At 40.4% G+C, this 72,089-nt stretch overlaps 3 long non-coding RNA genes across 4 annotated transcripts; 2 read left to right on the forward strand and 1 right to left on the reverse strand.

Moving 5' to 3' along the window:
• The first annotated feature begins 13,111 nt into the window (after positions 1–13,111).
• LOC140706681 (uncharacterized) lies at positions 13,112–38,361 on the forward strand. Its single transcript, XR_012086485.2, has 2 exons — positions 13,112–24,033; positions 24,916–38,361. It is a non-coding gene; the product is annotated as an uncharacterized LOC140706681 (long non-coding RNA).
• Positions 38,362–45,157: 6,796 nt separating this feature from the next.
• On the reverse strand, positions 45,158–58,349 carry LOC110079461 (uncharacterized). 2 transcript variants are annotated; one of them, XR_012086486.2, is made up of 4 exons: positions 58,234–58,349; positions 53,773–54,015; positions 53,219–53,397; positions 45,158–45,563 (listed from the first exon to the last, which is right to left on the reverse strand). It is a non-coding gene; the product is annotated as an uncharacterized LOC110079461 (long non-coding RNA). The 2 variants fall into 2 exon arrangements; XR_012086487.2 differs by lacking the exon at positions 58,234–58,349 and adding an exon at positions 55,587–58,200.
• Positions 45,380–50,307, forward strand: LOC140706682 (uncharacterized). Its single transcript, XR_012086488.2, has 2 exons — positions 45,380–47,847; positions 49,935–50,307. It is a non-coding gene; the product is annotated as an uncharacterized LOC140706682 (long non-coding RNA).
• Positions 58,350–72,089: the final 13,740 nt, after the last annotated feature.

Below are 72,089 nucleotides of genomic sequence, written 5' to 3' on the forward strand. Positions count from 1 at the left end.
TGTCCTTCTAGAATTTTCCTGCCCTCACCACCCTTGGAATTATCAGTTCACTTCTGCTGATGTTCATTCTTGAAGAGGATGGGTGCATCTAAGTCTGGATGTCTTAGCTTTGAACACTCTGCCTTGGGTGACACCCCTGCCTTAATACAAAGTATTAATACAAAGTATTGAAGGTGCTCTGGTCTTGAAGGGACAATTAAGAGTAATTTTTACAAAAGACCCACTCCACATTTGTTGATGTGGATCAATCCATCCATTTTTCTTGGACTTGCTTTGGGGCTCCCATTGTGAGGACTGTCATGATGAGCACCTTTGGTTCCAAATTTGTCACCACATTGGGTGTGACTATTCTTCTCACAGTATTATCTGGAAAGAAAGGGAGTGTTCCCTTTCTTTCCAGACTACTAACTAATCAGATATACAATTAACTTTTCAACTAGCCCAACAAAATTCTTCTTACCATTTGACTAGCTGTGCAAAACTAAGTTAGTGTTCAATAAACTGTTGTTTGCATTTGACCTTCGACTAGACCATAGCCACAAAGATTTTATGTGAATAGAGCACCATCACGCAAGTCAATTGTTCTGAATTAGTGGACATGGAAAGGATGGACAACTAGCCAGGTTTTCCCCTCTTGTCTAAATCTACATGCAAATTGTTCTTTCCCTCTTTCTCTAAAGTCCTGCATTTCTTCCTCCAACTTAGAAAAATCAATACGAATGTATCTGCCATATGGCAGCCAGCTCTTGGAGCTACTGTAATCAATTTTAAGAAATTTTTCTTTTGCCTTATCCTAAATAGACTTCATCACGAAATTAAAAAAGGAAGATTTTTTTTGGCCATATTGTAGATATCCAAAGGAATTACCCCTTTTCCCTAGTGACAAGATGTGCTCTAGGCTGTTGCAGTCTGGCTGCAAAAGGCCAAATCAGCCCTAAGAATTCTAAGGCAAGCGACTTGACTTTCATTTCCCCTCACAGAACTGTTTTGAGGAAGGCAAATGGCCTTCGATCCAGCTTGAAAACCAAGCATTAATTAGAAATTCATTTTCTTTCCCTTAGGCCAGTGACCCTGGCACATCCAGACAAATCACCTACTTGCCGACAAGTTCTTTTTTTTTTTCCACAGAGATGGACAGCATCTCTGTGTTATTTCTCAATCTTAAATATGAGGCTCTCAGGATGTGTTTTAAATATGCAAGATTGTGAGTCTAGGGTTGGAATCTGGGTTGAATGCAAAGTTACCCGGTAGTGGCAAACTGCCAAAAAGACTGCCCAGCTTCTAGGGCCATTTGTTTGCACACAGATAGATTCTGTGCACCTTAGTACAGAAATGACTTCCTCCTTCTGTTCTTCCACAAGCATGCATTAAGTATTGCAGAGATCCTAAACTCCTGATCCCCCCAAATCAACGGCTTCTGTTGCACCACAAGGTGTGTTTTAAAATTTTACTTTAATTCTAAGTGTATGTTGCTTTCAGGGATCAGAATCTTCCTCTCCCTGTTACGGTTCTATTATATCATTTCTACTCTATTTTTTCCTTGGAAATTTTCAAAGCAATTTAATAAAAGCCTCATATGAGTTTGCAGAGGTTTTTCTTCAACAAAAGTAACTTGATTTAATCTCAAACAGCACTGCAGGAGATTTTATAGTATACAGTATATCTGCAATTATCTTAGCACAGTGAATTTACATTTCACATATAGTATATTATCTGGAATTTATTCTAGAGTAATGTGTGACATAATAAGTAACATTAATAAGGTAGGGCTTTAAAAAGATATTTTTTAATTTGGTGTTTATATGTTTAAATGCATATTTCATAATACCGGGTCCTAAACTTCAATGACATGTATGCATATTCAAAAACTAAGCACCAATAAAAGGCAGGTGTGTTCAAATGATTCTAAAATCTCTTGGAAATATTTTTCATTTTTATGTTTTCTTTTCATGTCCAGAATGCAGTCCTGTAAACAGGAGACAAACTGTCTTGGGGGGAAAAAACATTAGAATTACCTCTGAAAATAGTCAGTTCTGAAATGTAATCTAAGGTAAAGAAGCTTTTCTCCTTAACACATTTTCCCCCAAAGATCATTAAATGCTTGCACTTGAGGAGGGAGAGGAGAAAAAAAAAAAAGAAAATCAAAACCAGTTCTGAGAAACATACACTGAACTAGCAAAAATGTGGGTGTAAAATTTTAATCTGGTGCCACCTTAAATAATATGTAGAGGCTCTAATCTTAAAATGCTTTATTCATCATTAATATTTTAAACTCCATAAGCTAAAATTCAACATTGATCCATCTGAAAGCACAGCAAAATACAGCAATCTGTTCCCCAGGTTTTGTCTGGGTGCATTTACAGGGCTGTTAACCACATGTAATGTCCAGGAGATGTTGCTCTATCTAACGACACACTTGGAAAATAAGAGTAAATTGTAGACCGTGATTATCAACAGATAACAATATCTGCTGTATATAAATAAATGCTCAGCATCAAAACCCATTATTGGATTAGCTATATAATCATGTTTCAGGCGGAAAGTCTGTGCTGACAAATGAACACTTTTCATGTGGCTCAAGGTCCTCATCAGCAACGGAACTAATTTTACATTCTCACCCATTAAGTGAATAAGATGTGGAAAAAAGCTGTCTGCTTTTTGAAGTGTAAATTTGCTGCTACAGGCTGTGCAGACCAAAGCTCTTTTGAAGCAGTGAAATGCGATCATCTCGAGGGACATGTGAACCTGACCAAGTTTAGGTCATTTGTGTAAAAAGGTAGAGGGGGCAGGAATGAAGGGGGAGTGTGCATATGTTGTGTCATTTGGCTAAGGTTTGAGACAGATAACAGGGCCATTTGGATGAGTCTAAACTTTACAAGCCTTCCACATCCGCCCAAGCTTAGAGAGAAAGCTTGGGATAGAAGCACAGATGTAATCTTTCATAGCTCCAAAGGAAGCTCTCCACACATCTAGGACTTGGAAACATGACTCTCTTGTGTGTATGTGGGGGAAGCTACCCAAATCCCTGAGACATCATGGCCACTGGGAGCTCTGGAAATTCCCACTGGGAATTTTGGGAGTTGCAGTCCAGAAATATAACTTCTCCCTACTCTGTACCTAAAAAAACTGTTTGGTGCCATCATGTCCCTTATTCATTTAGGTTCCCCCAGTTAATGAAAGTTTGAAATCACTCTTCCAGGAGTGCAAAAAAAGCTTTTAGAAGATACCACACTGGCTCACATCTAGGCAGACACCTGACAGAAACCACTGCCTTGTTTTGAGGAAGGGGTCTTGGACAAGAGGATCAGCTGGTGCAGAGTTTAATGAGCCAGCAGAAGTTCTGATCTAACTTCCCATCTGAGAAAGGCAGCCATGTTACATGCCAAGCACTCCTGGCGTATGCTTGCCCAGTGCTTTCTGCCAGATTGCCAAAGAGGGAAATTTCTTGAACCTCTCCTTGTTCTGTTGGCAAACCACCTCTAAATTAGGAAAGATAGGCCACTCCTTGCCAGGAAAGAATGGGCTCTTCCTAAATTCCTTTGGGTTGAAGAGATTGCAATCCTTCCACACTCGCTTGGGAGCAAACTATATGGAACTGAACTCCTGTCTCAGCCTGAGTTGCCTTGTGTTGTTAAGTAGTGTTGTTGTTGAGTCTACATATGTACTAAAATTGCAGCGTACTGTTGGCATGCCCATAATTCACACAGGATCAATTCTTTTTTCCTACTCCACCTCAGTGGTTCTGCTATGGCTTGGATTGCTCGTCCTTTAGTTACGGCGGGTTTTCTTTCTTTCATCTTCTGCTCTGTTGGGAAAACAGTGCTTTTTAAGGTGTTATTTTGTCATTTTAAAGAAGAGACAAAATAATGAGAGGAAATCTCTAATTAAAGCCTCTGTGGCAGCCTATAGGAAGAAAAACGGTTGTTAGGTCAATTTGAAAAAGCTGTTCAAAGGACAAATCAGAAGCTGTTCTTAAAATCTATCCAAGGAGATCAACAGGAAGTAATAAAATGAACTGTTACAAAGAGGAAGTGTTTGTTTAAAGGCACAGGGGCTTTGAAAAGGCTTAAGAACAATTTGGCTGACCACAAGGGAGAAGCTGCTGCCACCATTGAGGTTTTGCACCTCTCTCGCCATGTGCTTGACCTGAAAAAAATATGGAAGGATTAGTCAGAGAACACTGGAATTTAGTGGACTAACAGTGGTACTATATGAATGCCCTGGAAAAAGTGTATGCATAAGGAAGTGTAGCACCAAAGAAAATGACTAATGTGGGAGATGCACTCTATAATGCCCCCAGGAAGCACCCCCAGACAGGACAAAATCATCCTGGAACATTTTTTTTAGCTGACTGTTCCCTCATAGCAGTTTTCAGAGCAGTATCTGTGTTAGTTTCACCAAAAGCAAAATAGAAGTGACATGTTTAAGACACACAAACTTATTTTCTCTTGGACGTTCATCCATCCTGCTCTTTCTCCCTCCCTCCCTCCCACATCTACTGGGATGGATTGGTGGAGCCCCAGTAGAATAGAAGAGGAACGGAGTGGTTCACAACGTAGAATATTTTAATAGAAAAACCCAAGTACAGTAATAAATACAATAAAAATACAATAAAGTACAATAAACCCTGCCACTTGCTAAAACAATGAACCTACCTTTAATTAGAAATACACAAATTAAAACCCATTTGAGCATCTCAGGTTAATATTCACCGCTTATAGAAGCCAGTGTTATATAATTCTTTCTTGATTAGCTTCCTAAAAACTGAGAAGGGGGGGCACCTGATGAACCTCTGTTGGAAGTTTAGTGCAAAGGGAAGCGACCACAAACTAGAAAGCTTGGTTCCTCGTGGTGTTTTTTTGCTTTTGCCTTCTGGAGTGCTACAGTTCTTAACATCAAAGACTGCGTGGAGCGGGTGGAACATTCTGCCAAATAACAAAGTCCTAAACTGTCCAGGACGTTATAAATTATGACTAGCACCTTAAAATGTGCATGGAAACTAAATGGGAGGCAATTAAGACATGCCAAGACTGGAGAGAGGTATTCACATCTGTTGGTACCCGTAATCGGTATAGCTGCCACATTTTTGGCCTGTTGAAGTTTCTGTATTGACTTCAAGGGCAGCCCTACATAGAGAGCACTACAGTACTCTGTTCTAGAGATTACAGTAGTCTGTTTTAAAGATTACAAATGCATGAACCACTCTTTTTAGGGGTAGGTCAAAGGAAAAGCATGGGAACAAATAAAAGCCCAGGAATAGAGGAGGAAAAGGATCCTTGGGACTTTGGGGCCATAAAAGAGGGATTGGAGGCAGAGAGAGAGAGGTAGAAGGGTAACATGAGGGCAAGAGGAAGGTCAAACAGTCCACGCAAACTGGTGACTTGCTCTCCTTTGTGGTGGTGAAGGAAGAGGAGCAGGAGGGAGAGGGCTTTTAGGGTGACATTCTGAGAGCCCTGAGGAAGACTCCTACCACTTAGACATAGAGCTCCCAGAGGACCTCAAACCACCCAGGGACTGGGAATATATATTTATTAAAAAGACCTGTAGGCCAGGGTGCCCAAAGAAGAAGCAGAAAGGCACATTAACTCCTGCCTACCACCACATCCTTCTTATTGGAGTAAGTGGGAAAGAAAGGAGGAATTGAACTCTCAGCCTCAGGTTTATGGAGAGCGTTATTTCCATGTCTGTATACCTATTGTCCAAATACTGTGTGCTTAGCTGATGCCAGTCTGAAGCAGTATTACAGCAGAATAAGTAACATACTGTATTCTGAATAGGGACTTGTTGTCTGAGGCTGCCAAGTAGAACAGAGAGAGCATAATTCTATGGTTAAACAAGGACCTGATGTGTGAGGGACAGACAGATTTGTTTCCCTACGTGACATGTTCCCTCTTATGAAATACCCAACCTATCATGAGGGGCAATTGATGGGAAGGAAAGAAACACTTTAGTAAATAGTGACATTAATTCCAGTGACAATGATATTGCTCCAAGAAACAACAACAAAAGTTACAAAACACCCAGCAAAATTTGTGGGAACCATCTTCAGGTTCAACAGTCTTTTTTTTTTTTTTTTAAGAACAGTAAAAATTATTAAGCCATTGTGGAAAAGGCCCAACTTGAGTTATGGTGTCCTCTGATAAATGAGGAAAATGTAAGGAATTCCTGGTGTGCAGCATTGTATCTGCAATGAGATTGTGGTTGTGCGTGAGAGAGGAGATTAATCTGTGTTACAAATTTGGAGTAGATACCCAAATGATGTGTGTGTCCTTTTTACAACCTGGAAAAATGCCTCTCAAAGCAGTGCTTCTGTATGAACCTTACTTTTATTCACACACTCAGTAATCATATGTTGTCATTTGATGTAAGCTCTGAAAATTCTATTACACATGCAAATGCTTCATCCTCGCTCTCAACTCTATTGGCCTCTGATGTTCATGCAGCAAGAATGGAAACCTGTGGTACCTAGCAAGTTGAATTTTGGAACTAGATCATTGCCTCACCTCCTCAAAGCACTAGCAGGCTGCAAAGCAGCAACAGAACTCAGCTTGTCCCTAAGGTATTAGGACACCTAGCTGAAGATCTAAAGTCAGCAGCAAAAGTGTTCAGCCTTCTAATTGATGTGGAGAAAAAGACAAAAGAATTTGTGCTGTCTTTAACAGGTTCTTTTGTTTCCTGTTTCTTTAAAAGAGAATTCTAAAAAGGTTAGGAGGAAAAATAAGAATAGAATCCTCTAATAGTCCAACTACAGAAATAGAAAAATTCAGAAATCTTTGAATTATTTTGCCTTACCAAGAGAGAGAGAGAGAGAAAGAGAGAAATTTTGTGGCTCTGGGCACATTATCCTTCTTGTTCTACTCTCCGTTTGCAAAACACAACTTTAACTGATTATATTTACAGTCTTTTGGGGTGTGTGTGGAAGAGCAGCATAAATAACTAATGTCAGTGGAAGAGCTTTGAAAGTATTGTGATGTTATAAATGCTGATGGTCCCACAAAGTTCATACTAGCCAAAGGGGTTAAAAGAAATAAAAGACTTAAAATTATATCACAGAAAAAAATGATAGAGGATGTATGAAGCTCAAGTAACCTAAAATTCCTTAGCTCAAAAAAGGAGGAAGGAAGGAAGTTAGTTTTGTGAAGTCTTTTAAAAACATAGAAAGAAAAAACAATATTTTAGATCCCTTGTCAGTATCTTTCTGAAGGCAATTTCTCAGTTCACTCTAAAAATAAAAAGCACAATATTAGAAATTATTGGGAAGGACAAACAATAATTAAAGCAAATGTATAATGTCTCCCTGTGAATTTTGCACTTCATTTTCACTTTTAATAGTGAAGAGAACTCTGATTCTCTATCCAAAGGCTGTTTGATGATCTGCTTTAACAATGACTACCATCTCAGAACTCCAAAGTCAGCCTCATCTGATAGGTTTTTTGTTTTTTAGCTGAAGCAGCAGTTGTTGGAGAGGGGAGGGAGTTAGTTGACAGTGCTCCTAGTGCTGTACATTTCAGAAATTCACGATGGGGGATGTCGGGTGAGAGATGGAAGGAGTGGCAGTCAAAAGAGTGATTTTTTCCAAGTTCTTGGTTTCCCAACTAAGTTCCCTCATTTTCCGAGAGAATCTGGGTTATCTTCTGGAAATGAGATAAATAAGACTATTCCCCCCCCCTCATATTTGGATCAGGAATCAGCAGAGGTGATTTATAAAGGTTGTGTTTTACAATTCAAGTGTGTAGTCCAAAGTATTTCCAGACAAGGATTGCCTCATTCAGTGAAGTTTATGAGAGCTGTCTCATAAACTTGTTGCTGTCTGTTTTCCCCATTGTTTTTTCCCCTTCCTTCTTGCCTGAGAAAATCTATTAAGAAAAAAAGATGGAATATCTGTACAATGCCATTTAATTGTGGGCAGCAAAAGACCCAGAGTCGTATATGTCAAACCATTCTTAATAGAAAGAAAACCTAATGCACACATTGGGACTTCTCTCTGTATAAATATACACAGAATTGCTCTGTGCAAGGCTTCTGGATGGAAACGTCTGTATTAAATGGTTTTCCATATTGTTGACCTCCACCCATGATATTTAATATAAATGTATAAATAGTATGACCAGTACAGTATATCCAAATATTCTGTATACTTTACTGTACTACCAAATATATGTGTGCATATCAGATGTTTCTAAACCAAGATTTAAAGGTGAATTCTAAGAACCTTAATCTCATTCCTGTATTTCTAGCATGGAAAATCTGCAGTCCCCCACCCAGGTTCAAATGTTGCTTATAATTAACTGGTTCAGACATTTGGCAAAAGCAAGTTGTTCATTTTTCAGCAACCTGCTGGAAGAGACACCCTCTTGGGGTGGTCAGGCTTGACCCTTGACTGGCTTTGTCCTCACCCACAATGTGCATGTGTCACCAACAGGTTGCCTCCATGGGAATTCATCCTGCACTGGAAAGTAGATTCCCTATCTTAGTGATATCCCTTTTACTTTTTGGGCATCCTGCTGGTGGTCCAGTGCAAAAAGGGAACTATGTGCAAGTCTAAAATCTTTGGCCAGTTTTTAATCCATCAGAGCATGATCCAGGAAGCTCTGGTATAAAATCCCACTGAAATACATGTAGGCTGTCCACTCCCTGATTTTGTTTGATTTAACTCCTGGATAATAAATCTAGTTAATTAGATTAGCCCTGCAAAGGTGGGCCACTAATGATCCAGGGCAACATCCTGCTTGTTGCCGAACTACTTTTGCACAAAAATCCTCCTGTCCCTCCTGTTGGACCTCTGTTGCTCTTGACCTCTCCAGGATTGTGTCGCTTTACTGCTTCTTTCAAAGGGCCTCATTTCCTCCAGCAATAAGGAACTAACCATGCCACAGAGCCACCTAGTCAGCCTTTCCTTCTTTGATTTTACCAGTCACGACAGGCAAAGATTAAGCAGACCTATGGAAAGCGTTCACAGTAACTGAAACTGCATCTAAGCCCTGCACCAATAATCTGTGCAAGTCCTGTACTAAAGCTGGTGTCAACTTCTACCTGGATGTGGGAGACATTGCCCTCAAAGCACTTTGCAAATCTGTTACCTTAGGTCAGTGGGTAATAGTCACTTTGTGTAACCCAGGTGTTCTTGGACTGCAGTTCCCAGAAACCCTGGCCAGCACAGCTAGTAGTGAAGGCTTCGGGGAGTCCAAGAACATCTACCCAAGATCGGGAGCCACTGCCCTCGGTTATTGAATGGTCAGCTGAGCCTTCCCTTGACCTTGCTTTAAGTAGCCAATCCATCACCTGAGTATGCTCTATACGTTCATTGCAGATACGTATAGTAGTGAAAGAAAAGTAAGAAAAAGAATATTTTTTAAAACCCTGTTGTATGAAACAAAAGATGTACCTAGTCCAAAATTCTGCTCACGCTGAGGCTAGCCAGCTGCCTGCAGGACACAAATACGATGGCACCTTCAGTTCTGTCGCCCTTCATAGCTGATCTACAGCTTCTGACAGTGGATACAGCCATTGTGACTAGTAGCCATGAATGGTTCTAACTTCCACGGATGTGTCTAGTTCCTTGTTAAAGGAACATCCCCCTTGGCAGCCATCACTCCATCTGGTGGCAGTGAGTTTCACACTGTACCCGTGCACTCTGTGACAAAGTGCTTCCGTTTATCTGGCCTACATCTCTCGTCATTCGACCTCTGTGTATGATGCCAGGCTTTTGTATTTTAGTGGGGAGCAGGGGAGCTCCTCTTTACCTACTTGCTCCATACCATGCATATTTTTTAGGGATGGTGCTTTTGTATTAAATGGAAGATGGGGATGCAAACGCCAGTGCAAGCTCCTCCATGAAGGCAGCATCTGTCAGAACCTGCTCCTCCAGGCAACCTTGTGAATGTTGCAATTCCCAGTGCTCAGCCGCTTACCAGAGAAACAGCTAGGAATTGAACAAAGGTAGACAGAACATTTTACCTCCTTCTCTTTTGAGGCTTGCATTCCAATAATTTCGCTTTCAGGGTTCCAGCCGACTTATGATTGGTGGTGGAAGTTCATTAAATACAAAAGAATCACCCTGCATATTGTTTTACATGTTCTTAGACATGAAGCCTTCTTGTGTTGCCACAACATGATAGGTGCAGTTATGCCATCTAATATGAGTTTGGTTGTCTTCACTATTAGATTTATCTCATTTGTCCCTTAGCTCCAGTCTTAGCCTATTCTATTGCCTCCTTTGTTGCTGTGTTGGGTTGTCCAGGGATAGAACCAGCTTTCCAGCACACTTTGTCTACATTGTCTGAACATCCGTAGCACCCATAACTTTAATCTCTGCATTGCTGCCAAATGGTCTCAGTGCTAGTGCTTAAACATTTAAGAAGCAGCGAGAATTCTTAGCTGGAATGTGAGCCTCCACTCTTCCTTGTAGTGCAAGCCCTCTCTATTTCAGTTTCCCAGAGGAGTGCTTTGAAATTTTGCTACCTGTTAGAATGTATGAAATTTGAAAAACATTGTGCCAGCTTTTATCGCACCGAGCGAGAGGACTTCAATGCTTCCTTCAGCTTCAGACTGAAAATAAGTTAAAATACAATAGATTTAAAATAATCAAGAGGAAATGACTGCTGTGTGAGAGAAGAAACAGTCCCAGACGGAATTCATCACTCTTGATGGCTCAAACGTGTCTTTTTTTGCAGAGGGATAAAATGGGAAGGAGAAGTCATGCAAGAGATCCCATATAGAAATGCAAGATTTAGTGATACGGGATCTTTCGGCGCTGACAGAACTACCTGTAGAAACTAATGAGTCCCCTTGTGCATAGAAATAAAAACTGGGGTAGCAATAGCTTTGGGGTCTTTTATAGGCCTTGATGTAATCATTCTTTTTCCTGAGTCAAACTTCCTTTGATACCCTGCCCAAATAAACTAAACAGATCTCATCTAGCAGCCAATCTTTGTTTCTACTGAGCCTGGAGAGGAAGAGAGGAAATATAATCTGAAGGAGGGGAAAGCCTTCGCCAAAAATCATCCAGAGAATATTTAAAAGGTAGGTCTTGAGTGGGCAAGATGAGCTGGGGGTGGGGAAGCATGTAAGGAAGAAGGATAATACTGTGAAACTACAACTCAAAGCCAAAACTATTGATACATTATGAAGGTGAACTTTCCCCATAGAGTAGAAATAAGGTTCCCTATGTTGTAATTTGGATATTTTTGTAGCCTTCTGCACCCATACTCGATATAGAACAAGAGGGCCCTTCTATTCATATAGCCCACAAAATAAGAATTAGGTTCTACACGAAACAGGCTGAACCAGCCTTCTCAGGCAGCTGGTTCTGGGTGTCATGAAAGGATAGTAAATTGTTAGTTATTTGCTTTTCTATTTTTGTTGCCAAGGAAAATACAGCACCAAACTAACTTCTCTGACTTGAAGTACTATTACGCACCTTGTCTTGTGGAGAGACTGTCTTTTGCTTCTCTATCTTAGATAGCAGAGTATCTTCGGTTGACCCTCCAGTAGTCTGGAGTGCGAAACTGCGGTTCAAATCATTTTATTCCCACTTATTAGAAAAAAGCAGCACAGTCTCAATAGGCAACTACACATGACTTGTAACGTCCAAGTTTTGTTAATGCTTGAATGACTTCGCCCCGTCTTTGAACCGTACTGTGTGTGCCTTTTCTTGTGCTAAGAATGAAGCATATCCATAAGTAGTTTAAGTGTATCATCCCAGTGAAATGAATAAATGTAACATTTCCAGAAACAACATGATCTGGTTTATGTACAAAGAAAACAAGCTCTTGTGGTGTAGCAAAAACAACCTGTGGTTTTTTCCCCTCCTGTGCTTAAAGCGAGAGACACAGTACTAGCTAAGTAAGTGGAAAACTTGTCTTTGTGTGTGCTTCAGTGATTTACTTGGAATGAAGTGGTGTGGGCTCAGGGTTACCAGGCGATCGGTTGTTTATCACCAAGATTTTAGATTTCTAAAGAATACAAGGTGTCTGGGTACAAATGTATTTCAGTCTTAAAAATCTTTGGAACTTGATGCAAATATTCACCTGTACAAAAATCTAGAACAAGAGAATGTCCGCCCAGAAATGCCCGAAACACAGTTTCAAAGCTTAAATAATAAGGCATGATCGGAAGCCATGACAACCCAAACTTGGCAAATGGCACATATTTTGAATCTGACATTTCGAAACTCACTGCCCAACTTTTATTTTGGTCCAACATATTGTTGTTCTTTAGACTAGGAAACCTATAATTAGTGTTAGGCTGAAGGCTGAGGAACACAGAGATGAGGAGGGCTTCAAAGGGATTGTGGCAGGACTTTCAGGCCGGGCTTGTTCACAGGGTCACTTTCTTCTATATTTCAGCCCTTTTATTTCTACCATGGCGATTCATATTATATATACAGTAAATGTATTCATGAATAAGTCACAGTTCTGAGGCTGGCACCAATGATGAGCTGAATGTTTCATTTCCCACAAAGTTCCACAGGGAAGTTGTGTTGAGTGTTCCATGGCATAGTGGGAAATTTAAAATGGCAGGTCATTGTTATCTACTGCTAATGTGGTATTCTTGTATTGTTCTTTTCTACAAAAATGAAAGAAAACAAAAAACCAACCATTCCATTCTGTTCTTCTCACCCAGCTATCTGAGGAAGTGTACCCCCCCTCCACATATTTGGAAGTAGAAATTATGGGGTTTACATATGAATTGTGCTGTCTTAGGTGTACATGGAGCAGTGCTCAGATATACAGTAGAAAAGATGATGTGCTCAATATATTCTAGGTACCCGGCCATAAGAATCTTTGGAATGTTTCTGTGAGGTAAGTACTGTGTTTCCCCCAAAAATAAGACGGGGTCTTATATTAATTTTTGCTCCAAAAACGCATTTGGGCTTATTTTCAGGAGATGTTTTATTTTTTTCCTATAAAACAATCTACATTTATTCAAATACAATCATGTCATCTTTTTCTGGTTGCTGCACAATGGTGGAGGGTGGGGTTTCTCTTAACTATGGCTTATTTTGGGGATAAGGCATATTACGAACATCCTGAAAAATCATACTAGGGATTATTTTCAGGTTAGGTCTTATTTTCGGGGAAGCAGGGTATATATATATATACACAGTACAGTGGTGCCTCGCTTAACGATTTTAATTGGTTCCAAAAAAAACATTGCTATGTGAAAACATTGTTAAGCGAAACACCGTTTCCCATAGAGATGCATTGAAAACCAGATAATCCGTTCCAAATGGAACGGATTACCATCCTTAAGCGAAAATCCCCATAGGAAAAAACGTTAAGCGAAACCCATTGAAATGCATTGAAGCCTATTTCAATGGGGGGGAAATTCACAAAAAATTCAAAAAGACTCAGAACAAAGCCAAATTAAGTTAACGAAGGTTTTATTAGCTGCACTAACGATTCCAAGCATTTTAAACATTTTTTAAAACATTTTAGAATATTTTAAAAATAGCAAAAACGGGGCTGTAAAAAAAACGTTAAGCGAAACAAGGGGACCTAAAACTGTTATCGTTAAGTGAAGCATGGTCCCGAAATCGTTAAGCGAAAATCGCCCATAGGGAAAATCGTTAAGTGAAGCACAAGATCACTCCAAAAAAGCCATAGTTAAGTGAATTTTTCGTTGTACGAAGCAATCGTTAAGCGAGGCACCACTGTATATGATATTGAAACAGCTTTTGATACATTTATTCAAAACATAAGAGGGTCATTCGAAGAGCCTTTCAAACTCATAAACATGTATGAAGCAGAACTAGGTCTGCTTCTTTTGGGGGCAAAATGTTGGTTCTGCTTGATATCTGAGGTACCTTTGATACCGTTGACTATGGTATCCTCCTGGGGAAGCTCTCCGAGTTGGGAATTGGTGGCCTAGCTCTTGCTGGGCTCCAATCCTTCTTGGAGGACCATTCCCAGAGAGTCCAGCTTGGAGAGAATAAATCGGCCCCATGGCTCCTCAATTGTGGGGCCCCGCAGGGATCAATCATCTCTCCAATGCTGTTTAATATCTATATGAGGCCGCTGGGTGGGGTCATCAGGAGGTGTGTTGCTTTGTGCCACCAGTATGCTTATGACACAGAGCTCTACATCTCCTTTTTTCCACCAGCAGTGGATCCTGTTGAATCCCTTGAGTGCTGCCTGGGGGCTATACAGCAGTGGATGCAGGAGAATGGACTGAGGCTGAACCAGGACAAGACAAAGGTCCTGAGGGTGGACACCCCTTCTATCAGTGGTTTGGGAAGCTCCCTCTCTTTTGGGGAGGCAACTCTCACCACCAAGAGTGTGGTCTGCAACTTGGGGGTCCATCTTGACCCAGCGCTTACCATGGAATCCCAGGTGGCGTCTGTGCCCACTTACATCTTTGGCGGATTGCCCAGCGGCGCTCCTATCTTGATGTTGAGTCACTCACCACTCTGGTCCATGTGCTCATAGTCTCGAGTTTAGACTACTGCAATGCTCTCTACATGGGGCTGCCCTTGAGACTGATGCGGAAACTACAAATGGTCCAGAACACGGCTGCCAGACTATTAATTGGGGTGAAAAAATCCCAACATATCTCCCTCACTCTGGTTACCCATTCGTTTCCGCATTGATTTCAAGATACTAATGCTTACATATAAAGCCCTAAACGGTTTAGGGCCTCGATACCTGGCAGAGTGACTGTCCCCACCTAGCTCTACTCTCATCACTCGATCAAGCCAGACTGGGCAGCTGAGGGGCTTAACCCCGAGAGAGGCCCAGAAGGAGAGAACAAGAAACCGGGCCTTCTCGGCAGTGGCCCCTCATCTTTGGAACACCTTACTCCTGGAGATGCGACTGGCGCCCTCTGGGAATTTTTAAAAACAAGTTGAAGACTTGGTTCTTCCAGCAGGACTTCCCCCATCTCATTTATTTATTTATTTATTTATTTATTTATTTATTTATTTATTTATTTATTTATTTATTTATTTATTTATTTATTTATTTATTCATTCATTCATTCATTCATTCATTCATTCATTCATTCATTCATTCATTCATTTATTTATTTATTTATTTACCCACACCATTACCAAAGGTCTCTGATGGTGTTGAAAGCCACTGAGAAGTCCAGGAGAATCAACAGGGATGCATTCCCCCCCACGTCTCCTGGCAAAGGTTGTCAAACAAGGTGACAAAAACAGTTTCCATCCCATAACCCGGTCTGAAACCTGATTGAAATGGATCTAGATAATCCATTTCATCCAGGAGAGCTTGGAGCTGCTCAGCCACCACACGTTCCAACACCTTGCTGAGAAAAGTTAGGTGTGCCAGTAGTCAATAGTTGATCACTAGGCCTGGGTCCAGATTAGGCTTTTTAAAGGAGTGAGTGATTCACTACCTCCTTTAATGGGGTGGGGACCACTTCCTCTCTTAACAAGGAGATGATGACCTCCAGGATCCAGGTGTACACTCCCCTTGCAGATTCCTTTATTAGCTATGATGGGCAAGGGTGGAATTGCGTAGTGGTGGCACGAACCGACCCAAGCACCCTGTCCACATCTTCGGGTTGTAACAACTGAAACTCATCCAATAAATTATGACATAAGTCCGGAGCACTAGACACAACCATGGGCTCTGCATCAACAGTGGAGTCTAACTCTTTGTGAATCTGAGCAATTTTTCCCTCAAAGTGTGTAACAAATTTGTTACAGTGAGCCACTGAGTGGTCCGGGACCTCCACGAACCATTAGACTGAAGAAGGTCCCGGACCACTTGAAATAGCTCTGCTGGACGACACTCCAAGGAAGCAATACGGCTGGAGAAATGCTGGCATTTCACCAGCTGTATTGCCACAGAGTAGGCCCGATAATGGGCTGTAAGCTGTGTTTGGTCAGTCACAGCGATATTTCCTCCATCTGCACTCAAGCTTCACATAGCTCAAGCCATTACATAGCTTCCTTATCATATCTTGGATCCTGTTTTCTTTATTGATCTTTATTGCTTTTATGAACAAAGTTATTTGAATGCTGTTTTTATCTTTTGTATTCTGTAACCCTCCCAGAGTAGATTCCTGAATCTAGATGGGCGTAAAAAGCAATCAATCAATCAATCAATTGATCAAACAAACACATTCTTTTCAGCCATTCAAATTGTCTGAGATTTTTTGAAACAGAGCTTCATTGTAACTCAGCTACATTGCAGAGCTTTGAAGGATGCGGTGAAGAACAAATTGTATAACATGCTGAAGCCATCCATGATTGAGCAGTGATAGGATAGTGCTCTGGACGGAGCCCAGAGTATTATTCTACTGCTGCTTATCTGTGAATGGCTTCAATGTGTCATTACATTTGTTCATTTTAAAAACAGGCTTCCAACATGTGTTGCATTGTCTGCTTTTAAAAAAAACAAAAACCAGCTATTGAATGAATGTGACTTGGAGCCCAAACATTTTTTCATTATGTCCGTTTGGAAGGAGATAATGCTGAAGGATAAGTAAATAAAAAACTCATATTAGATTTAGCTTTTGTTTGTAAAATATAATTGTTTTGCAAATCATATCACAATTGTGAGAAGATCAAACTGGAGTGGATTTCTTGACAGTTTTTTTTTTGTAAAAACAAATTAATAATAATAATGCAGGACAAATCTATTAGCAAACAACTGCTCAATTACTCATGAAGCATTTAGATGAACAGACATTTGCTGATTGTTGCATCTTGGCTTTTCCCTCAGGCTAATCTGAATATTAATTTCTATTGGATGTAATTGACAACTTTCCAGTAATAATAAATAGCAGTTACTCTCCCTTTCCAATTACCTTTAGACAACTTTACAGCATCTACCATGGCACAGAGCAGGCATACAGTCTAAAGAGATTTGCCACTCAGTCTTAATTCTGTTTGCTCACAAGCATATCCTCTTGATTTGTATTGGTATTTATTTTCAAAAATATATATTCAGGATGTGGCACCATTTAGGATGGCTATGAAATAATAGGAGCATATGATGTAGCTGAGATTGATTGATTGATTGATTGATTGATTTGATTTGATTTGATTGATTAAAGCCATTTGGCAGAAATACGCATCATTTCTGGTCGCTGCAGAGCAGTTTTTATTTCATTTTAAACCTAACCCTATTAGGTGGAATAAACACATTCAGCTTCAGACTCCATGCCCCATTCTTACCTTCTGGATTTGCTCCTTATTTCCAAATTTGGATCTAGTCTGGTCTCTAGTCCCGCCAACCTAGCAGTTCGAAAGCATGCAAATGCGAGTAGATTAATAGGGACAACCTCGGTGGGAAGGTAACAGCGTTCCGTGTCTAAGTCGCACTGGCCATGTGACCACGGGAGATTGTCTTCGGACAAAACGCTGGCTCTATGGCTTGGAAACGGGGATGAGCACCGCCCCCCCTAGAGTCAAACACGACTGGACAAAAATTGTCAAGGGGAACCTTTACCTTTACCTGGTCTCAAGTCCTGAATCAGAAGGTTCTACCAGCAGGACCCCGCCAGACACTCAAGAGTTCTGGATTTCAAAATCTGAAAATCTCTTCATTTTCTAGCAATTGAGTCATGGTGGTTGGTGTTGTGTCTCTCATGTTTCAGACCATTTGTGAATATTCCGTAGGACCATCTACACTTTTGGTTCTATATCTGACAGTGGTATTAATTGGTCAGAAAGTTGGGCAGAGTTTGTTTTGGTGGAGGTTTTCAATTAGAAGCTGGACAGCCAACTCTAGTTCTAGGGACATTGTATTTCATTAGATGTTACTTGTTATTAAAATATTATCTCATCATGTTACTTATTACCAACACACCACTTTTCTGGTTAATTTTTAATCCCCTTTTAAAACACACACTTGTAAAAAATGCACTTAAAACAAACAAACAAAAAGGAAAGAAAAGGAAAAAAAGGACCAAATTCCTTCCTGTCATGACCCCAGAAAAGTAATCCTCTAGGAATAAAATGTAAATGTTACTTGCTCAATGAGCTGGGTATCTGATTGTGGAGCCGAAGGTTGGGAGTTCAATTCCTCACAGTGCCATCATGGAAAATGGCCAGCCTGTGTGACTGTTGCACAATCCCAGGAGGCCTCATTGAAGAAGGGACTGGTAAAACACTTCTGAGTACTCTCTACGTAGAAAACCCTGGAAAGGGTGGCCGTAAGTCAGAAGCAATTTGACAGCACATTATTATTATTCTAAGTAATTATATTAAAAATACAATGATGTTAAATGGTAACTGGTATTCTAAATGCCATATCAAGTGATACCTTGGTGAGGCCAATTTACTTTTTTTTTAAGTACAAAATTATGTGCAAGCTTTCAGGTTTAAACTGCCATTTCCTCAAGCATGGTGGTTGGTGGTACAACAGGTATATGTGTGGGAAAGAGGGATAGGGAGAACAAAGGAGGGAGAAAGACTGGCCCAGAACAGTCAGATCGTAAATTCTTTATGTCCCTGTTTGGTCCCAGATAGAGAGGAGAGAAACAGTAAACATTCAAATATGAAATGATGTTGACAAAAAAGGAATATGCTTCACATAACATTAGCACTTTCACAGTCTTGGATTTCCTGCATCAAGCAAGGGATAAGACTCCAATTCTACAATTTACTTACTTACTTACTTACATACATACATACCTACGTACGTCCGTACGTCCGTACGTCCGTGCGTCCGTGCATGCGTGTACCTTTTTCTTTTACCTTTTACTTTGCAATATGCCTTTTACTTTGTAATATTAGACTGAGAGTTAATGAAATGACAACGGCTGAAAAAAGGGCACCTTTTTTAAAATGTAGCTTATGCCATGTAAATAGGGTAGTTTCATCATCCTGCAATTGTCATTTTTAATTTAAATTAATTAATAACATCCTATTCCCCCCACCCCACTTTCAGGTATCTATACTCCCTAGGAATCCCTTTCAACCCAGGAAAGTCTTTGGCAGCCTCAGGATAGGGTGGAAACCATTAATAGAAAAAAAAAAACACAGTACCAGGTTACTGCTGCTAGGATCGGGACCACCAGTGGTGATATGGTGATGATTTTTGGCTGCTGTGAAGGGAGCCCTAGGGAGCCTCAGGATCCCTAGGAGGAGATAGGAAGCTTCCAATTAATTTAAATTAAAGATTACTGTCTCAAGACAATGATGCCATCCTACTTGAATCCTGAAGTTGCACAAGAGGATTTCAGCCACTATTTAAGTATCTCAATAAGGAAGGAGAAAAGAATACTAAATTTCACTTCCCTTCCCTCCCTCCCTCCTTCCTTCCTTCCTCGTTGGTGTGATGACTTAATCAATTACAGAGATGGGAGACAGTTCAAGTTCAGGTTTGCACCTTATGCCTTGGGTCAGATATTATTGTTTACTTATATGACTAACAGCATTCACAAGTAAAATACATGGAATCAAAAGTTATTCTGTATTCAGAAGAGATGAAACAATGATAGTCAACTGGTTCTTTAAAGACCTTTAAAATCTATCCATGATTCTCTATTACAACTTTCAAAAGAAATATTCAAATCATCATGGTGGTGTTTTGATAATCTCACAATAAATTTGTAATAAAAATGGGTTGTATTGGGTTATGTAATTTTGCTAATGGAATGGCTTCTGTCAGTCCAACCGGGAGATGACCAGTTTCCCATGCTCTGTCCCACAATTTTCTCTGAGGGGCTGGAAAACCTTCTGGAGGAGGTAGTTGAGAGATGTGGAGGACTGTGAGAGAAAATCAGTCTCATTGGGCGAGTGTATTTTTTCACTAGTGCTCCATGGTTTTCAAGGTTAAAACATCAACATCAAGTGCATGAGGGGCTTACTTGGGAATACACCATAATTTTTGCAGGAGTAAAACAAATATTTCAAGAGCTTCTGAGTTGTTTTTACCAGACCTGAACTGGCAACGGTAATGCTTTTAATTCTTTCTAGGATTATCAGATCTCTGGGTACCAGCTGAAATCTCAGGGAGTTGGTATCCTTGTGCATAAGTAGTCCCTGCCTTGACACCAAGTCCCTCACCATGCTGGTCTATGCATTGGTAGTTTCGAGATAAGACTACTGTAATGCTCTATACATGGGGCTGCCTATGAGGCTGCTATGAAAACTTCAGTAGGTCCAGAAAATGGCGGCCAGACTCTTGGCTGGGGTGAAGAAATACCATCATATGTCCCCCCACTCTGGCCACCTTGCATGGGCTACATGCTCATTTCCATGCCAGCTTCAAGGTGATGGTGCTGACTTGAAAAGTTCTAAACAGTTTGGGACCTCGATACCTGGCAGAACGCCCCCTTCCAATGAGAGCTGCCTGTTGTAAGCAATCTTCCCAGGTTTCGAGGTCAGTGCAGAACACTGACCGTGAGAGAGGCCCAGAAAGAGAAGACCAAAAACTGGGCCTTCTCGGCAGTTGCTCCCCATCTCTGGAACAATCTCTCTCCTGGAATTCACCTGGCCCCTTCACTGGGATGCTTTAGTTTAAATGATCCCTGAAAACATGGATTTTCAGGCAGGATTTCCCTGGAGTATTTAACATCCCACCACAGCACTTTTTTTGGTGTTTTATCCTACTTGCTCCACCATTTTGCCTTTAAATTATCCTAATTATTTTTAATTTTTACTTACATTGCTAGTCTATGTTTATTTAATGTATAATTTTGATTTTGATTGTTGTGTTTATTGTTTCATATTATTGTTTATCAGTGGGGTTTTTTTGGTAAACTGCACAGAGTGGCCCTGGCAGCCAGATGGGCGGTATAAAAGTCAAGTAAGTAAGTAAGTAAGTAAGTAAGTAAGTAAGTAAGTAAGTAAGTAAGTAAGTAAGTAAGTAAGTAAGTAAGTAAGTAAGTAAGTAAGTAAGTGTGACGTTCCACCCACTGTTCCCTGTTTGTTTCCCCCCAAACCAAGGTTCACCCTGGCGACGTTTTCTCTTTCATTGGCTGCCACCAGTGGATAACCCTTATCCACACTTGCACAATACTTGAATCAGACACTTGCTGCCAACATAACTTGTTTATTTAGATTGAATTTGAATCACAGATGTTCTTTTAAATCATTGTGTAGAATCACTCATTAAAACTTCTTACCTTTGGTTACACGTTCAATTCCTCATTTGTTTTATTAATTTATTCACTTTAACCAACTTATTAATAATATCAGTTCTCTCAAGTTCCCTGACTATCTACCTTGACTATTCAATTGCTCTCCTCCACACTCTCATTCTCTCTTTCACCTTCTCTCCTTCTAACTGCCTAACTGACTCCGCCCCTCCTGTCCTCTCATAGGCTCCTGCACTTGAGCTTCAGCTATGAGTGACAGGAGAGACATGGGCATTCTGTCACAGTAAGTAAGTAAGTAAGTAAGTAAGTAAGTAAGTAAGTAAGTAAGTAAGTAAGTAAGTAAGTAAGTACTGTATACCAATTCCCCAAGTAGGGAGAAAAATTTCAGGGCAAGCCTGGACACCCCTTTTCATCCATTCCCAGCTGTTGTCAAGAATCACTGGCTTAGCATGGTGATGTTTGTTTGTTTGTTTTCCAAAATAGCAGGGTGGGCCTAAGTGTATGTAACCACCTGCTCTCTGCTCAGTATGCCCTGCTTCTGCCTTTTGGGCATGCTGATGGTGGTCCCATCCTGCTGTTTGGAGCAAAGCCAGGAGCGGAGCATCAGCACTGCAACTCATAATTTTTCTTCTTGTACAAGCCATGGCAGCTGTGGCACAACACTGAGAGAGAAGAAGGCTCTCCCTTGCCACCTCTTGCCTGCCACACCACATTGTACAATCATAAAGATCAGCTCCATCTGATCACAAGGAGCTGCTTCCAGTCTCAGTTGTTGGTACTGGAATCTCAGGAAATGGGATGCTGCTGGATTAGAAGTCATCTTATTTCTGGGCACATTTTAGAAAGGCAGTTTGCTTACTTAAAAAGTGCCAGTTTAGCTTGTGTATTAAGATTCCCTCCATTAATTGGTTTCAGGCATCTTATGTTTTTCACAGATATTCTATCATTTATATTGATCACCATAATTAAATGGAATTCTTCATAATTTGTATTAGTGAATTCTGTTATTACACTTTCCCCCCCCCGCCCCCTGCAAAGCCCTGTTCCCTCTATCTGTTAGTTTGTTGGATGCCTCCCTCGTGTGTGGTTGGCAACTAAAGCAATTCCCATAAGGCTCAAGCACTCATGTATGAATTGTTGATAACAGACAGTATTGACTGCCTTGTCATGTAATTGGTTCTTCTCCTTCTCTCTTCTCCATTTACGCGAATGCTGTAACTACATGCCAAATTTATGCTATCATGAAGCTCAACTGTTCTGCACAACGGCACTTGATTTATTTATTTATTTGCAGAATATATATCCTGCTGCTCTTCCATTGTAATCACAATGCTCAGGGCCGCTTACAACAGATTTAAAAAACAGCTACAAAAATATATCAGCGAAGAAATATTGGAAACAAGAGCAACAGGAGTCAGTGACAGCATTCAAAAGCAGTTTGAAAAGGACAGTATAGTATATTAAATAAATAAATAAATAAATAAATAAATAAATAAATAAATAAATAAATAAATAAATAAATAAATAAATAAATAAATAAATTTGAAGAGGACAGTATATTAAATAAATAAATAAATAAATAAATAAATAAATAAATAAATAAATAAATAAATAAATAAATTCAGTTTCTGGCAAGCCAGATACATGCTGGAACTAAAAGATCTTGAACTGGCACCAGAAGGTGCCTAAGCCCCCTCCTGCATGTCAGCCAGCTGTGCCCAAATGGCTCTTAGGGTGTTGAGGAGAGCTAACCAACCTTAGAAGAGTAAGTGAGGTCATGCAGCTGAAGGGCCACAGTTCCCCTATATCAGCTTGCTAACTCTTCAGGATCTGTTTGTTGCCAACAACTCCCCAATGCCCTAGGAGATGTCTGTAGGAGGCTACAGGGAAATGGAACGCTCAATGGCAGTGATTTTTTTTTTCAGTCCATGTTTCCTTGTAACTGTAAGCAGCCATTCTATCCACAATAAATTCAATGAGTGCACATGCTTTTATGTGGGAATGGTGGGAACAGTTGTCTCCCCAGAGGAGATGCTAAGCCATTGGTTCCCAAACTGGGGAGCATGCTTTGTTAGAGGGAAGTGAAGAAATCCTATGGATGAGACTGAGATTTTCATGAAGAGAATTCCCCCCACCCTCACCCCACACTCCATCTATACATATTTCTGTGAGGGATATTGTTATTAGAAATTAAGATCTCTCAGGCAACAACAGCTACTACCAAATGTGCTTCTTTTTAATATGAATTCATCTAATTACTCTTCTCTACTGATTTTAAGTTTCAAATTATTAATTGATTATTTTTTGTTAAAAGGGGGCTGGGTGGTGGTAAAAGAAAGGTGGGAGGGGGTGTTCTGAACTCTGTATTCTCTGGGTGCCGGCCTAAGTTGAGCTGGAGGATGCTGCCCCATTGACAACATTGAATGGTGAGTCACTTGTCACTTCGGATAGTCCAGGTGGCTTCTGTGCTTGCAGTTGGTGTTGCACATTGCCTCTTTAGCATGCAAGCTCAGAAAGCTACCTTAGCTAGCAACATGGAGAGAACAAAAGGGAATGATTTCAGTTTGGCGCAGTAGCCATTAAGAACAATTGTGGCCTCCATTTCCTACTCAGAGGTGAAGACAATCGTGGGCTTATATGGCTGGACGAATAATCTAGGGCACAGTTGCTCTGTGGTTAATGCTCCTTTTAAAAACCAGCGATCGCCCTTGTGTTTGAACAGGTTGTATGTAATAAATGGCTATTAAGTTTGAGGATAACTGGCGTATGCTGCTTTTTTTCCAGTATTCAAAAGGTGTGTAGATGTGTCTCTCTGCCATCTTGTCCTTTCCCTCAGGTAGCCAAACGTCTTCAGTCAGACATGGGCATCAAATTCCTTTATGCACTTGATTCTAGAAAGAAAGAAAGAAAGAAAGAAAGAAAGAAAGAAAGAAAGAAAGAAAGAAAGAAAGAAAGAAAGAAAGAAAGAAAATGAAACAAAAAGACAGAGATAGCCCTGGCAGGCTACTCCTCATGGTAAAGTTAGCCCACCTTCTTCTATTACATTGGAAAAGTGGATATGGGATCACATAACTAGTGGAGGCCCACAAGCAAAATAGCCTCATGTGAAAAGTGAAATAGTTCGAAAAAGTTGTGAAAACTTTTTTATTTGACAGAAGCAATTTTGAAAACAGTTAATTAGATTAAGATGATCCAGAGCAAAACAGAGAGAGCACTGCAGTATTATCAGCAGTACAGAGTTTGTTCTTCTTTGCAGTTCATGCTGCAACTTACCATAAAAATCTTCAGGCCAGATAGTTACCAGGAATTCAATTATTTTCTTTTCTTTTCCTTTGTCAGGAACTAATTGTGTTAAAACAGGACAAATGTTTTCACGAATATGTTCTAGTTCTTTGGTTTCATGGGACAACTAAAAAAAAAAATGGAAGGGGAAGCTGATGAAATGATATAGTTCACAGCAGGACTGAAAATCTTCATTTTAAAAAAATCAATTGAGATGGTATGTTGTATGTCATCTACTTTTTCAAGCTATTGAAATTCCTGTCAACTTAATTGGGCTAATCACCCCCTTTGAGTTATGCATGAAATGTGGAATGTACACAGAGAGGTGTTGAGACCCAGGAGTTTGTCTTGTGATGTCAGAGAGGTAAAAATAACCAGCTTTTGGCTTTAATAAGAACACTTGTCCAAAAAATGAAAAGCAGTGGCCTCTTTTCGAAAGGAAAGATGGGGTTAGGATCTAATTAATTAGTGAAAGGAACTTTGCTAGGAGGAGTGGCTACCCAGCCCCAGTTAAGGTGAAAGTTTTTCAATTCCTTTGGAATCTCACAGCTGAACTCATAAAAAAGGAGAATAATTAGTAAAGATCAGCTTTTAATTTTATCACCCCTTCTTTAGTTTGCAGGTCTGAAGGAAAAAAAAATGCTTCAGAGGAAAAGAAGGTCAGACATGAACATTTGGTGTGACATCATCTCTGTTCTCTTTCTCATAGCTGAGGAAGGATTGTTGTTGAGGTAGAAATCACACGTCCACCTACATGTTGCCAAAAAGGAGAAAAGCTGCCATTCAAAATGAAGATGAATTTGCATATGCTAATTGTTCAGCTGCAATTTTGGACAATGTTGATACAGTTTCAATAGAAGTACAGTATATCATAGCGAAATGGAAAAGACAGTGGCTAGGTGCCTGTTCGTCCTGTGTAGTTGATTAGCAACTTCAAGGTCCCACATTTGGAATCCCTCTTAGAACTCTATTGTCATTGTTTTTTAAAAATATTATCACTGGTCTATTTTCTTGTTATCTGTATCTGTTTTGCTTCAGTTTACCTCTTATAAATCTGTTTTTGACACTGCATGTAAAGCAAAGCCAATTAATTTTATTTATTTATTTTAATAACTCACACGATTTAATAATGGAAATGTAGGTTGTTGAAATAAATAAATAATACATAATCAAATGATTATTGATTACTGGATGACTGAATGATTATTCATTACTGTGATGGTTTTAATAGTTTTACTCCCTAACTTGTTTTTTTGTATACAGTATATGGTTGATATCCATCTTGAGTACTGTACTAATTTTTAGGGGAACGGTGGAATAAAAGGATAAAAAGGGAGGGCACAGTTTATAAATAGCAATCCAGGCAGCCTCTCCATGGAATGAGTGTATTAAATAATCTTAATTTAAGTTTGTAGTACTGTACAGATATTACCCTGCTGAGAACTTAGCTATTCTCTCTGTGGCAGGGATAGAGAAAGTGTGGTCCACAGGCTACATAAATCAGCACCCCCAACTCCCATTTGTTCTATTATTATTATTATTATTATTATTATTATTATTATTATTATTATTATTATTATTATTATTATTATTATTATTATTATTATTATTATTATTATTATTATTATTATTATTATTATTATTATTATCATCATCATCATCATCATCATCATCATCATCATCATCATCATCATCATCATCATCATCATCTAAAAGGCCCCTTGCACACTCTAGGAAATGCAGTAGCAATTCCACCATGTTTTTGCCTCCCGTCAACCTCTTCTGGGTTCAAAGGGACCCTCTTTCAAAGCCAGAAGTGACTATTCAAGATCATAAACAAACCGGGTTGTGGGGTGAAAAATCTTGGCAAAATGGCCTCCCACAATCTCTGGAAAGAAGGAGGAACCTTGTGAAGCAAAATATTTGGGGGCATATGTGTCAGGATGGCCTTCGCGGGTCCAGAGAGAAGCATGTGTGGCCCCCTGAACCTCTGAATTTTGCCCACTTCTACTCTGTGTTGAATGTTGCCCACTGAGAAACTTCAGACTACCCTGTGTTGTAAAGTGATTCTGGTTCAGCTTCAACATGATTCAGTAGCTACTACATTTGGTGGTAATGAATTGCAAAAAAACTCAGAAGAGTTAAAGTGGGAAGACACATACTTGGTAATGTGAGGTAATTCACTCATGGAGTGTGAGGGCAAAACTGTGCTCCTTTCCATTCGATCATCTCCAACTTGCTGTAATTGCGTTTTTTTAAAAAAATTCCCCCCTAACTTGTTCTGTAGTTCATGTCTAAATACAAGAAGATGTTTATATTGCATACATTCAGCTTTAATTGGCCCTTAAAAGAAGGTGTTGATTAGAATCTGCTCAACATCAACAGCTAGCTCGCACAACATTCTGTAATTACTGTTTATTAATTTAGTTCAAGTGGCACAGTTGAAAGCCCTGCTCAGATGGGAGAAGTAAATTGTCACTGGTATTGAATATGCAAATGATCTGCTATGCAAGTTTCCATGAAGGATGCTTAAAGTTAAATCCATAAAGCATTCCCATTTTATCCAGCAGTGCCGCCATATGACAACTTTGCCTGATAATAGTAAGAACAATAATAATAAAGGCAAAAAATATTCCAGGACAGCTAAAAGTCTTATTTGATAAACATCCTGGGGATAAGATTTTTTTATCACAAGTCGCTCAGTTTTGTTGATCTTGCACTAATAGACATGGTATTGATTTGGTGACTCACTCCAGGGCATGCTTCTTGCTTATGAAATAGCTGGTATAGAAACTAGTTCAGAACAGGACCATGGCATGGAGTCTTCAACCCATTTTTCTTGTCATGGTCCCCATCCATGTGAGAGTTACGGCTGCTGTCTGCTTCAGGGAAGAAATTCTCAATGTTGGCTTCCATACCAGGGGAAAGATCAGCTGGGTTTAAGCCAATCTATATGGGACCAAAGGATTCACTATCACTTCCTTTATGCCACAATCCTGATCTGATTGTAGCAGAGAAAAAATGAGTATGTTAAGTACCAATCACCTGAAATCAAGCACACAAATACCAATCATATTCAGTTGTTGCATATATGATTGTAATCAACATGGTTAGAGAAGAGTGACTAGCCCCCCCCTCTGCTGTTACATTCTCCCTGTGGAGAGCAATATGTCTAAAGGGGAGAAATGCATGCTCGTGAGTAGGCTCTTGCTTGCATGTAGAGCTTAAAGGAGCTTCTCCTCTTTGAACATGTGATGGTAGAAAGAGGAAGGGCTAGTTGTTTCCTTCTAAATGTGTTGAGAACAACTGCGTAGGTTATGGTAAAATAGGCCTAATGTTACATATGATTTGGTCCTCAGTCTGTAGGATACTCAAAGCATTACTGTGTTATTAATTTATGCCTGCCATGGGTTTCTTAAAGAATCCTGGAAATTATTCTTATCAGAACTAGAAAAATGTAAAACCACATGTGTTGCAAATACTGTGTACTTCCAGATGACAACAGCTATAGAGTTAGAGACTCCTAGTGTGTATTCTTGAAGGCTTTCACAGCTGGGATCCAATGGTTGTTGTAGGTTTTTTGGGCTTTTTGGCCATGTTCTGAAGGTTTTTCTTCCTAACGTTTCTACCCAGCCACAAGGACCGGTGATCACTGCACACAAAAGACTAGCTAACACCCATCCATCACAGTGACAGATCACCTCCCCCCCTTATCACAACAATACACCCATAACAAAAAACAACCTGATCACCATAATCACTCAATCTCCTGAAAAGGACAAAAAGCCGATCCCACAGCTATAAATATTCAACTATCCCACACACTACACTAGAATACAGACAGAGTTCTAATTCTTGTCCTCTGAAGATGCCGGCCACAGAGACTGGCGAAATGTTAGGAAGAAAAACCTCCAGAACACAGCCAAACAGCCCGAAAAACCTACAACAACTGCTAGCATACCTTGCCCTTTTCCCTCTTTTGCTTCTTCAAATGAGAATGATACCCCTAGACTTGACTTCATTTCTCCCCAGACACCATTTTGTTTTATTTCCCCTCACTCCTGGTGATGTACTTGGAGGTAGCCAACCTAATCTTTTCTCATTTCCTAATATTTGTTAATTTGAGTGAAGCTGATTCCAAGCACCAGTTTCTGCATAAGTTACCAATGGCTTGGGAGGGTACTGGGAATTTTAACACCCATCTCACAGAGCTACAGTGGTATGGGTTTCAAAGGCAGCAGACATAACTATGGTTTAAATGTGGAATAAATATACAGTCCAAATAGATGCACCTTTACACTGTAGGGCAGTAAATGTAGTCAACACATGATGATATACAATGGTGTAATCCTATTCCCTTCTTAGCTTGTGTGTCTGACCCCTGGAGTCAAACAGTTAGCCTGGGTCTGTGGATATCGTTAGGACAATCTACCCCCCCCCCATAGTTTAACAACTGCTATGTAATGTTTTCTTCGTTTTATCACTACCACATTTATCACAAAGATCAAAAGATATGATTGTCTTTTGTATACTATTGTCCATGGCATGCTTTGAAGCCCAGATGAAGCTTCTGTTTCTGTAGCCCCTCTGACAGGTAGGCTCAGAACTTTTAAAGTTACTTTTTTGGTTCCCCAACCAGCATGGCCAGGGTCCATGTTGCTGGAAAGATTGTGGGAGTTACAGTTCAAAACAAGTTATTTTCCCAAGCTATGGCTAAAGGGGAAAAAAGGAAAAAAGAAGAAGAAAAGAAAAAGATAAAAGAAAACACAGATTTGTGTGTTACCAATACACATTTGTGTGTATCTTTTTTAATTTTTTTAGAATTCAGAAGAGCTGCTTAAGGCGCCTTTCTCCTCAATATCACACTCTTTTCTCAATAGGCTAAATTTTGATAATTTATTGGTGAAATTATTAATCTATATTTATGGAAGGATTTCATCTTGGAAACAGTGGTGAGACATAATTCTAAGAACAGCTGACAGGAAGTTTAGGCCAGCAAATACCACTCGAGGTCTTGTTTTAAAACAAGCTTGCAAGCTCCCTGTACTGAACTTGTAGACAAATAACTGCTGTAAAGTGCTGTTGCCTTCTGTTAGTCAATGAATTGGAAACGGAACATTTCTTACTTAAGATGTCATATGATAAAAGCCCAAGAGCTTTGAAAGAACCATTATAGGTTATTGTCTAAGAAGAAATAAGCTATCTGAAAAGTCTGCAATTATGAACTTCCATAAGAGCATGTAAAAGGTGCATTGAACTCTTTATGTGATATTGAGTAAATAATGTATACAGAGAAGTGTCGAAGCAATTTATATGATAGTCTATATAGTCATATAAGACTGAGTGTAAATGTACTCATAGAATCACAGGATAACCCATGTCCAATACAGGAATCCAAATCAAATTATATCTGAGAGATGGTTGTCTAATTTTCTCTTGAATGCCTCCGGTGCTGGAGCACTCACAACTTTCCAAGGTAATTGGTTTGATTGTTGTACTGCTCTAACAGTTAGGAAATTTTTCAGCAAATAACTGGCATCCTGTAACTCGAGCCCTTTACTACATGTCCAGCACTCTGGGATGATTGAAAACAAATCGTGCTCATATAGACAGCCTTTCAGGTGTTTGAAACATGCTGTCATATCTCCCCTCAGTCTTTTCTCAAGGCAAATATGCTTAGCTTTTTTAGTTTTTCCTCATAGGGTTTGGTTTCTGGTTCCCTGATTATTCTTGTTGCCTTCCTCTATACTTGTTCCAGTTTGTCAGCATCCTTTTTATGTACAGTGTCCAGAACTGAACACATTACTCAAGGTAAGGCCTAACCTGTGACAAATAAAGGGGGACTAGTATTTCACAGAATTTGGAGATTACTCTGCTGTTAATGCAGTCAACGAATGGGGTCACGAAGAGTTGGACACGACTAAACGACTAAATAACAACAAATGCAGTCAAAAACAGCATTGACCTTTTTTGCAGCAACATTGCACTGTTGACTCATATTCAACTTGTGATTTACAATTCAAAGATCCTTCTTGCTTGTAGTATTACTGAGCCAAGTATCACCCATCTTAGAACTGTGCATTTGGCTTTTTTCCCCTTAGGTACTATGTTTCTCTTGGTTTTGCCCCAATTATATTAATCCAGATGTTCTCAAGGGGACTACCAAGCTCATCTTCCTGCATTTCTATGCAGGAATATGTATTCTAGGCATATACTGCAACTCAATCTCCCTTTCTATTATTTCTGGGGTTTTTTGCACAATTTCTATCCTTCAATTGCTGTATCTCAGTCATGGAGTTATTCCACCAAGTTTCATTTATCCCTACCAAGTCATATTTGCCCTGCTAAACCAAGAGTTTCAGTTCTTCTTGTTTGTTTCCCGTACTCCCGGTATTCTTATATAAACACTGGAGACTGTGTGATTTGTGGCCTGCTTTACGTCATACATTTTTATGAAGATTATTATCAGCCCCCATTAAAGCTGCTTGGTCTGTTTCTCTTATGGTGCACAAGTCTTCATCTGTCCTTACCTCTGAGCTTGAGTCTCCCTTACCCTTCCAGTTCAATTTAAAGCCCCCATGGTGGTGTTCTTTATACTGTGACCAAACACATTCTTCCCAGTGCTTGTGGGGTATCAGTCCATCTTCCAGGAAGCATAGCCCTTGGTCTCAAAATTCAAATCCCTCACACTGGCATCGCCTTCATTGCCAATCATCCACCTTGAGTATTTTCCTTTCTTTTTCTATTGCTCTTCTGAGTACTGGCAGGATGGATGACAGACTCTCCTTCCCAAAGCTTCAAAGTCTGATGTGATTTCTTCATGACTCCTCTTGGCTGTCTCTCTCTCCCCCCCCCATGGATGAGAAGAAAGTGATACACATCTGTGGGTTTTATGAGTGGTAGCAATCCTTCCATTACACCTCTAATCCATCCTTCAAGAAGATAGCATATCTGGTGGGTCCTTGGATGTTCCTGGCATTTTTCAATTTCAATCCCATGCAGTAGGGAGTCTCCTACTACAACTACTTTTTTCTTCTTTTTATAGGGTGTGAGTTCATCTTGGCTGAGTTTCAGCCTTTCTCATGGAGTCTCCTATATGTCTTCCTGTACATGCTGCCTGCCAGACTCATCTTCAAGAAACTGAATGCAGTTTTGCAATGCCACTGGTGAGGATCTTCTTCTTTTGCTCCTAACTGTGACTCTTTTCCATGGTGCTTCCTCCATTATGCTTGTTCTCAGCATTCTGATCCTCTGCTTTGTATTGCTGTTCTTCTACCTTCTGTCTCTCCCATGACCGCTGCTTCTGCTCAAGAGTTCTGTCTATGTATCCTTCATCTCCTCCTATAGCCTTAAGCCTGGCCACCTGCTCCTCCAGTTTTTTCATTTTTCCTGAAACAGTGTTACCAGTTTGCACCTGCTGAACAGGTATGCTATGTTGTTCTCGGGCACAAACACAAACATGGCACACACTTTGCAGGTCACTACTACTGAACTGTCTCTTCTTCCATATTTGCTGTTACCTTTTTTACTTTCTTCTGTTTGTTTATGAGTCCCTTTCTCTTGTCTTCCTTGAAGGATGCTGGGAAGGTCCACCAATATATACCTATATCCAGAAATGAAACATTTTGTTAGGGGCCTCCCCCTTGGCCTTCCTCACTAAAGTACTGTTAGTTGTCCCTGGTTGCTTGCTTCCTGGGATCTATCTGAGGGCTGTCCTGGCATATATATATGATATATGGATCACTGATGGCATAGTTTAGATCAGAAAAAATGACCTCATCCACAATGTTTCTACTTAGAATGATCCATCCTTCCCTTTTAAGAGCTGTCACACACCTTTCTGGCCCAGTAGTACAGCATGCATTCTTTTTTGCACACTCGTTTAGGCTGAAGATAGCAGCCTCCATCAGCCTCTGCCATCGTGGCTGCAGATTCTGGGGGCGGGGAGAGAAAAAGTGGGAGGAGAATGAGGGAAAGGAAGCAGGGAAGGGGAAGGGAGAAGATGGAATGATATTGACAGAGGGAGAGAGGAGTAACATTTTAAAAAAATTCACTTCCTCTGACCCTCTGCAGACAATCAGAGGAAGTCCTTCAGTGACCATGGGCTATGGGGGTGGTGATCATTTGCTGTTCAAACAGAAGGAGCATGCTAAATAGCACATTGCTTCTTTCCCAGACCTCACTAGATCCTTTGTAGCCTGATCCATCCCACATCCAAAATGGACAGTCTGGAAAGGCCCTCAGTTTTATTCTTTTGCTATGCTCTGTTAGGAGTCACCTTCCTTTTCTCTGTACAGAAACCTGCCCCACCCCATCTAAAATCCTCAAAAGCTGCCTGCTGCTATTCTAGTATTTCTGTAGCAACTGATGGATAATGCCATTTGGATTTAGGTAGTTGGTGTGCAGTAAGCCGCCCAGACACCCTTGGGTAGAGTGGGCGGCATATTAATTAATTAATTAATTAATTAATTAATTAATTAATTAATTAATTAATTAATTAATTAATTAATTAATTAATTAATTAATTAATTAATTAATTAATTAATTAATTAATTAATTAATTAATTAATTAATTAATTAATTAAGCCACAATTAGAATAGGCCTATTTAAGCCAATGGAACCTATGGAGGCATTGACTTAAAAGATTCTCACTGATTCAATGGGCCTACCCTAGTGTGAATTATTATGCTAAGCAACACAATTTCAACCATTATGTGGGCATGAGAGGACCTCTGCGTGCCTATACCTCACAGAGCTTAGAAAAGTGACTTTTTGGGAACACGTCTCCCAGAATTCCACAGCCCATATCGGCAGCTACTTTTCCAACGTCTAATGGAATTGTTCTGCCATCTTATGTCCCCTTACTGTTTTCTTTGCCGTGAATGCCTCACGAATGCCACATGGATATCTCTTGTAGTTTTAGAAGAGGCAGCCATGTTAGTCTGTGCTAACATATTAGGCAAAATAAAAAAAAAATAAAGAAGAAACAAATGTGCCCATTAGTCTTTAAGTTGCCACAAAAGTTTTGTCTTCTTTATTTTTATTTTGTTTGATACAAATATTTATGTTACAGATACAGCAGCCACACATTAAAAGTTCTTGTTTTTAACCAAAATGGGTCCAAGTTATTTATACTGCCTGAAGCAGAGCAGCCAACAACACTGCCTCCTCACCTAAGGCCAGGAGCACATATGCAGTGCAAGGCATATGGGATGTGTGGGCAAACTCTCTCAAATATCTCAAATAAATCCCATAACTAAGAATCCCTTGCTTTGTACCCATCACTGGCTGACTGAAGCAGCTGGCTCACCCTCTGTGGTGGTAGGCCTGGGTCTGCTTCTAGTAGCATTTAACAACAGTGGATTGTTAAGAGAGACCATAGAAAGGAAGTGTGGGAAGTTGCTACTAGAAGGACTCTACCCTATAAAAGCCTGTTTTGGCCACTGGAGAAAAGGACTCCTTCCATTTTTCTGGAAGCTAGTAAAAACAAAGAGGTGATTCTGCACATCTGGTGCCTCAGTGACAGGCTTACGTGCAATATAAGCCCAGGAGTACTCTACATTTAAAAAGTTGTCAACACATGTGGATCTGATGGCATAATTAAGGCTGTATGCCTCAGATCCTTTAAGAAAAGAAAAATGATGAAGGGGGGGGGATATACTGCTCTGTCACACAAGCCGAAACTTGCCCAGCTCTGATTTTTGAAATCCTTGCTTCTTTGAACTCCATGCCAATCCCCCCTTTCTCTTCAAATTCTTATGTTGCTCCTTTCTGTCTCATTTGTTGATTACTGGGTCTTTAATACAATTTAGGAGCTTAATGTTGTATGCTCGGATTGATCTAATTTTTGATTTGTGACGTTCTAAGATGTTGAAATTAATTCTGTATGCTACATTCCTGGTGCAATGTAATTTTGCTTTAGAAGAACAATAAATGACACATTTTTAAAAAATGGTTTAGGATAAGTCAGCAGTTTTAATACTTACCAGCTCTACCGAACCCCAAATACAAGTACTGACTAGAGTTGACAGCTACTCTGATACTATATATCCTTCAGGATATAAGCTACACTCAACATTAAGAGTGATACTTCTGAAGCTTACACAGACGGGACCCATTATAGACAATATACACCGGGGTCAGGACTACATCACTTACTTTCTTGCATTTTAAGAGGTACTTTTATTGCAACTAACCTTGAATAGTCACTATTTTTACATTAATATTGAAGACTCAGCTCACTTGATTGCAAAGTAATTTTTCAGTTTTGCTTCCACAGTGGAATGCAATATCCACTTCTCTGATACTAGCCAAGCTCAATTACAGCTGCAACTAATGTTAGCAACAAGGTTGTGCCCTCTGATGCCACCTGAGGTTTTGTACACAGAAGGGGCATTGTTTGTCCCTTTGATTGCCGTTGGGATAGCTGCTCTGATGTCACAGAAGGACTGGGATATTACAAAGACACTTGAATTCACGAATGTGTGGCAAATTAAAAGCCATAGTCAAAACCTTCAGTGTTTAGCATGCAGAAGCTTCTAGACTTCATTTGGCTTGAGCATGCTTAACTTCATATTGGACCTGCTTGCATTAGCCTTTAAATGTCACCCTATAGGTGGATGGTTAGAGATCCTTATATAAAGAAAGCGCACAGGCCAGCCAACAACAAGTAGCTTAGGAGCTGAACAGTGTACTGCCATTCATAATATTTTTCTGAAATGTCATGCATCCTGAAATGAGATGTCCCTCCATCACAGGTAAATGAAGCAGTAAAAAACAAACAAACATAGTTCCGATATCCCCTTGAATAAGAACTTGGTTCTTGCTCTTGTTTTTTCTCATTGTTCAGGGACCAAAGATTATACAGCTTATTCAGCTTTCTCAGTTGTATGAAGTGGATGAATAATAACTGTTTGGCTTTAGGAATTAAAATGTACATTGATGTTATGTAGGGTGGACAGCTCACATGGCATTGGCTGAACTCTCAAGGAATTGACGTGGCATGCTTCCTCACCTCCTGTCTGGGAAACAAATTTATGGTGGGTGACACCGGAAGAGGAGCAAGTGTTTTCATAGAAAAACCTGGACACCCATCTCTACGCTTTCCCAGCTGGTGTAAGGGTTCACTTGCTCAGCACAGCATTATTTGTATGTGGGTTGTGGGCCACAATAAAAGCAGAGCAAGGGGAGGAGATTGGCCAGTGGCTACATCCAATTGAGTCCATTGGACCATATAGGGCAAGGCAGGGAGTGGACCATCAGCATCATGAGCTGTCTTATTACAGCCTGGCAGTAGTGGTATAGGGCCTGGGAAAATAGTTTCTGTGAGTTGGCAGTAAGCTTTCTCTAAGCCCCAACACAATATAAGGCCAGGAAAATTTCCTCACTGGCCATGTCTGCCATAGGCAATACAACATGAGATACAAACTCTACTACAAATGGTGAGAACTGTTGTGGATGGTGGGGACATTTTCTCATCTGCCTGCATGAACACCCAGTAGATTTGGGGCTGATGTGTTATATAATCAGATGGATATTATTATGATTTTGAACTCTTCCTTGTTCTGTTTTGTTTGTTGTCCACAACGCACAGTGTGCTCATTTCCACAATGACTCGCCCATTCCCAAACCTTGCCTGCCCTGAATTTCTAATCTTTGAAGGACCCATTCCCATGACATCGTAAAGCCCTGCCCTTTGATCTTAGGTCTCAGGGAATGGGATACAAATGATAATTCATCTTCTCAAGGCTGTGCACCAAGTTCTTGTGGGTAGTTCCAAAAAGACTTTGGGACTTTAATAAAAGCATATAATTTTGGAACTACCCACAAGAACCTGATGCACAGTCCGAAGAAGATGAATGAAGCTTACTTCGCTGTCTGGATAAGTGAAGCATCCAATCAGCAGGCAGAACTTTTCTGTATAGTATACGACCTATCCGGAATTGGTCACAATGATTGGCCTTTATCTAGCATTTCCTGTAACCAATTTGCAGCATTTTAAAAATCAAAAGTGGAGGCCCTTCGCCGGGATCTTGCACCCTATTTGAAAATAGTGGATCGAGCTGAGACATCCAGCACAGTGCCTTGTCCATTGAGAATTACTCAGTTTCAACCTGTGATGTCCGCAGAGGTGGACAAGGTCCTTGATCACTGCCGAGACACCACCTCCTCCCTTGACATTTGCCCAGCCTGGCTAATCAAAGCTGCGAGGCCAGTGATAACTGAATGGGCCACTGAAATAATAAATGGATATCTTCTTGAGGAAACTCTCATTAGGCCCATTAGAAAGAAACCGAGCTTGGCGGCAGACAACGTTGGCAATTATAGGCCCGTCGCCAATGTTTCTTTTCTTAGCAAGGTAGTTGAGAGGGTGGTGGCCAACCAGCTACAAGCTCTTTTGGAAGAATCCAATGCCCTGGAGCTATTTCAGTTGGGCTTTGGGCCGCACCACAGCATGGAAACGACATTGGTCGCCCTGCTGTATGACCTACTTAGGGAGGCCAACAGGGCAAAATGTCCTTGCTTGTCCTCCTTGATATCTCAGCTGCCTTTGATACTGTTGACTATGGTATCCTCCAGAGGGGGCACTCTCCAAGTTGGGGATTGGTGGCCTTGCTCTTCCTTGGCTCTGGTCCTTCTTGGAGGGCCGTCCCCAGAGACTTCAGCTTGGGGAGACTGTATCAGCCCCATGGTCCCTCAGTTGTGGGGTCCCGCAGGACTTGATCATCTCCCCAATGCTGTTTAACATCTATATGAGGCCGCGGGGGGGGGGGTGTCATCCGGGGATGTGGAGCTTCGTGTCATCAATATGCTGATGACACCCAGCTCTACATCTCCTTTTTTCCATCTGCAGTGGATACCGTTCCATCCCTTGGGCGCTGCCTGGAGGGCGTTCTGCAATGGATGCAGTCGAATGGACTGAGGTTGAACCTGGACAAGATGTGGATGGGGAGCCTTGATGTCAGTGGTTTGGAGAACTTCTTCTGTTTTGTGGGGGTGACTCTCACCACAAAGAATTCGTTTCACAGTCCTGGGGTCCATCTTGACCAACTACTTATCATGGAGACCCAGGTAGCATCTGTGGTTTGGTCTGCCCATTTACATTTTTGGCGGATAGCCCAGCTGCATCCCTATCTAGACGCAGGGGCACTCACCACACTAGTCCATGCTCTCGTAGTCTCAAGGATAGACTACTGTAACACTTTCTACATGGGGCTTCCTTTGAGACTGATGCAGAAGCTTCAAATGGTCCAGAACACTGCGGCCAGGCTATTAACAGGGATGAAAAGATTTCACCATATTTTCCCCACCTTGGCCGCCTTACACTGGCTACCTATCTGCTTCCACATCAATTTCAAGGTGCTAACTATTACATACAAACCTTAACGGTTTAGGCCCTTGATACCTGGCAGAGCACCCTCTTACTCCTAGTTCTACCTGTACCACCTGCTCCAGTTAGGCCGGGCGGCTGAGGAGCCTAACACCAAGAGAGGCCCGGTGGGAAAAAACTAAAAATTGGGCCTTCATGGCAGTGCTGCTCATCTCTGGAACAACCTACCTGTAGAGATCTGCCTGGCTCCCTTGCTGAGGGTCTTCAAGACTAACTTAAAGACATGGCTATACAGGCAGGCTTCCCCTACAATCATTACCTAATGACAGTCATTACCTATCTCCTCTTTTCTTTTTTTCTCTTCCCCCCCCCCCCTTTCTTCTTTTCCCATCTTGGACTCTGTGATTAATCTGGATTTTACTTTAGTTTATTTTTATGATATATGTAAATCGCCTAGAGTAGACACGTTCTAGATGGGTGGTATATAAATCTAACAAACAAACAAACAAACAAACAAATAATCGCTCAATGTTGTTTGTTTTTTATTTTGTTTTGTTTTCTTAATGATCCAATAAAGGTATCACCTGTTCCTGCATTTGTATTGTTTCAAAGACCATACAGCCATTTCCTGATTTTCCAGGGAATGGGGTGCTGCTGACCTGAAAACCCTAGTGTTGAATCTGTGGTGGGCAATCCCCAGAATTTATTTATTTATTTAGATCCCTCCCCCCTTAAAATGCTATTTTTAAAAGCTCCTTTGGACATTCCAATGGCCAGTATTTGTTTTTAAAATTGGGATGTAGGGAGCAGCTCAAATTGCCTCTCATACCCCACAGAAGGCAGAAAAGAACTTTCTGAGCAAGTGGTTTTGCAGTGTGAATGAGAGGGTACTGGGGCTTCAGGAGGGTGTCTTTAGGCCCCTGAAGATTGCATGGGGGGGGCTGCATATAGCCTGTAGGCATGTGTTGTCAGCACTGTGCTAAACTGTGATGCAAAAGTAGAAGTACAATGAACAATGACACATCCCAAGTTCCATGTTGTGGAGGAATGGAACGAAATGTTAAATACCTTGGTTTACTGAACAATAGCAAAGCTATTTGTGTACTGTATCTCTCATTATTGTCAGACAAATAAGCCAGTAGAAAAATAGGGGTGTTACTCTTGTGGATGCATCTTTTAATTGAAAAGGGCTTTGCTGTGTTTGTTCTTTGGGGAGTAGATAAAAGAGAGATTTATTGGAGAACTTTATTTGGGTTTGAGGAGCCGTTTGTCCAAGTGCTGCGCCTTATTAATAGCCCTTTGTTCTTGTTGCTAACAGTCATACAGGGATTTTTGAGTGGGATACTCATTTTCTTCCAAGTTCTATCAGTGAAGTAATCATTTTTGGCTTAAGACCAGCTGCCATTTGCTTGCTTTATGAAAATATAACACCCGCATCCTACTGAAAGCTGTTTTCTTTTAGGCAAAGGCTTCAGTCTCAGCTGGATTTCAGTATCTGCCACAAATGCAGGGATTTTGGTCTTTAAAGAAGAGAGATAATGTTATAACATTTTGATTACCCTTTCTGCTCCTATCATTCACAAACCATCTTTTCTAATTACGGCATTAGGACATTTACATAAGAGGGGGAAAGGGGTCCTTTAACTACATTTCTATTATGCTTGGCACTTGCGTGAAAGGATATTATATTCATGTGCATTAGAGATTGGTTATAAAAAGATCAAGACAATAACAGCAGATCAGACGATAAAGGTTCCCTTTTCTCCTCCCAGACAGGCTGTCTCTGACTGAAGAATACAGTTCATCAAAAGTGTCTGCAGGTTGTCAAACTCAGTGAGATTTGGGGACACTCGGAGGCTGTCATGACCAACAAGAAGAATTTTCTGTAGGGTTTTGCCATCACTCATCCTTAGGAAATAATCACTCACTACATTCTGCATGCTCTCATGATAGAGCTCTATTGGAGAGAAAAGAGCCGTTTTATCAAAGGACAATATATCCCTTCTCTTGGACCACGCAGCTTCCATTATCAGGCCATAATAAATCATATTTATGTTCTCCGTTAATAAGACTGATTACGAAGCAGGTTATGAAAAAGACATGGGGTGGGGGGACCAAAGCAGGTGAAAAGATGTTTTAATGAAAATATGATAAGGAAGCCACTTCTTCGGGAACATTTCATGTTATTATTTGTAATGATCACAGACAATTTTTGATGCCTCTTATTTAGCAGTGGATTAAGCTGCATAAACTGGCCCACTGGTTAATACATTGAAATAGAGAGGGATGGGCTGGTTGGATAAGGGGGAGGAAATCATAACATCCTTCTTATGTCCGGAATCATTACATACATTATAAGCATAAAATGAGTTTAATGTATGTGCTTTGAAATGAAGAAGAAAACAGAAAAACCAGGGAAGGCTGATTTTAATGTTCAAAATTATTCCAAAAATCCCCACCAACCTAATTCATCTTTGTTACTGGCGGTGCATTTTCCATGAAATTTAGGAATGTCATGTACTGCTTTCATCTGCTTCAAATTAATATACTGTACTGCTCTTCTTGCCTTTCTCACTTTCTTCAAAGTTTTCCTTGCAGTACAGTACAAAGAGACAAAGAAAGATGGATTCTGCACTCCGTATGTGAGCGTTGCTGTTATTAATGCTAATGGAAGTTAAGTGTATCCTGCAAGAAGAGACTGTACTCCAGTGTTCAATATTGAAAGGGGACTTTTTTTAAAAAAAAAACTGATATTTTTAGCTCCAACAAAGTCAACGAATTAAAGTACCAGCTTCCCTGAAATTATGGCATGACTGACAAAAACAAATTGGATAAAATTTTGAAATGCCATAGGCTCCAAACGATGGCCGTCTGGCCCAGACGAGATGGAATAGAGTGACCTTCACTTCTGCCCACTGGGAAGTGCTAGTTGTGGTGGGCTACTGCTCCTGAAGAAATGGCTGGGCTCCAAAGAAAAGAGCTACTTAGGCACAGCCAGGGCCTTAGACACACCCAGAAGGATTTAACTCTTTCCCCCTTGAATTACAAACCCAAACCATGCCACATTGCAACAATACTTCCTCAATCTCCCAGTAAGACAAGGATTGAGGACTAGGTTGGAGCCAAGCTGAGGCTTCTTCTGGGGAGTAAGTAACCACAAGGTTTTATCTTCAAGGTTCCGTGTCCAGATTACTAAACTATGTACTTAAGAAATAAAACCAAATTAGCAGATGCCAATGACAGTTAGTCCTCAATATAGAACAGATGTAAGATATTTTTTAAATTGCCTTTCAGTTTCAGGCTTTATAACATGACACAGGGGCTGCTGTTGAAGAAATGCAGGTCTAAACCTTTGTCCATGCATATGACTATTTTTGTTGTTCCTGTTGTTTAGTCATTTAGTCGTGTCTGACTCTTCGTGACCCCATGGACCAGAGCACGCCAGGCCCTCCTGTCTTCCACTGCCTCCTAGAGTTTGATCAAATTCAAGTTGGTAGCTTTGATGACACTGTCCAACCATCTTGTTCTTTGTCGTCCCATTCTCTTGCCTTCACACTTTCCCAACATCAGGGTCTTTTCCAAGGAGATTTCTCTTCTCACGAGAAGGCCAAAGTATTGGAGTCTCAGCTTCAGGATCTGTCCTTCCAGTGAGCACTCAGGGTTGATTTCCTTCAGAATTGATACATTTGATCTCCTTGCAGTCCAAGGGACTTTCAAGAGTCTCCTCCAGCACCACAATTCAAAAGCATCAATTCTTCGGTGGTCAGCCTTCTTTATGGTCCAGCTCTCACTTCGATACAGCGCTACTGGAAAAACCATAACTTTGACTATGCGGACCTTTGTTGGCAACGTGATATCTCTGCTTTTTAAGATGCTGTCTAGGTTTGTCTAGCTTTCCTACCAAGAAGCAGGTGTATTTTAATTTCATGGCTGTTGTCATCATCTGCCGTGATCATGGAGCCCAAAAAAGTAAAATCTGTCACTGCCTCCATATCTTCCCCTTCTATTTGCCAGGAGGTGATGGGACCAGTGGCCATGATCTTAGCTTTTTTGATGTTGAGCTTCAGACCATTGTTTGCGCTCCCCTCTTTCATCCTCATTAAGAGGTTCTTTAATTCCTCCTCACTTTCTGCCATCAGAAAAAAGCAAAAGCAAAGTGTGCTGCTTATATACTGCCCCATAGTGCTTCAAGCACTCTCTGGGCGGTTTACAAGTTAATTATGCAGGCTACACATTGCCCCCCCCCGCAAGTTGGGTACTCATTTTACCGACCTCAGAAAGATAGAAGGCTGAGTCAACCTTGAGCCGGCTACCTGGGATTGAACCCCAGGTTGTGAGCACAGTTTTGGCTGCAGTACGGCGGTTTAACCACTGCGCCACGAGGTATCATCTGCATATCTGAGGTTGTTAATATTTGTTCTGGCAATCTTAATTCTGGCTTGGGATTCCTCCAGTCTAGCCTCTCACATGATGTATTCTGCATATAACTTAAATAAGCAGGGAGACAATATATAGCCTTGTACTCCTTTCCCAATTTTGAACCAATCACTTGTTCCATATCCAGTTCTAACTGTTACTTCCTATCCCACATATAGATTTCTCAGGAGATAGATAAGGTGGTCAGGCACTCCCATTTCTTTAAGGACTTGCCATAGTTCGCTGTGGTCCACACAGTCAAAGGCTTTTGCGTAGTCATATGACTATTTACTGAGTCCTTAGAATTGTAATTTGAAGAAACTGAAGACAGAAATTTGTCACATTCGTTTTTGGTACCTGGCCAAACTAGAGATTTATTACTGGATTGCTTGCAAGTGCTATGACAGAAAAACTGTATGTGTTTTTATGCAGAAAAAGTTTAGGGTTAAGTTGTTAGCTGAGTATCTAGTAACACAGCCAGATACCACCACAGAAACAATACTAAAAAAATAATTAATGAGCAACGTCTCTGGCTTCCACTTTATACAAGAAGCTTCTTTTAGAAAGTAAGGACTCTTTATCAGGACTGTTTGTCAGTGTAGGAAGAACAAGCAAGGCCTGGGGCCTCTAAGTGCAGCTACCATCATAATCAACCACAAAACCAACAAGGGGTGCTTGCTGTCTTTTGAAGGCACATGGACGCTCCTACAGACATAAACACAGACATAAACATATGACAGCTGTTGTGGTGTAATGGATAGGATGTTGGACTAAGATTCAGAACACCTAGTTTCAAATCCCTGTTCAGCCATGGACGGTTGCTGGAGGGTTGGCAATGCTTAAACCAGTCCTTATACATCTCACATGTTGTGAAAATGCTATCAGGATTGCTGCTAAGTCAGGAGCAACTTGATAGCACATAACACACACGGTATTGCCCACATTTTACCACACCAAACAGAATGCAGAGTATCTTTTTCATGAATATTCATCAGGGGTTGGCCATCCTTTCCTTTTCTCTGTGTGCATTGTCCTTGTGGCATAATGGTTAAACGTCAGTACTGCAGTCAAGCCTCTGCTCCCAACCTAAGTTCAATGTGCTACTTATATACCACCCCTGGGCTCAGAAAGCATTCTCAAGGTTACTCAGCCCTCTGTCCTTCTGAGGTTGGTAAATGGAATACCCAACTTGCTGGGGTGGGATGGGGGCAATGTGTAGCCTGCATAATTAAAATGGTAATACTCCCAGAGAGTGCTTTAAGCTCTATGGGGTGGTATACAAGCAGCACATTTTGCTTTTTTTGCTTTGCTTTAGGTTACTGTGCTTAGTATCAGAGGTACTACTAAAGGAGGATGGTGTGGCAGAAATTCAAGGCCTTGGAGCTGGGAAAACACTCATAAGCAGTTCCTCTTCCCAATCTTTGTTGTTGCTGTTGTTGTTGTTGCTGCTGCTGCTGTTAAAGAACTTTGAGAAGAGGTTGCCACTCCAGAGCAGAGGAGGAGCAAAGAAAAGAAGGAGTGCCTGGTAAAGGTTGTAAGAGAAAGTGGAAAAAGGTCTGTGAGAGCAAGAATGTCGCTTGATGGCAAGGGTGGCCCAATCTGTCCTGCTGCTTGTGATGGGAAGCAAGGTGTTGCCCCTGATTGTGATGTATTAGAGGAAGATAAATTCCACCCTCTGGAGAAGGAGGTAATGGTGACGGAACCTGTTTCCCCTTTCGTACCACCCACCAAAAATGGAGGATACTACAGTAGCATCATCATCAGCAGGTAGTTATCCTTCCATCCCCACCAAAATAGGCAACTCAGTGGTGCCTACCCCACTAACCTCAATGTAAACAAGGAGGAGACCTCAGTATTCCGGTCATCATGAGAGAGCAGCTTGAGGGTAGCCATCTCTGCAGTCATTTATTTCCATGCCAGGAGATCCAGCCTTGGGTGGTAGTAGATACGTTGAAGCAGCAGCCATCATGGCAGCCCCTGCCTCTTCTCCCTCTTTGTCTCCCACTTCATTCTTTTACTGAGGGAAAGGAAGAATGGTTCCCTGTTACCACCACAGTCTCCTTTCCACTGAGACAAATTCTAGGCTCTGGGGAGATAGAGTGGTTCTCAGAGCAGTAATGGCCCTGCCAACATGGGGTAGAGAGGGGTAATGAATTTGCTGCCCCCACTGGCTCTGCCACCTGCGTTAACCATTTTGCTCAGTACAGTACAATGTTAGGGCTGGTCCTGGGAGCGTTTAGCCCCCCCCCCCAAAAAAGCAGGCAGCTTTTTCCAGTATAATTTGAGAGATCTGCTACTTTCAACTTACTAAGATATAATGCAGTTTCATCACCTATTTGTGGTTAAGAGATGAGAGGTGCCTTCAAAGTGCTTCTTCCTTCCTCTTTTCACACACAAAATTATCCATTTAATTCCTCTGGGGTTTATCCCTGTGTTGTATCTGCACAACACCATAGCTTGCAAGTACAGCTAGAAATGCCTTTACAAATGGCAACCTGTAACTGCTGAACATGCTAGCACTGACATAGCATTAGCCATGGTTAGTTGTGAGAAAAGGAATGAGACAAGCCTGCAAAGTTCAGATACCCTTGGGTATTGTCATTTTGCTACTCTCAGTTAGGAAATGGGACAGCATTACATCTGAACTGGCCCCAGCAAAGGAGCAGACCTAAATGAAAGTTTAAAGGTATCAACCATCCAGAAATAATAGTCTGTCAACATTAGAGAAAGGGACAAACCGGACTGTACAGTTATCATGTTGTTGGGGGTGCAAGCTAAATTATCTTGCTTTGTTTTGAGATTGTTCTCTGGGCAGTCACTCTAATGAACTGTTTCACTGGAGGACGAGAGGGGTATGATCTAAATGTGGTCTGAGTATTGTACAGAATCAACATACTTGCAGGGCCAGCCCTACCATAAGGCAGAGTGAGGCAACTGCTTCATGTAGACTATGTGTACCGTATGGGTTGTCCTGCACCCCATGAGGTAGCTTCAGCACCTTAAGTGCAGGGAGAGATGCTGTCCCATCAGCAGTATGGAAGTAAGATTCAGATCTTAGTCTAGTCAGCTTCTGTGTGTGATAGTAATGGTGATAGACATTTATTTACTTATTTATTTTTACCCCATCTTTTTCTTTAAAAGGACCTGAGGCAGATTACGTCATTAAAAGACAATATTAAAGCTAACAGCACTGGATATACAGATACTAAACAGAATCAAATACCATACAAAAAAGTAATGTAGGATATAGTTTAGATTAGAAGAGCCTCTTCCTTAATTTCTAGAATTCTGCAAATCCTTCGGAATGGAAGGCTTGCTGTCAGGATCAAGTCTTTCCCAGTGCACTTTTGCAAATGTCTTTAATGGTGGATGGGCCTTACGAATACAGTCTTCCAGCTCCATAAAACCTGGATCTTTTTGTCACACTTAGGGAACCACTGACTTTATTTTCCTTGTCAGTTTTCACTCGCCTCCGATGCTGTTGTTATGACTGATTGTCATCTTGCCAAGACAGGGCTTGAACACAATCACAAACAAGGAGAAAGAGAGAAAATACTTAAAAGAAATTAACTGCCTAAGAGACCAAGTGTCATGAAGGTAATTTATAAGAGAGGGTAAAGGCTACTTTTGCACAATGTTGCTGCTTGGTTGAAATCTAAGACCTTAAAAGCAGAATAAATAAACATCTTCTCCCATCTGCGTTTTCATGGTTGGTATTTTTTCTTTGAGTCATTCAACGCTGTCAGCATTCTTAGATGCAGGGGTGTGCTTGGCCATGTGTCAATCATAACAGTTGCTATGTTGGAAAAATTTTTGCTAAAAGGGCAGTATTGCACCATCTTTTTCTTTTGGCCCCAGCTCCATTTTTCCCAGCCTGGTTTGACAAAAAATTACTGCCTTCAAGTGTGTCTAGTAAAGACACCATAGATCTAACATCTTTGAGGCATTTTGTTTGAGCACTACCCAGATTAACCACAAAAGGCCCTCAATGATGACAAGGACTCTGCTAGATATTTAATGATCAGTGCACTGAAATTGTTTGTGACAAAAGGGCATGAATGCTACCCTAAAGCAGAAATCACAATCTAAGGAATATTATAGCACCTGAACCACTCCACTAAAACCATAAGCAAAATATGCATTTGCTTTAATGGATCACAGCCTATTAGCATATTTAAAACAGCCACAAACAATGAGCAAAAAGGGGTTTTGGAGGGCATGAACATATAACACATTGTTCGTGTCTTTTGGCAGAGAAAGGTCCCTTTGAACATATTTCTCTGTTAACAAGGGGAAAAGTTTTCAAAAGTTATATCAGGTGTTTAAATATAAAGACATGGTACAATATCCTATTGAGCTTCCACTGAACTGAAAGTACTGCCAGTAGAGTATCATGGAATCATGTTGGATGCATGAGCACTAGCGGAAGGTGGGGTTCTTTATGGAGATCACCACTTGCTCAATGGCAATCACCACTTGCTCAATGGCAATGTGGAATGATCCTGCTTTACGTCTTCGGTGGGACACTCTGCTCAGCAAATAGAATACAAACAAAGGTAGACTAGAAGTAGGAACATGAAAATCTCTTAGTCTTGGGTTTTTGTTTTTTTTTGGGGTCCATTTCTCCATATCCTACCTGCTCTTTCCCCCATCCTTGTTTCATATTGGGTCATTTATTGGGGGTATCACATTCAGATTTGTTTAACAAATGCACGTATTTTGCCTTATATACGCATGTATTTGTGCATTTTACTTAGTTTACACACTCCCCAACTGAATAAAACGTCTTTATTCATATCAGAACATTGCACAAGTTAAAATTATGGATTATACAAAATATAAAATTCTTATAATATTAAAATAATTAGAATAATTTTGACCAGAAGCAGGCTACTTCAATCATATTATCTCATGCATTTACTAGATCTTCTTTTGTACACGCGGTGGGACATTAATAGCATTCACATAAGTGAAGCATTGATTTAATGTCTCCACATTCACAGAAAAAATGTTCTATATCTAAGTAGCCCAATTTTTACTTGATTATTCTTTGATCATCCTACTCCACTTCAAAGTCTTTTAAGTGACTTTAAGATGGTCCACCCAGAATCTTGTCCTGGTGGGAGACACAATATTTGGTATTCATCCATTCAGCAAGGTGTGTTATTGCACACCTCTCAAGCTTTAAATGTTAAACCAGAAGAAGCTAGGCTAAGCCTATGGAGAGTTAAAACAACACACCTTGGTGAATAAAGCATAATTGGCCTAATAAAGCATAATTTCTTGTGCTCACATCATTTTATTTCTCTGAAATGCTTCAGAAAATTCAAACATGTGAGTTCTTGCAGTAAGTCTGTTTGTTACACTGAATTCAGGTTGATAGAAAAATAATATTTTTGCTAGGACTACTGATTTCTACAACATTACTTTCCAACCAGAACTAGATAGCAAGGAGATGTATGCATTTCTTTAGATGTGGAGCTCATGGATATTGGAATGTGATTAAGTGGAAGTGTAGCAGGGTTTAGAAAAGTTACATTTTGAGCTGCAGAACTGTTCCATAGTCTATGATGCATCGAAGGGGGGGGGGGTCTATTTCTCCACAAGTGAGAGAAAACCTGCTCTGGGGTGTTCTGTTCTTATTACTTCTCACATTCCAAGGCTGTTTCCTGACTGAATTCTGACACAATACCAAACCTAATAAATTCCTTCTCAAATTAAGCTTTGGCCATTAAATGCCTTTCATATCTCACAGGTGATCAGGAGAGAAAGTGAAATATGACATGGAACACAGTAAAAGGTACGTTGTATTTGTCTTCATCTGGCACACCTATACAGACATGAGGATATAACTGTTCTTAACAAACTATATTGGATACTTGAGGTTCAGAGGTCTGATAACAGAGCTTAGAAACACTGTTTTTGGAGTACATCTCCCAGAATCCCCCCTAACTCTTTCAAGACAAGACAGACATCATATCTAATACCTTAATAAAACTGGGAGTGGGGGATATGAAAGAGCGAGCACGTAGAGTGAAGACTGGAAAATTTTGTTGTGGAAATAGATTCTTAATGCACGTATGCAAAAAATAAGGGATTTTCTTGCTCCCTTCTTGAGAATGTGGGAAGCCATCTTTTATCAGATGGCCAAACTCTTTACCTGTCTTAACTAATCTGGCTGGTGTCTACTCCCCAGAATCTCTGACAGTGGTCCTTGACACCATCCGCTACCTGATCTTTCCATTGGTTTGGATGACTGTAACATACTCTGACCCAAACCCTGTTGCTTCATGTAGAAAATTGCACTAGATCAGGTCAATTGAATCAAAGGGAATTTGCTGAGTCAGTTTCTCTACTGATTCAAATAGACCTACTCTAACTGAAAATTAGTTTAGCATAATAAATCTCACTTAGAGTAGTCCCATTTGAATTAAGGGAACATAGAGGAGTTGACTCACCAAATCCCCACTGATTCAGTAGGTCTGCTATACTGCAATTTATTATAGTAAGCAACAGGATTTTGGCCTCTGTGTAGGGCTGCCTTCAATGGTTGTTCACAATGCTGTTGGCCAGAAGATTGTTAACCAAAGGAAATTCAAGTGATCACAGGACTCTCTTATTAGCCGCCTAGAGTAGTCCTGACCTGACCAGATAGGTGGGATATAAATAAAATAAATAAATAAATAAATAAATAAATAAATAAATAATAATAATAATAATAATAATAATAATAATAATAATAATAATAATAATAATAATAATAATAATAATAATAATAATAATAATAATAATAATAATATTAAAACAGCCTCACTGGCTACTGGTCTGTTTTCAGGTGCAATTTAAAATATGCTGGATATAAAGCTCTATATAATTTAGGTCTGAGCTATCAGAGAGACTATACTCTCCCATACAAGCCTGCCAGGCTTTGAGATCTGTGGGTAGGGCCCTTTGCTCAGTCCTGCCACCTTCAAGGACATGCTTGGTGAGGATGTGGAGCAAGATCTTTGTGGTGGTTGCTTCCAAGCTGTGAAACTCTCTCCCGAGGGACTTTAGACTGTCCCCCTCCTGTTTGGCCTTTGGCTGCTCAGAACAGGGTGCTGATCTTCTGCATTATTATTTTAACATATGTGCTTTTAAAACTATTTTGACATTCAGTATGGTTACTATGAGAGACTATGTTTTAATACTTGTGGCATGTTATTTTTAGTTTATGTTTAGACAAGTCTCTGCAGACCTCAGGCCCGTTTTGAATACCTGAAGCCTGATTGAGCTTGATGCTAGTATGTGGCTGTGATCAAGCAGGTGATAAAGATGTGCTTCCATGGATTGGCAGGGCAGATCATACCTACTGACAAGGCAGATTGAGCCTCGGGCTCTGCTAGTTGCTGAATCTGTTTTTCAGCCTTTCAGAAAATTTTTCATGCGCCCACCAATTCCTTATTTAAATGTGGTTGAAAATGATGATCACAGAAATATCGAAGATGTGGTACTGAAATCTCTAAGACACACTTCTAAGGTGAGGTGACAGAGCCATTACGTCAGGTAAAAAGTATTTCTGTTGGCGTCAGAACGTTGTGTTTTTCTTGCCCTCTCTGCCAATTCAGGGAAAAGATATGAATATTATGTTTTTTGTGCTGATGTACCTAGGCATAATAGTGTAATTGAAATGGCATGTTTACCATTCTGTTTCATGCTTGATTGTGCTTTTTCAACACCTTTGCGCACAGTGTTAGAAGCGAGATTATAATTAAAATGTTCTGTTGAACACCTTGTTCGGTTCAACGAAACTCACAATAGAAATATAAGTACTTGTTCTTGGTGACTTTACAGTGACTGCACAATAAAGCCTGGGAAATCTCCCAAGCACATTGTTTATTTTGCCAGATCAGCCCAGAGAAGGGGAACGGAATATGTTCGCCACATAAAGACGATAACACAGCAACAGGCTTTCCTCAGCACACGGTGCTGCCTTGAAACCAGTGCCACCTTAAACAATGAATGTGAATGTGATTTAAAATGTTTTTATTGGACCATCACCCCATTAAAGAGATTTTAATCAATTCATCTTTTGCATTTTGACTGCCTTGATTAACCAAGCCAGTGTAGCGAAAACTGTTACAGCATAGCAGGTAAAGTATTAGATGAGGACAGGGGACAAGCCTTAAAGCTGAAGGGGGTGATATTTTGCCAGTTGCTCTCTCCCATTCAACCTACTCCACAGGGTTTTTGTGAGGATAACATGGAGAGAAATGGTGTATCAGTCCTTGAACATCTGACATAACACAACTCTCAAAGGGTTACTATAATTCAGAAGCAGCTTGGTGGTTTGTTATAACTATAGATAGATCTTAGTTTTGAACAATGGAGGGGATTTTTTGTTTGGGTTTTTTTTGGGGGGGCTACATAACATTACCACATCATCGTGCACACATCACTGCAATACTGTAAATGATGTTTAAACATTCTAGTTTTCATCACTGAGCACTAACAGCATTTGGAGGAGAGAGATAATGATACCATTGAAGTCTACTCTGGACTATCAGAATTTCTCAAGGACAATGAAAAATTAACTTTGAAGCCATTTTTATGCACCAGGAAAGACGGGAATAAATGGTGCTGTGGAGGAATGCAGAGCCCCATGCTTTGCTTTAATGTTCACTCTTGGAGACAGATTTGTAAACTGTGGGCCGTAATGTAGAAAAAATTAAGAATATTTTATGTCTGAATACTTTGTATTGGGAGATTTAATAACTGGCAACATTACATTTGAATTTCACAGGAATTAAAAGTACTTGATAGTTGCCTGGATTGATAGTTTCCTTTCCCAAACACACATTTACTAAAGTTGTCCATGAGATGGTGAATAAGCATTGTAATGTAGTAGTGATGTATCATTTTAGCAAAGTTTCCTGCTTATAGTTCAATGAACCACTGATTCAACCCTTGCTTTGAAACTTTTCTTCAGTTCATAGCAGGGCAAAAATCTGCAGCCCCAATTACTGTTCTCATATTGGTCAAAGCAAATCCCCCTGAGCTGAGGGGCTTAAAATAGAAATATAACTGGAAACCAAACCCTGATGCAAAAGCTATGTTATACTGAAGGCATTACAAAGGTGGTTACAATTTTGGATCTGGCTGGGGGTTCCCAGCTAGCCCTTTATCTAATACTGTATCTTTTTTTTTTCCTATAGAGAGATTGCTTTGGGGAGAGGTAGTCTTTCAAATGTACACACTTCTTTTATGAAATCTAAGATACCACAGCCCCTGCAATGGCTGTAGAATAGGCTTCTCAGGACTCAGGGCAACAGCCAAAGTCTTCAGCTATGGTTCCCTGGTTCTTGGGATGGTGAAATAAATCACAGGATAAGTGGGCCTAAAGAAGGAGGAAGTTTAATTTCTCTGTGTATCAGTTGGCTTTAAAGGCGGCCCTTTACACGCATTCCCAGCTGGCCCCAGGACTCCCAGGCTCAGTCTGAAGGTCTCTGAATATATGTGGCCAAAATCCTATTCCATAGTTACCCCACTAGAAAAAGGTAATGAGTGACATAACTCACAGCCACTAATTGCAGCTAATAAACGATCTCCTGCTTGGATTCTTGGTTGTATACTAAACCACCTGACTGAGGCACAATGAGGAAGCCAGCAGGGACTCAATAATTAGCAGCAGATAGTCAGTGGGAGTTATGCCATTTCCCTTCTGCTGTTGTGATGACAGTTCAAGATTTTGGCCAATACGTTGTTCAGGGAGCAGGGTAGGAAATCTGCATTGTCTGCCTCCTTCTCTCACATACAGACTCACATGCATATTATTTTGCAACTGCTACACAAGGACTGAAGCTGTGGATTCAAGTTTTGGCCCTGAAAGCTCAAGGAATGGTAATGGGAAGATGTTAGCTTGGTGACCTATTGCAGAACATCAATTAAACAAGCTTGAGTTGACCTTAATGGGAAAATTTGGTAACACTCCCTGTCTCTGTATCCTATCTTTTACGTGACTTCTAGTTTGAGGCAACACATGATGTGATGTCATCATGCATATGCACTCCATTGGCTAGTAAGAGTTGGACAAAACTATCTACTAATGCTGTTGGTAGCTTGGTGTAGGGCTACTTGTAATGTGTTACTAAATACAGAACTGAACCTAGAGAGTATCAGTAGGCTTTATGCAAGAAGCATTGGGAGAATCTGAGTGCCATAAAATATCAGATTATGATGTAGCAATGGAAAATTAAGAGTGTAAGTGGGAGTAAAATTATATTACTAAGAAAGCCAGATGTGCAGAATTTCACAAAAATACAGAAAGTCACTTTGAATATTTCATTACATTGCAGTTCTGTTCTGTATTTTGAATAAATAAAAAATAATCTGAAGTGTTAATTAAACATAAGAACACAATAAGAGCCATTCTGTAATAGACTGAAGTTCCATCTGGCCCATTATTCTGCTCCCACAGTGGCCAACTAAATGCCTATGTGAAGTCCATATCATAACATATGTGCAATAGTATTCTTCTGATCATTTTCTTCATCCTTGGTATTGAAGAAAATGCTGCCAGTTTGCTGATTCTGGATGTAGCTTGTAGCCTTTAGGAACCTTGGCTAGTAGCCATTGAAAAGTTTATCCTTCCTGAATTTGGTTAGTCCTCTTTTCATGCTGGTGACCATCACTACATCTTATGACATTAAGTAAACCAGAAGCTGTAGAATTCAGAAAGTGATAGCTAACTCATGAGTTAGTTACAATGGCTACTTTCTCTACAATTTGTTTTCTATGAACCTGAACCTGACTAATCCATTCTATTTAGAATTGTCTGCATACAATCCAAGGAACAATTGTGATTGAGATTAGACCAATCCAGATCATCCAGTTCATCTTCATCAACCAAATTCCGATGTCAAGAACTGAATTAGAATGTAATTTTGTACATATAATGCCATCCCAATCCAGAAACTAGTTAAACTGAAGTACTGAGCTGACTGTAGAAGGGACGATAAGCCAATGCAACTGGAATAAGTTTAACTAGCTCCAGGTGGTGTCATGTAACAATACCAGCTAAAATGTGATCCTTCATCATGGAGCAGTGGTAAAACTATTAATGTGGGAACATTAATAGGGAAAGTATGCCCATTAAATAGTAAATGTAATTTCTTCTAAAGTATGATTATTACCTCCTGACAAGTGTTTCAAGAAATATTCTCCTGAAGAGAACCTTGGTTTCCTGCAGCAAATCATAACCCAGCACAAGCACAGCTGATGGGGACACACTGGAGAGGGCCTTCTCTGTGGCAGCTCCCAGGCTATGGAACATTCTCCCTTGGGAGATCAGGCTGGCCCCTTGCCTTTCATCCTTCAAAAAACAAACAAACAAAAAAACTAAAGACCCATCTCTTCAGGCAGGCTTTTAACAATTACAACAGAATCCCTGAACCCCATTTCAGCAAATAATTCTAATCTTTCCCATGTTTTAATTTTTTAATAATTTAATTTAATTTTTAAATCATACGTATATTATTTAGTTTATCTTTTAATATTTAACTTATTGTGTTTTTAAATTGTGTGAATTTTAATGTTGTGAGCCTCTTTGGGTCCCTTGTTGGGAGAGATGCGGCATATAAATAAAACTAATAGTCATAATAATAAAGTTCTGGGCCCAAATAATTCAGGAAAACTAGGGGAAGTCTCCTTTCTTAGAAACAATTCATGGAAAACTATGAAGACTCACCAGTGAGGAAATCAGGGGCAGGCAGGCATCAGCATCTGGCAGGCTGAGTAGGGTGACCACATTAGCAGCATCCCATTTCCTGAAACTTCAGGGTCAAGGCCCAACAGAGTCTCTGTCATAGGGAACGACCTTTGTGATGTCACAGAGGCAGGGGCAGGCAGAGGTTGTGAAGAAAGCAGGTGAAAGACATATGCGAACAGCTGAGCCAATGAAGTGGGGATAGAGTGGAGATGGTTGTCCAGGCTTTAAAACATGTCACACACAAGAATAATGGTGACTACAACAACAACAACAACAGAAACAACAACAACAACAGTATCTTCTCGAGTGCTGCTTGGCCTAGGACTTGTCTCTCCCTGTAGACACAGAGAAATTTACCCCCAATACTTCAGCTGTTTCCTTGAGACCTGCCAGCTCTAATACTGAGATATTTAACATAGGAGTTTAAACAAAGGTCCTGTGCATTTCACATCACCCTGGGACCCTGCTCCCCCTCCATGTTTCTTCTGCATCCATTCAAAGTGCTGCATGGCAAAAATCATGGAGCAGGAAATGCAGCAGCCGCTCTTCCTACTATATTGCATTGCATCCCGTCGTTCTGTAATACTGTATTTTGAACTAGTGGATTGGGAGTGAGGAGAAGCAAGGTCTAGCAGCAGAGAACTCTTAAGGGGGGGAAATAAGTAGATTAACTTCCCACAGGTTCATATCCTCTCATTAAGGGAAGGAGATGTGAGAACTTCTTACTAAGTGGTGATGTACACCCTCGCCCTGAAATAAGGGCTAATGCAACAGATATGTCACAAGTCACTTCAAAAATAATTCTTCAAAAGTAATGCATTAGATTCTTGCCACCCAGGACTGGCAAGAATGAAGAATATAATGCATTATTTTTGAAGAATAATGTGCCAAGTTCAAGGTTTGCGATGTCACTGGAGCCAAACATATTGGATGTGCTTCTGCATCTCTGTGGTCTTTTTTCCCCAGACCACAGAAACGAGTGGTTTCCCATTGTGTTGTAATGCAGATCAACATAATATGTCTTTGGGTTACTCACTTTCTAAACACACAACACATAGAACAATACGTATCTATGCATAAAGCAGAGTTCCCATCAGTGAACATTTCTTTCATGATCAGATACTGAATTACACTGAATCCCACTGAGATACAGAAGTTGTTCGCTTAGTGTCAGTGGTGGGGAAGATTTGACCTTAGAGATCTTTAGCCTTCAGCTCCCAGAAGTCCCAGCCAACATGGTGACAGTAGACTATAATGGGGGCCAACACATTCCCACGCATTGGCCTAAAACTCTAGCCGCCTAGAGTGGTCTATTGACTAGATAGGCGGGATATAAATAAAATAAATAAAATAAATAAATAAAATAAAACAGTGATTCACAAAATTGGGTAACCCAGGTGTTTTTGGACTATAACTCCCAGAAACCCCAGCTAGCACAGCTAATGGTGAAGGCTTCTGGGAGTTACAGTCCAGGAACACTTGAGTTACTCAAGGTTGAGAACCATTGGTCTAGAAGGTAACATAAGATGGTAAATAGATCATAAGCATCTACTGAGCTTTTCATGGGTGTGTGTGTGCTCAGTACAACTTCCTCTCCTTCTTCCACTCCCATCAATTCTGGATACTTGCCCAACCAACACAGAAGCTTTGTGTGTGGGGGGGGGTCAAAGCCTATGGGTGAGTGATGGAATTTTCCTTCTCACCTATTTTGTTGGCAAACAGGCAGAATTTGATACAAACCATGATACCCAAGACAAAGAGACTAGAATGGTAGTAATAACACATACACTTACTTTTCCTCCCCAATTCTACCACTTCTTCCAACTTTCCTTTTGTTCTCATTGAAGGTCTTTGCGATGGTTGCCTCATGATTCAGAAGGCAAGAAAGGAATCCTCCATGGATTCTATGCATTTACAGGAGTTCTGCGAGTCTAGAAGGAAATCCTACAACTTGTCTTTTATTTTCTTTTTCCGGCAACAAAAATTAATAGGCCTATACCGGAACACACACCTGGAGTAAAGCTATTAAATGAGGAGGTGCTGTAATTGCATAATTGCTGCTCAGAATATGATTTTTTTTTTCCCTTTAAAAATTATTCAATTAGCTACTAAAGTAGAGAGGGGAGGCTGAAGCAGAGGCAGGTGGTTTAGCAAAAAGGTACATGGGTGATAAAAGGGAGACACACTGGTGCTTTTGTCTGCCTGACATACAACATAATGAAGATGGCAGGAGGCTACCATTTCCCACCTCACTTTGCACAAAGACCTTCCTTTTTTGTAATTCTCTATCTCCCTGTTTGCCTCCCTTCCCCCGGTCTCCTTGTGACAAAAACTCTTCCATGTTTTGCAGCATGCTCTTTTATGGGAAGGGCTGCCATCTGCCAACCTGGATCATACTCCAGTTAAGGCTTTCTCCCTGGCCACTTCCACGTTCTGGAACTCTTTGCCCAGAAAGGCTAGGTTTGCCCTATCCTTGCTCTCCTTCCATTGGCAGATAAAGGGTCAAGGCCCTTTAATCCAGGCAGGCCTTTGACAGCCTCAAACCATAAGATTTTACCCAAGCACTGGCTTCTCTCTCTTTTTATGGCAAATTAGTATTAAGATTTTATTGATTTAATGATTAGGATGTTTTGGTAGGACTCTCATTGCACAGGGATTAAATTATAGTATTACAGTCAAAACTCTGCTCGCAGTCAACATCTGATTACAGTGGATTCTGGCAGCCAGCTCGAGGTTCACTCAGCCTTCCATCCTTCTGAGGTCAATAAAATAATTTCCCAGCTTACTGGGGGTGGATTGGCAATGTGTAGTCTATATCAGTGGTTCTTAACCTTTGTTACTCGGATGGTTTTGAACTGCAACTCCCAGAAACCCCGGCCAGGACAGCTGGTGGTGAAGGCTTCTGGGCGTTGCAGTCCAAAACTCCTGAGTAACCCAAGGTTAAGAACCAGTGGTCTATATAATTAAATTGCAAACCATCCAGAGAGTGCTTTAGCACTTTAGGGCAGTATCTGAGCAGCACACATTGCTTTGCTTTGAAGTGATTTTAAAGTGTTTAATTTTAGTTGTATTTTCAGCACACAATGCATTTAATTGTATTTTAATGTTTGCCATGCAAGCCAGCAAACAAATAAAGAAATAAAGAAACAAGCAAGGACTTCCAGAATTAGCAGGTCCCAGTGGCCAGGAACCCATGCTAGAAGGAACCCCTTGTTGTTTCATTAGAGATTTGATTTTTACTCTAAAGAGTAAATTTTCCAAGCTCATCTGACCATCTGCTGAAGCCAACTAGATGGGCCAATAAGTTTTGCAAACCTTCTGCCTAAGGATAAAGTCCCACTTTGCCCAATATGGCATAGTATCCATTTAAGTTTTTCCTTACAGCTGAACTGGCTTTCATATCTCCAAATAAAATGGAAGATAATGCCATTAAAGCATACTTTTCAGTAACTACAATAGCCTAGCAAATTAAGTGTACAGGACCTGAACAGCATCCTGATCTGATGGTTTGGCACAAAAATTGTTCATGTAAGCTGCCGTAACCTTAAGGTAGATTTTTTCACTCTTAAGGCCACCCTAGCCATCATAACAATGTGCCATCAACTATGTTTTGACTTATGGTGACCCTTTTCAGGGTTTTCCAGGTAGAGAATTGTCAGAAGTGGTTTACCATTCCCTTCTTTTGGGGGGTGCTCTGGGACTGTGCAGCTTTCCCAAGGCCACACAGGCTGGCTCTTCTCCCTGAAGTCACTGCGGGGCATCAAACTCCCAACTTCTGGCTCCACAGGCAGATACCTAAACCACTGAGCTAACCAGCCCGTTACTCTAAAGATACAACTCTCATAGTTAGGAGCAGATCAATTTCAGCAACCAATTGGGAGTGTCAAAGAATAACTCCAATGAAAGAAAATATTTTGCTTGCTGTGAATTCATTGTAGTGTTTAGAAGACCTTTTTAAGGCAAGCAAATGCTTGCTTTACAATAGCCTGTAGTAGTTTGCTGCTGACATTAGTTTGCCCACTTGATAGACTTGCAGTGGACATGTCTTCTCAATGGACAACATTCTGGCTGCAGGGGGCACTAGGCTTTAGAACCTATGTATTTATTTGATTTAAAACAATGAGATCAGAGCTGGGCATTACCTTTGTTGAATTGTTACAGATCCAACAGACAATTCTGGACTTGGGAAAAGACGCTCCCTGAGTTCAAGACTTTGTTGCAATACAGCCTGCATACCAGGTGAACATATACAGGACCTTGTGAACTCTCAATTCTCAGCAGACCTAGGATCTGAGAATGATGCTGGCACTTTACCTCCCATATTCAAGACGAGACAGAGAAGATCAGTGATTAAACATGAGACCTCATACTCCACCAGCCTGCATTGCCCTTTCGACCAATCTATCCAGTGGCTGTGCCCTAGGGTTGCAAGGAACTTACCTTTTCATGCAAAGGGCACCGCTTAGAATAAGGACCCAGACTGCCGTCCACTTCCCGTTGGCATCTGCGTCTCAAACGATGCAAAACGTTCTGTCGGACAAAGAACAAAAATTTAGACATCGGTATTAAACGTTTATTTTAGACAAAAGTCAGCAGATGGCGCCATTTATCATTTATTGACACCAGTCCCTTCTTGTCCAAGAAGCTCCTTTCCCCTTTTAATTTAGACAGTATTATAACCAAAGTGTTTTTCAACTTATTATTATGCATGAGCAAAAAAAAAAGATCCTATGAATGTGTAAAATTTCTCCCGCATTCCCTTTTTTATAACATCATTTACATTCCATATTAATAATTAAAAATCTTCAGGATTTTAATCACTTTTCCCATCACTAAAATATCTAATGGAGAGATCTCCCCCACCCCAGTCCCCCTTGAAGGTGAAATAGAGGGAAATGAGCAAGGTGGGGTGGGGTGGGGGAGAGGCTTGAAAAGTCACTTTTCAGAAGTGGGTGTGATTGAGTCCATGCCTGGCCACCTCATGGTTTCCCCGTTTTTTATATTTACCGAACATAGGAAGCGAAGCCTTACAAAATCCTCAGTTTCCAAGAGGCCAAAGAGAAAAAGCACATTTTTGTATGCGGGTCTACGTGTGAGTTTAATTATAGTGGTGTTTGCCTGATGGCTTGTTACTGTAAATAAAAGAGATAAAAGGGGCCCTTCACTTGAGTAGCTCCAAAGCTGTGAAATATGTACCCAATTAAAACTATTGGTGTAAGAGGCTAATAAAGTACATGTGCCTACTAGATGTCTTATTCTAATGAATCTCGGCTAATTTGCTTTGACTGATGAATTTCGGTGTTAGTAGTAGGGGCTGAATAATTATGAAATTTATCACAAGACACAAGGACTCATTAAGTATTACACAGGTTCGGCTGAGGAATGTTTTCTTTGTCGTGAGGACAGGAGTTGACCAATACAATTAGAAGGAAGTATGGAGGTTCCCTTGTCGATGTGGCCGTTTCTCAGGCCAGAAGGCGGGAGAAATGGGAAGGAACACAGAGCAGCATAATAGGAGATGCCTAAATCCACCAGGGTAAGTATTTATTTTAAAGAAATAATTTTACTGCAAGAAATTCCTCTTCAAAGTGTCCACCAGAATACTTTTTATCCTCGGATGAAAGAGGAACTAGGAGAATGAGACATATTGATGCAACTTGTGATTTTAGAAGTTCAGCCTGAGACCTTGAAAGAACCAATTGCTCAGGGTCCACCAACCTTCATTCCAGCAGTGTATTTTTCTTTAACACTTCCGTTAAGTACTTTAAACAAATCAGTGTTAAGAACATAAGAATGCAAGTTATTTCTCCTTCTGCTCTCCCATCTGAACAGCTTTTTTAAATTAGCTTGGCATGCACTCACTCTGCCAGACTCCAGCATCTCTTGGTGTCGTTGGTCTCCTTCTCAATGACCGGCCAGCCCATCTTTCCAGTTTGCAACATTCTCATTATGCACAGAGAACTTTCCCGGCCACAGTTTGACTGGGTTTCAGTCAGTCAGCTGTGTGCCAAGTCACTTGCTCTTCCCTCTTCTCTATCCATCCTGCTGTGTTGCCATTATGTACTGCCAAGTTGGAAGTGGCTTACAGCAACACTAATCGTGCTTTCAAGGTAAGTGGCATATTTGATGTGTGGGCTTGGCAGTTCCAATCCCCAGCAAGTTTACATGGCCCAGATTTGAATCCATGTCTTCAGAATCCTAATCTGTTATTTTACGCACTGCACTGGGAACCACCCTCTTCAACCTACAACTCCATAGTCTGAAAAGCAGATGCTAAGCTGTTCAGGGTCATGGGGCGGGGAACGGGGGAATCTCATTCTTTTGGAAAACACTTCCCAGAATCCCACAGCCAGCATGCACCCAGAGAGGATTCTAGGAATCGTAGGGGTGGTGTTTTTTTGTTGTTGTTGGTCTTGTTTTAAGAAGTAATTTTCCCAAGCTCTGCTGTTCATTGGAGAGGGGTCAAAATTTGTTTCAGGTTATTTTTCATAAGAGTTTACCATAATCTGCATGTTTCTTCTCATTCCAGATGGTAAAAACTTGAGATTTAAGCAATCTGAATGCTGGAGAAACCCCAGATTTCAGATTTGTCCATCAGCCTTAGGGTTCCACTCTTAAAAGTGTGGGCTTGGGTCTCTCAGCATGTTACTGCTGACTTAGGGTTGCTACCTTTCTTTCTTTTTCTTTCTGAAAGGCAGATACATCACCTTCCTCTCTGTACTGGAAACAAATGACAATACAGTACTTCTTCAGTTTTGCCAGCATACATGAATGAACAGTTTGGTTTCAGTTTCTTTTTTGAGACACTCAGTCTTGGTGGCATATAAGGTATCCGGTTATCTTTGGAATAACTCTCTCTCTTCTGTTGCCATAATGTATATTTTGTATTAGTTATCTTTCCATATAGCTAGTATAGATTTGGGTTGGTTTTTTTTTTTTTAGTCTCATGTTTTCATGTGATTATTATGGAACTTTTATTTTATGGCTATGTTGAGAGATTGTAAACAGCCCAGAGTAGTGGTCTGACCACTAAAGGGGGTGGGGTATAAAGATGTGAATAAATAAATAAAATTAGCACATTATGGGATAGAAAGAATTTGAGAGTGAGCGGAAAACCTGAACATGAAAAATAAGAAATACCTAGTGGTCATTGCAACCTACCAGTGGTAGGCCAAACATGAAAACATGGAAAGGATCATCACAGACTGAAATAGCCAGGATAAAGATGGGCAGAGGCTGGAGGGTCACTGGGTGGTGATCCTGTGATGGACATCAGACACCACCATACAGATGCCCCCCCCCCATCCATTCATTGCAGCCACATAGACAAGTCCTGATGAGCTTACTCCAATATAATCTGAGGCCATTAGGAAACAATGCAAAATCTATTATGTTTTTAAAGTCTCATAAATTCAAATCCACTTTTGTTATTTTGAGGCAAAGGATAGACCGGGGTGTGGGGGATGACTCATGGTTTTTGAGCATGGGAGGCTGGCAATACTAGGACATTCAGTTACCCCAGCTGTCAGGCAGCCTGAACGAGCGAGGGAGGATTTGTCACCATTTCTGACGTTAATTGTCACATTTATCAATTATGTGGAGAACAGATACAGTTCATCTCTTCCTCTTTGCCTATATCTTTTCATTGGCCTGTGTGGCTTAATGAACAATGTGGCCTGATTTAGTAAGCCACCCTAAAGGCCTTTACTGAGCAAATGCGTAGGGCTGCACAGTAGGAGGAAGTTTATTGGAACCGGGGCAACTGGCACACTCTTCATCAAGCTGGCTATCTGTTGGATTTTGCCTGGGCTTGTGGGTTTCAGTGAGAGTACAAGCCAACCATTATGGCTTAGCTTCTGTGAAGGATGTTTCAAGCACCTGGTCCAGAAAACAATCTCTTGAACTCAGAGGTGACTTCTTAAGGCTCCTTTTGCCTGGTTAAGACTGGTGGCTTTTTCAATCCTAGTAGCAATCGGGAATGGTCAAAAAACCAGAGGCTGGAAAAGTTACTTTTATTGGACTGTATCTCCCAGGAACTGGAAGTCATTGGCCAAGGTCTGGGACTCATCCAGAAAATAAGAATGTTTAGTTTAGAACAGTGGTTCTTAACCTTTGTTACTCGGATGTTTTTGAACTGCAACTCCCAGAAACCCCAGCCAGCACAGTTGATGGTGAAGGCTTTTGGGAGTTGCAGTCCAAAACTCCTGAGTAACCCACGGTTAAGAACCAGTGGTTTAGAAGATCAGGTAGAAGGTGATATGAAAGACAACTGGCTGAGCCCTTCAAAACCATTTCTAGTAAGAAAACATAAATAGCTTTTTCCCCTGTGCCATCAAATTGTTGAATTTGTAACTATCTAACGCAACTGGGAGTTGAGGCAATTGGTTTTTTGTAGAAATTTGCTCTTATTGTCTTGTGTATTCACTGTTTATGGTGTGTGTGTGTGTGTAGTGTTTTTAAGTGTGGCCGTGTGTAGTGTTTTTAAGTGTGGCCGGCAGCCATATTAAATTCCGGGTATGGTTTACATACCTGGCCAATAAATAAATAAATAAATAAATAAATAAATAAATAAATAAATAAATAAATAAATAAAAATAAAAATAAAAATAAAAATAAAAATAAAAATAAAAATAAAAATAAAAATAATAAAAATAATAAAAATAAAAATAAAAATAATAATAATAATAATAATAATAATAATAATAATAATAATAATAATAATAATAATAATAATAATAATAATAATAATAATAATAATAATAATAATAATAATAATAATAATAATAGTTTCAGGTTGGGTGGAGATATCATCTGATTTGATATAAAGGAGCCCTCTATGTTCCTGAGAGCTGACTCAGTGGAATTCTAGTAGGTGCAATCCAAAAAAAGTTACTTTTGAACACCCAACCTCAGAATATGTTAAAAGGAACTCACTGCATTACTTATTGCTTCTTGGCAGACATGTTATTTTTATTGTGCCTCCTTGACAGGAGCTGGACTCAGTGACCCATATGGTCCCTTCCAGCTCTGCAGTTCTAAGATGGTGGTGATTATGACTGTTGATACCACATTTTAAAAGAATATTGTTAACAGTTATAGCCCAGCAAAGAGGTAATTTGAATAATTTTGTTTCATTAGGTCATTGTTTGGAAATTTAAATTGCGTTGGATGGCCCAATCTAGATCTGCATTTACTTTAGAGTAAAAATGGGGAAAATATTCATTTGCACTCTTTTTTTAAAAAGGAAAATGTGGTTTGGCCTTAAAAAGCAGCCTTCACTTCATCCAGCCTTGATGATTGGTCTCTGGATCTTGAGCTGCTTTGAATCTGTGATGGTTAAGTCCTAAGTTGTTAAGTCAGTTTGAAACAAATTTTAACTTTTAATGTCTGATTTCAGGCCACTGTACCTCCTCTCACCACTTCATCTTTTATGTACTGTCAGCTGCCTGTGCTATTCAGTGTTCTTTTAAATATTTAGTAATTAGGTAGATGGCCAATCTGAAAAATAAACAGAACCAAAAAAAATAAAAGAGCCTCCTTCCAAAACCCAAGGCTCTTCCTGATGGTCTTCCAGATAGTCTTTCCCTTTAAAAAGAAAATCAATGGTCTTTTAATGTGTGGCTAACATGCCAGATGGAAACTGTTTCTCTTGTGCCCAAAGAGATTCAACAATCTCTTTGCAGAACAAACTTCCCCCTGAGTGTTAATCAGCCCTAATTTGGAGAGACCCTTTCTGAGGTTGACAGACAAAGGTCATTGTCCAGGCCAGCCTGGTGCTTTATAAGCCTTGCTGACAGCCGGGGAAAAGCAAAGTAATGAAGCAGAGATATGCGGGTTTGGAAGCGGGTAGTAGAGAGAGACCAAACAATGTATTTCCCATACGTTAGTATAAAATGGCTCTGTTTGATTCCAATTTACCTGGCTGGACATTAACCAGAGGCCTCCAGGGGACTGGCTCTGCCTGTTTGCTGAGTGATTCCCTTTGTATCTTCTTATCTCTCTCATAGCTACTTCAGCATTGGGGGGGAAAAAGCCAAGACTTTGCCGGCTTCCTTGAATAAAAGAGGATTAAATGACCTGTCTTTTCTTGGGATATGTTTCCCTAGGCAGGAGAACACAAGATCATTTTGAATAGGGACGGGATCAAAGCTTTACCTGCTCCTGGAGTCTGTCTCCTGGCAGCTCCACTTAAAAGGATCTAGCAGATTAGCAGGTGATGTACAAGATCCTTGTCTGCTAGAGAACCTGGAATAGAGTTTGGAAAAGTTACTCTTTGGGGGCTGCAGCCCAGCAGATTCCTCTGTTTTGCCCTGGAGAACCATTGCCAATCAGAGAAATCAATCGTCCGAGAGGAAAAGGGGGCTGCCCCCCAAAAAAACAGGAAATGGTGTTCTACATATTGCACCTAGGACTCACATATTTTTTAAAGGAGGGAGTAGCAACAACAAAGGTAGAAAAAATATGAAAAGGAGGAGGTATTTTTCAACTCATGCACTTACCATGATCTTAAAGAGACCCCCTACCAGTTGCCAAATGCAAAGGAAAGGCATTTTTAGTTTGGGAGGCAACCCCGCACCACTGGCCTTCTGTAATGGTTCAGACTATCTGAAAGTAATGAGGGAATCTGTATTATAATATCTGAATCACAAAGATCATATTGGTTTCTGCTGCCCTGTGAGTTCTCCATATAACTGGCATCATACCAAGCTGTCACTCCATTGGGCCCTTGGGGTTATTACTTTATAATGGAGTTATGGCCCTTCTCTGATGGTTCGACTTATCCAGCCTCTCAAGAATCCAACCTTGGCTGTATGCTTTCAGCAATTGTTCTTCCCAAAGGTTTTACCTTTCTCTCCTCTCAAATTGTTCACCAAGGGCCACTTCTTAGGTGAACCCTTTGGCTTCTCTTTTTAATTGGTCCTCACTGCCATCAAAGCCAAAAGGAGGGAAAGGAGGGTTGCTGGTGTCAAAGGGAACACTTTGTCTCCCTCGCATCTTTCCCTTAGACAGGAGACATGGACTAAGATATTTTGCTGCCTGAAGTGAAGGATAAAATGGTATCCCTCCCCCCCTCCACGTTCCAGCCATAGATCCTGACTAATCTGCCAAAGGAATGCTCTCATTGGAGTAGGATCTCCCATCACCCTGAGGTTAGCTGATCAGCTTAGGCAAGTAAGGCAAGCTATGTGTCACACTCACTTCTATCATTCCATCAGAAGAGAGTGCCCAGGAGTAGATATGGTCATGAACTGGGAGAATGGCAGTCTGTGATGGTTTGTGGTTCATCACTATTCACAAACTACAAACCACAAACTTTTATGAACTTTCTGAAGTCCCAAATTGCATGAACCAATGCATGGGCTTTTCATGGTTCATGCGATTTGGGACTGCCAGGAGTGGGTTAGAGATGCCAATGTCAACGTGGGTCTTCAGCTGCCTCTTCTCCCCACCCTGTCCAAGTCTGTTAAAAATTGGATTTGGGATGTCTAAGTTATAGCCCTCAAAGCAGGTCATCACAGGAAAGTGCTCTTTAGCTAGCTGGGGCTATAACTCTGTATGAAGACTCTCTTGGGAGGCTGTAACTCAGATTGCCTAAATTCAATATCTTTCAAACTTGGAGGGGATGGGGAAGAGAGTTGGCCCAAGAGTAGGTCCATGTTTGCCAAAGATTGGATTTGGGATGTCCAAATTGTAGCCCACATATAAATTGCCAACACCAATAATAGTTCAGTGTGTTGCTTCATGCTGGGCAGGTGTGTTTCCCAAAAGCAACCTGAAATGAACCACAAAATGGCTGGATGTGTGTGTGTGTGTGTGTGTTTTTGCTTCTTGATATATTTTGTGTCCATCTATACCCAGAAGGCTCAGAAAAAAAACAGCCAAGGGATTGCTGTTGCTACCATCCCCCAGCTTCAGACACCTGAGGTAGTTGTCTCAGTTTGTTTAATGGTAGGATTGGCTCTCTACATGGATAATGCCTAGAAAAACCAAATCCATCCTGTGATTCCTTTGAGCTTCAGAGTGCTGTACTTTCACAAGGGACAGATCATGAAGTGAAAAGTGAGCACAGCAAAACTTGTGATGTCACACTCGGGAGCTGCCAGGAGGAAGAAAGCTCTCGTGTCGGTCTTTTTACATGACAATCTCCTGCTAGTACTGTACAAGTAGTATATATAAAAAAAACCACACTGGTGTACTTTGGCTCTTGGCTTTGGTACAAACGTTTCCGTGGCTTTAAATGTGTTAAACATAAATAACAATAATTTCTAATATTTGTATATAATTAACTTGCACAGGTATTCTTTGCATCTCAGTCTGGCTTTTCCCATTACTCACAAAAGTCCTGTCCACATTTTATGAAACCCCTTGTTTCTCTGTATTGCTTTATATTAATTAACATTGTATAAATTAGGACATAACTATATAATTATTAAATTAATTCAAAGAAAACAAATGCAGGAAAGAAGAGGAATGGCTTATCAGCAAGCCCTGGATTCAAACTTTGCCCTATGTTTGTTCTTACTGTAGAAACCGAATGACAATAATCTGTTTGGATCCCTGGTGTATGAAAGACATCGAAAGAAGGCACAGGTTTACATAAAATGTTCATTTGCTAATTTAAATTTATGTAGATGCAAATTTAGAAATAATGTCCAGAATCCAATAGAATAATTACACTGGTATCAGCTGATCAGCATAAATTTCAACAGTGAATCGCTACTAGTTAAGGCATTCATTCTGGTTTACATTTCCTGTCAAATGTCAAATCATATGACTGCTATGTGACAAGAAATGCAACTCCTGACTTCTTAACTAGTGACACTCGTTGCTGAGATTTATGCCAAGTGACTTAATGCTTGCAGCCATAAGTAATAGGATTCTGATCCTTAATTGTAAATATTTTTATTCCAACTTCAGGAAAAATTACAAAAGTATTATTTTTCATGAAAGCAAAATTATAAATATCAGTACCAACCTAAAACCACAGATGAGTTTATTGGCATCATAAACCATGATAGTAGTTCATTTATGCAAATATCATACATCAGCATTTTTTTTAAAAAAAAATCCTTTGTTCTGAGGTATTTTCTGCCTCATAGGAATTTCAATATGTTAAAGATTAAAAATGGGATTAGGCTGTGATCATGGACATACTACTTTTTTGCATTAGAACTATCTTTTCCCTAGGAATTGTAGTCTAAAAAAGAAACTTTTCCAAGTCCTGGTTGGGATTGGGGTTATATTTAGATGCGTTGACTACTGTTCAGCTGTTGTTGTTGGAGGTTTTTTGATGGGGAGTCTGTTAATGAAAAACTGTATGGCAAGTGGCTGAAACCTGAGGACATGGTGTGCACTTCTTTAGCATTCTTATGTTATGTGAGTAGTTCTGCATGAATTCTGCAACAAATGTGACTCCAAGGGATTTCCCATCCCAATGCATGAAAGCTACTTAATTTACAGTGTATAGAATCAGGAAAAAAACAACAACCTTTAAGTCAGCAACTTAATGGCTGAAATCCTGTTGTATGGCATATGATGCCCTAGAGTAGGCCTACTGAATTAGTAGGGGTTTGGTAAGTCAGAGCAAAAAGTTCCATTGATTCAAATGGGGCTGCTCTAGTTGCGACTTAACATAGTAAGGTGCACTTAAATTAGACCCATTTGAATCAGTGGAACATATGGAAGAGTTGACTCACCAATCCCCACTGATTCACTGTGCCTACTCTAATGTGATTTAACTACATGAAGCAACAAGATTCTAGCCAATAAATCATTCCATAAATTTCCTGCATATGAGAGGGAGAATGAATATGTGTTATTGTTTGATAATCAATCAACAGACTCTGAGCGTTTCTAGTTTGTTTGTTTGTTTGACTTGCTAGTGAAATCTTGTCCAGAGGTGCAAATATCTGGTAGCGAATAAACCCCATTGGCCATAGTCTCTCTCAAAGTGGGGTAAAGTTTAGCAGTATTCATTTCTACACAGCACTGCAAAAGCCATGCCTTTGATAATCACTTCTCTGGGAAAGAGGTCCTACTAAATCATTACAAATCCACTTCCTTGCTGCAGCTATGCTTCTGAAGATAACATACCCTCCCTCTTTTAAAGCTAATTAACAAGATAGTTGAGGACTTCAAATTTAAAAGCCTCTGACTGGAAAATGAACTCACTTTGGGAAGTACTGTAGAGTTAAGCTCCGCCCCAGAACAAAGCTAGGTACCAAATAATACAACCCTCCCAGGAAGGTTAAAAAAATATCATGGAAGGCACAAGAACAGTGTAGATCTTGGTGAACTGAACCTTGTGTTTTCTTGTCAGCTAGGGAAAAAAACCTGAAAGGAACAGCAGTGCATCAGGTACTGTACATTATGGAATGGACAAGCACCATGTTTCTCTCATTTCACCATAGTAAGAAGGGGTGATGATGACCTTAAAAGCAAATACTTCAAGGCTCCTCCCTTTCCTTCTTCTGCTTCTTTAACTTTGACTAGACAACCCTGGAAACAGAGGTCAGCTTCATGTGAAGGTGCAGAAAAGGCTTTTCCTCTGTGAAGGTCACACATTTTCCACTCCTGTTTTAACAATGCAATTGAAATTATTGACTCTCCTCAGATCATGGCAGTTCTACACCAGATAGGAAAGGTGGAAACAACAATTACGCTGTCAGTTTGAGCAGCCCAGTGCAAAGCTGAGGCAATGAAATAAGGTCCTGTAGGTATCTGTGAAAGAGCAAAGGCCTGGTTTTCTCTGTAGGTGGCACTTCCCACTGTTAAAATTTAGCATTCATCTGGACTCATGAGAGGACTAACTATGAAGAATAATCCAAAGCACAAAGATGTCAATTTCCTGCCACAAGAAACCTCACTTTCCTCTCCAAGAACCTAGTGACTTAAAAAAAAAAGTTTGATAGTACAGTACTGCTATTTCCGAGAACTTGAATACTTTTTCTTCTTCAAAATGGAGATTATTTTGCTTTTTTATTCACTTGACAGCCTCGCCTTGTCATTTTAGGACCATCCTCGTGACACTAACAGAAACCTGTTAAAGTCATGAGTAGTCAATAGAATGACACCTTAAAAGTTGCTATGGTGTAGTGGTTAGTGTGTCAGATTAACCACTAGCTTGGTGTACTGGTTAGTGTGTGAAAAGTGAGAGAGCCAGGTTATAGTCCCTACTTAGCCATGGGACGTGGTGGCGCTGTGGGCTAAACCGCAGAAGCCTGTGCTGCAGGGTCAGAAGACCAGCAGTCGTAAGATCGAATCCACGCGATGGAGTGAGCTCCCGTCGCTTGTCCCAGCTCCCGCCAACCTAGCGGTTCGAAAGCATGCAAATGCGAGTAGATAAATAGGTACCATCTCGGTGGGAAGGTAAACAGCGTTCCGTGTCTAAATCACACTGGCCATGTGACCACGGAAAGATTGTCTTCGGACAAACGCTGGGTCTATGGCTTGAAGAGCGGGATGAGCGCCGCCCCCTAGAGTCGGACACGACTGGACAAAAATTGTCAAGGGGAACCTTTACCTTTAGCCATGAAACATAGTAAATTGCCTGCTTTCTCTCAGCTTGATTTACTTTAAGCAAACTGAAGGAAAAAGGAATGAATTATAATTACTGTATAAGCAATTATTGAGCCTGTGGTTTACATTAGGCCATCTTCAAGCAGAAATTGAGGGATTCGTATGTGCAATCCCTAGAATCATAGATTAATGGAGGTCTGTAAGGTTATCAAATCAAACCTCCTGCTCAGTACAGGAATCCTAGACAAAATATAACTGACAGATAACTGACTAATTTTCAATTGAGTGCCTTCAGCACTGGCTTGCTCACCACTTCCCCAGGGAATTGGTTCCATTGTTGTAGTGCTCTACCAGTTAGGACATTTTTTCCTGATATCCAACTGAAATCTGGTTTCCTGTAACACAGCCAAGTTATTTGTACACAATATTATTAGAAAATAATTATGAAACAGAGTACTGTATGTGATATGTGTAGGCCTTGTCATGAATCAAAATAAGCAATTATATCATAGCTATAAACTAGCATCAAGAGATTACATGTGCAGACATACCCAAGTTGCAAAGATAATTTTTCAGCAGTTAGCCAAATCTTATGGGTTTTTCACATCTTTTTCTCCATATTATAAATTCCATCCACCTATAAATTCCATCCACCTCCAGTTTTAGAAAACAAAACTGCAATACAATACTGGGGCAAATAACTTGTTATGGATAAAACAGTTTATTTTAATAAGGTGGTTATTATATCTCTGAAGAGGCAACAAAGAAAAATATAAAGTACAGAAACTGGAGTTCCATCAAAAAGCAACCTCAAAAGTACAGAAAGTACAAAAATTGCAAAGTACCAAATGTTAAGGCGAGAAATGGAAAGCAGATGGAAGCCAGATCTGGTGATCCTCCTCCCCATATTAATTTCAGTAAACAGAGTTGTTCAAAATCTTTGTCTACTAACTTAAAACAATTGGCAGTCACTGCTAATTTGCTTCCTGAAATCCAAAAATCAGTGATTTTGCAAACTTCACTCATACATTTTTAGGACGTGTCATGCGGTTTTTAGGCTTGATTCCTGGATCTGCCCTCATGCTCCAGCTATACTGAGAAACATGTATTTATACCAGTAAGAGGAGTACTTGGTGTTAGTGTTACTTTCTCCATAAATATTATTGATTTAGACTGGTAAGGCAATACTTAAACAAGAGTCAAGAAGAAAAGCATATTTGTATGAAGAAAAAGATACAATCGCATTGTACATGGCATGGTATGGGACATTTTAAAGAAAACCATTGTCATAAAGTGAATATCCTTCCCATGGACTCATGGACAGTTGCTTCCTGTTCTTCCCTACAATCATTTTGTGACTTGGGATGTATATTCTGTGCCATCAAGTTAAAACTGACTTATAGTGACAGGGCTTTCAAGGTGAGTGAGATATTTAAGGAGTGGTTTTACCAGTTCCACTCTCCCAATGAGCTTCCATGGCTGAGAGGGGATTCAAACCCAGGCCTCCTGAGTCCTAGTACATCCTTCTATCCACAACACCACACTGGGAATCTGTGACTTGGGGAGGGCATGCTTTATTCTGCCCACATTGGCAATCATTCTAGAGGATTTAAGAGAACCTGAAGACAATCCACTTTCAATAGCTTTAAATTGCGCATACAGGTTTTATTTGCGTGCTAGTGCTTGCAGTGACAATCTACCCACATTTTATTTTATTTTGGTTTTTTAGGAAACGTTTTATCTAGAATTTCTTTATTAACCCTCCTTAACTTTTCAGGCCGACACCTGTGCTACTGTACATGGCTTATAAAATTTTAAAGCTAATAGTATAACAATCTTGAATAATGACACTGTGGATGTTCACAGGCAGCTGGGGAGAAATAACTTAGAATCACAGTAGGAAAAAAGAGTGCCTGTACGCTTCTTTGGGTCTGAAACGTACAAAGCTGCGGAAAGTTAAATTTATGGACGATAGTGCCCAGATCTGCTTAGCCACCATGACTGGGATATTTTGGTAGTGCAAAAAAGTAATTATTTTCAACTTCTGAAGACTTACATGTCTGATGTGTTTGCAATTCCAGAACTTGAGTAATGCTGCATCTGAATAGGTTTTGGGATTTGGCTTTTTAAAAAGGCCCTCTTCTTCCCTGTTGGCTAAGTGTAGCTCAAACACCACTTCTTTATCTCAAACAATGGACGTGTTGACTGAGGGTCTCTAGTGGTTGTCATTCAAAGAATGATCCCAGAAACTGCTGATTTTTATATGAATTCGTCTGATCAGCTGTAGAGCTCTACTCACCTACCTGAGACTGGGTGGGCAAGTGCAAGAAACTGGGCCTTGTGTGTGGTGACACAAAGACGCTGGATAACTCAGTGACTTGGGCATCCGGCTGTGCAGCCAGAGGTTTGGGAGTTTGATTCCCCACTGTGCCTCCTTGACTGGCTAGGCTCGATGATCCATAGGATCTCTTCCAGCTCTGCAGTTCCAAGATGATGATGATGATGATGATGACAATGATGGAGCTTCCTCTCAGGACTTTAGAATCTGAATACTGCCAAAGAAGGTGCCTTGAGGATCAGATCAAATGTTCAAATGGTTAGTAAAGACCTCTTTAAAAATTCTGACTGCCTTTTTAACGTATGATGTGTCACCTTAAAACTTTTAATACTAACTACAGTACTTCAGTTTTAGTTGCGTGCTCCTCCTTTCATATCTTCATTGCTGCAATTTGACTGTTGCTGATTGTTGTTTCAAATGTTAGTGACCTTTTAGTGGT

The sequence above is a fragment of the Pogona vitticeps genome, chromosome 4 (assembly GCF_051106095.1).
Source record: "Pogona vitticeps strain Pit_001003342236 chromosome 4, PviZW2.1, whole genome shotgun sequence".
Classification (NCBI taxonomy): domain Eukaryota; kingdom Metazoa; phylum Chordata; class Lepidosauria; order Squamata; family Agamidae; genus Pogona; species Pogona vitticeps.